Source organism: Prosopis cineraria, unplaced genomic scaffold, assembly GCF_029017545.1.
Source record: "Prosopis cineraria cultivar Desert tree isolate PC_DT_omini unplaced genomic scaffold, ASM2901754v1 PC2, whole genome shotgun sequence".
Taxonomy (NCBI): Eukaryota; Viridiplantae; Streptophyta; class Magnoliopsida; order Fabales; family Fabaceae; genus Prosopis; species Prosopis cineraria.
The window spans coordinates 45723683-45777061 of NW_026555333.1; the positions used below are offsets into that span (position 1 = coordinate 45723683).

The 53379-nt window shown below is 31.9% G+C and overlaps 5 protein-coding genes and 1 pseudogene across 6 annotated transcripts; 2 read left to right on the forward strand and 4 right to left on the reverse strand.

Moving 5' to 3' along the window:
- Positions 1 to 3406: 3406 nt before the first annotated feature.
- On the reverse strand, positions 3407 to 7154 carry LOC129301709 (AP-1 complex subunit sigma-2). Its single transcript, XM_054940304.1, has 7 exons — positions 6974 to 7154; positions 5443 to 5529; positions 5146 to 5237; positions 4922 to 5030; positions 4734 to 4769; positions 3813 to 3899; positions 3407 to 3716 (listed from the first exon to the last, which is right to left on the reverse strand). The coding sequence occupies exons 1-7, from the start codon at positions 6974 to 6976 to the stop codon at positions 3645 to 3647; spliced, it is 486 nt and encodes a 161-aa protein (XP_054796279.1). The 5' UTR covers positions 6977 to 7154; the 3' UTR covers positions 3407 to 3644.
- Positions 7155 to 13757: 6603 nt separating this feature from the next.
- LOC129302818 (inorganic phosphate transporter 1-4-like) lies at positions 13758 to 25704 on the reverse strand (annotated as a pseudogene).
- On the reverse strand, positions 16321 to 21162 carry LOC129302999 (chitinase 2-like). 2 transcript variants are annotated; one of them, XM_054941977.1, is made up of 2 exons: positions 20839 to 21162; positions 16321 to 17089 (listed from the first exon to the last, which is right to left on the reverse strand). In XM_054941977.1, exons 1-2 carry the CDS (start codon positions 21148 to 21150, stop codon positions 16484 to 16486), a joined length of 918 nt encoding a protein of 305 aa, XP_054797952.1. In that variant the 5' UTR covers positions 21151 to 21162; the 3' UTR covers positions 16321 to 16483. The 2 variants fall into 2 exon arrangements, with proteins under 2 accessions (XP_054797952.1, XP_054797951.1); XM_054941976.1 differs by lacking the exon at positions 20839 to 21162 and adding an exon at positions 17798 to 18177.
- A 542-nt stretch (positions 25705 to 26246) lies between the features above and the next one.
- On the reverse strand, positions 26247 to 28522 carry LOC129302819 (chitinase 2-like). Its single transcript, XM_054941691.1, has 2 exons — positions 28220 to 28522; positions 26247 to 26852 (listed from the first exon to the last, which is right to left on the reverse strand). Exons 1-2 carry the CDS (start codon positions 28520 to 28522, stop codon positions 26247 to 26249), a joined length of 909 nt encoding a protein of 302 aa, XP_054797666.1.
- Positions 28523 to 33331: 4809 nt separating this feature from the next.
- On the forward strand, positions 33332 to 43197 carry LOC129302820 (proline-rich extensin-like protein EPR1). Its single transcript, XM_054941692.1, has 5 exons — positions 33332 to 33474; positions 34185 to 34913; positions 35208 to 35274; positions 41571 to 42644; positions 42924 to 43197. The coding sequence occupies exons 1-4, from the start codon at positions 33381 to 33383 to the stop codon at positions 42634 to 42636; spliced, it is 1956 nt and encodes a 651-aa protein (XP_054797667.1). The 5' UTR covers positions 33332 to 33380; the 3' UTR covers positions 42637 to 42644; positions 42924 to 43197.
- Positions 43198 to 48159: 4962 nt separating this feature from the next.
- Positions 48160 to 52246, forward strand: LOC129303684 (proteasome subunit alpha type-4-like). Its single transcript, XM_054943158.1, has 2 exons — positions 48160 to 48310; positions 51111 to 52246. The coding sequence occupies exon 2, from the start codon at positions 51123 to 51125 to the stop codon at positions 51873 to 51875; it is 753 nt and encodes a 250-aa protein (XP_054799133.1). The 5' UTR covers positions 48160 to 48310; positions 51111 to 51122; the 3' UTR covers positions 51876 to 52246.
- Positions 52247 to 53379: the final 1133 nt, after the last annotated feature.

Sequence of the window (53379 nt, forward strand, 5' to 3'; positions counted from 1 at the left end):
GTCAGTTTGCTGAAGCCATTTACCAAACTCAAGCTTCAATGCAAGATGAGAGCAGGCTATTCTCACTACCGATCACTAGACAAAACTTAATAGCATAACAAGATTTAAAAAAACAAAAAGTTCACGTTTGTTTGCTTTCTATTTTTAAAAATTATTTTTTATTTTTGAAAACAAAAAAAAATAAAAACTTATTTAGATAAGTATTTTTTATTTAATTATTTTTTAAAAATTTTTTATTTTTTTGTTTTCAAAAACGAAAAAAAGAAACAATTTTAAGTTATTTTTAATTTTATTTTTTTATTTTCAAATCATTATTAAAAATTACTGTTACATTGGTCAATTTTTATCATAAACTACTACTATTAACTGTTTATGATCATCACTATTAATTTATTTTTTAATTCTAAAATTATTTTTAAAATTAACATAATTAAAAAAATTCTTTTGTTTTGTTTTAAAAATAATTTTAAAAACTATATTGCCAAATAATTTTTTAAAAAAAATAAAAATATAAACGAAACATACCCTTAGGGTTTCTATTTTGGAGAACAGTTTTTTTATAAAAAAAACAAACAAAAAAGTTAAACTTGTTTGAATAAACATTTTGAATTTTATTTATTTTTAAAACTATTCTCATGTTTATAAAAATAAAAAATATAAATATCTTAAAAATTTTTTCACGTTATTTTTCTTGTTTTCAAAGTACATCACATTTAATTATTGAAAAATAAATTTACTTTGATTAATAATTATTATAAGTCACTACCATTAATTGCCAGTGATTATCACTATCAACTGATTTTTTAATTTTAAAATTATTTTTCGATTAATATAACTAAAAAGATTTTTTATTTGTTTTGTTTTAAAAAATAATTTTTAAAACTACATTACAGAAATTTTTTTTTTAAAAAAAAAGAGAACCGAAACCAAACAAGCCTTTAATTTCCATCTAGGCACCCATATTCTTCATTTAAAAAATTAATATTACTAGAACTAGAGTAATATAATTTTTTTTTCAGAATAAATTCTGATAGCCCTATTAACTATATCTAGCATTAATGTTTAATAAAATACCTTAAAGCTCGGTTTTTTTTTTTTTAAATCAATGCATTGTGAGAAAAAGATAATAAGTTCGAAGTGTCTCTGCTACACACAGTTGGGATACGTAATTCTGATCTTATGAAAAGGAAAAAGAAATAAGTTAGGGAAAGGGACAACTAAATGCCAAGGAATTTGCAATTCAATTGTCAATAAACTTTAAACTTTGTAGTAATTAATTTTATTATGTGAGATCTGATTGTAATTCTCCTAACATTTTGTTCAGGATAAGTCCCAAGGAATTTCTAAATGTAAAAGCAAGTCCCTTAGTTTTCAAGAGATATTTTGATATATTAGGAAAAGACTGAAACACACGCTTAGCTCATTTCTCTTCTGCCCTGTTAGTCACGAACACCAAATTCTGAATCAACCAGCGTTGATGAGCTTCATGATCGCTGATAACCCACCGGACTACTTCCTGTGCAATTCTGAATAGATATAGAAGGCTGAGAGCAGTCAATTAAGGCTCGAAGATGATGATTATGGGATTGTCCCTTCTGAAGATGAACAGTTTGGTGTCATTTTAGATAAAAATTTGGTGATTTGGACAAGATGATTAGTTCCCGTAGTGTGAGTGCGAGCAGCAGCCTGTTTGGATAAGGCAATTAATCAATTTTTGAGGCAGAATAATCGATTTCAATAGAATTTACCTAAGCAACCAATATATGAGATAATTGATCAATCATGTCAATTTTTGTGTTAAGCTAACTCTACCCACTTATCTGATTCATTTTACTGTATTAATAATAAATAATTTGTCAATAATTCATTTTTGTGTTAGATAAAATTTAACAAATCTAATAATATTAGATACAAATTTATCAATAATTTAATTTTAAAAAATAATATCCTTTATGTTAATTTATACAACTAAAATTGATTCTGACTATAAATTATCTAAACATCTTCTATTAAAATCAATTTTAAAAAAATATTATTCAAACATATTATATTATAATATAATCAATTATAATTAAAATTAATCACATTAATCAATTATTTTTATAATCAATTATACCTAATTAAAATTTAAATTGGCTCCAGATCAATTTCAACACATTCTTAAATTCCTTCCTTTGTATCAATAAAAAAAATGGAAAACGAGTAGTAAATTTAGCTGGCCAAATATGTAAATTTGGAAATAAAAGTTCTAAATTTCCTATTAAAATTTAATCATTAAAATTTACGTTCTCCATCAAAATTGGAAAAAGTTGTAAATTCAACATGACAAAATTGCACATTTGCTAGGCAAAGTTGCAAATTCAACACTTCTAGGATTTACAACTTTTTCTCTCAAATTTGCAATATTATTATCTTGAATTTATAACTCATTTTCTTAATTTTAATAGAAAACACAAATTTTAATAATCATATTTCAACAGGCAATTTGCAACTGACTCATAGATTTACATTTTCAGCAAGAAACACAAATTTTGATAATTAAATTTTAGGAGGGAATTTGCAACTTTGATTCTACTTACAACTTTGGCCAACTTAATTTGCAACTTGTGCTCCCATTTTCATTGATATAAACAAACCTTAATGATGAAAAAGGTGAAATCCTTTAATGCTCAGGTGAAATGATGAAAAAGATCATGGCTCCAAAATTGCAAAGGAAAATTCTCTTATTCTTTTGAGAGCTCTTTGTTAGATTTCTTATATTAAATACACTTAAAGATAATATACTCTACTAAAATAACTTAAGTCATTTAATTAAATACTTTCCAACCCTATATATTTATAATTTATTTTTTAATCTTTAAATGTAAGACTTCATTTATGTGATAATACTCTTGTCACCAAGCAATGGTTGGAATGGCATCACCGAAATAAAGGGAAAGTGGTTCTTGTGTTGGGAGTCGCAGCAAGGGTCTCAAGATTGATAAGGACTGGAACGGCCAAGTACCCCCGGGGCTATGTCAGGTCTTCTTGCTCGGAGAAAGGCTTCTTGATGAGAATTCCAACTTGAAATCTGGTTATCGACATGTCAAGGGATTGAAGCCTTGACTAAATGCCACAAATGGTCCGAGCAAGAAGGATTTGTGTTATTAAGATGAAGCATCGAGAAGATGCAGGCTGGGTTAGAGAGACATTCACTAAGGACCAAGGGGCATAGCTATCAAGGGTATTTCAGGCTTTTCCTAATATATCAAAATATTATTTAAGGACCTTGGGACTTACTGTATTTAGAAATTCATTGGGACTTATCTTGGATAAAATGGTCCTCTTAGGACTTAATTGTCGTTCTCCCAATAAGTTAACCTTCCCTACCATAAGGATTCATTTGAGAAGGGGGAAATGCCAATCAGATACGAACACTACAAAGTTCCATCATCGAAAAGCAAAATGCTCGAACTCCAAGTGTTCAAGAAGCAATTCGGTCACCAGCAATAGACATCTCAGCAGCACATACATAATAGAAAATGAAGGCCAACATAAGGGAAGAGGAAACCCAGCTAAAGGAATTTAAAATTTAACCCATAACAGCAGAATCAACACATTATAGCCTATCATTTTAGCAAAAGAAATAATGTCATCGACTTCCCTCACTTGGTGGCCTGTGCAATTATGTTACTCAATGAACTGGCTTCCTCTTTTGCAGTCTCCACCAATGCATCCTGAAACCCCAAGCATTAAATCATGTGTTCTTCCAGGCTTACAAAAAGAAAATGCCCTCCAAATAAAATTGACCAAGACTTTTAGTTATTTCATACCTGTGCAGCTATCAACCGTGCAACTGTTTTCTTGCTGGACTCTTGAAGCTCGCCAGCAATTAGAAGTTCGTCCAGTATATAGTAGGCCTTTAATGATAAACAAATCAATCAACATATCATACGGGAGCTTACTCATCAATTAAAATGAAAAGGTTAAATTAGAATTTTTTTCCTCCTTCATTTGGTCCTTTTAAATTAACTTCATTCTGAGAGGTTCAACTTCTAAATTGTAATTTCATAACACACATTATAGCCTTCAGCTGTCAAGATAGCACCAATCAGCTACCTTCGTCTGTTAGCTTGGTAGACAAAACCGATGTTTTAGAATACATATGATACCAGTAGTGATGTAACATGCACTCACACACACTTGCACAGATCTGACTAGAGGGAGAGAGCAGAGAGAAACCAGAAACAGGGAGGAAGAAATGAAGAAGATGAAGGCAGAACAGTGGGGGAGCATGAGGGAGAGGCAGAACGCAAAGAGAGAGAAAGCTATCAGATTTTACACAAAATACTCATTCATTCATCAAAAGTCCCCATTACAGGAGCCACTTAGTCTATTTAAACTAATCTCTAATGCCTAATAAGGAATCCTTAATAACCCATCCATATAAAGCCAATGTTCAGATTTCCTCTTACAAAATATAATAAAAAAAAAAAAAACACAAAAAGAAGCTACCACCTAGGTAAGTTTCTTACAAGCTAAAGACAACAACAACAACAATAATAATCTACTACAAAATATATTATTCTTATATTTCATCAAATAGAAATTAGAAAACCTAGTTAGCATGAAGCAAACTCAAGGGACAAAAACATTAATGTAACCTAAAAAATCTAATTGACCCTTGAAGTTGATTCTTTCTGAATGAATCATCAATAACTGTTAACAGACTAACAGAAGACAAGTACACAAACCTTGTGGAAATTGAATATTAAGTCCAACTCACATACCTGCAAAAGACAGGATAAAAAAAATTTATATTTATAATATTAAAAAAAGAAGGCATATGAAATTCTTAGATCCTTTCCAAAAAGAATGGGAAATATTTCTCAGTAATACATACAATCAGTGGCCTCATGAGTGAAAGCTTTAAAGAACTCACACTGCCGAAATACCGATCAAGGATCTCAACAAAATGATGAATTATTTCAAGCACTTCCAATTCGTTATCATCTTGGTCAATACACATGCAAAAGTAGAGGCTGGCATATCTGCACCAGACATCCATTACAATAATCAATTAATCATTATCAAGACAACCAGAACCATGCTTTTTCAAGGGAGTAGTAATATATAATGAGAGGCCATGGTTGCTGGGTAAAATACCTTTTATAAACAACTTTATATCCTCTCCAATCTACAAAATTACAGAGCTTGGGAGCACGAGAAAGAATCACTCCACTGAGCTCACGGATAACCTTTCCAAAGAAGAGATTTTATAGAGATGGATGATGATGAAAAACATTGGATTCAACATGGAATAATAATACTAAAATAACATCATTGATTATGTTAGATAATTAAAGCTAAAATCAGATAGAAGTATATGCAAAAGTTGTAGTCAATTAATGTAAAGTTGTATGAAGAACTGAGGTGGCTAAAAATCATGATCACCAGAATTACCTTTGTTCTTTCTTTTTGTGAGTATGGTGAATACCATTTTGTAAGTCTCACCTTCCCTTGACGACTAATAAGCAGCACAAAATGAATCTACAAGTACCCAAGCAACAAAGTATGATGAGATTGGAAACAAATCAACAACGTTAGTTAAATAACATGATGCAGAGTTGCAGACATAAAATAACACCACCCCATTCTGTCACCTCCATATTAAATATTACAACTTAATAATCATAACATCAAAGGAGGCCACCTAAAAGCTGAAGTGTTTTGAGCTCAAACATCAGATTATCCTGGTTATGGGGAAAGACATCCTATCCTATTATCATAAAGCCATATGCATTTTAGTAAGATGAGAACAAGTAGTGGATGCCATCTTCATAAATGGACTCCCTCTCCCTCTAGACTGAATGGTATCAATTTTGCAGAGAGATATAACGTATGCATTCACACAAATTGAAAGTCCTCATTTAAGTGGAGCCTACCACTCAACTGGCTACACGCATATATTATATATATTTCTTTCTAGAACTGATAAGGTCAAGTTTTAAAAAACTGAAAGGATCCAAGTCTAAACATATTAAGTTTTTTTTTGTTTTAGGACAAAACAAGCATGTAATAATCAGCCAAGTTCCATAATAAAGGAAGGGGAAGTAAAACATATCAACTGGAAAGGGCCAACCGTGAAGCTCTCGAAAAAGTCTGAGCCCACGTTAATGTAATTCACAGTAAACTCTGGATCAAGCTGTTGGAAAAATTTTGAGAATGCCAAGGTTGTAAGGATTTTCTAATTTTCTCACTGTATTACATCGTAATGCAAAACCACTACAGAAAGGTGGAGGGAGAACAAAAAATTGTGGGATACAGGTTTCATTGCTTCGCCCTGCATTTATAGCTTTTACAATTTCCTCTAGCTACTATTAATAGGAAATGAAAGAGATGTACTAGCGAAAAAAAATGATCTAAAGGAATATCGTCCAATCTAATTGCCAGTAAAGAAGAAAATAAGCTTAGCAGCAGGGCATAACATATTCTTCACCATTTCTCTGCTCCCTTACAGATAACAAATCCACGCTCTATAAAAAATAAAAAAAATAAAAATCTAAATATACGGAAGGTGAAAAGCATTGAACAAATTGAAAGGGTTGATGCACCAAATCCACCAGGGCACTCACATCTCGAAATTAGCGGGATCCCAGTCAGCGGATCGCGATGGCAACGCATATGTATTTGGAAGGGAAATGAGATTATCGAGTTAAAATGCATGAACAACATAAAGCACACCGATTTCATTCCAGTGCTAAATCAGAACTAGAAGAAATGACTTCTGCGTGCCATAAAACTAAAAATTCTAATGTTAGTCAAAGGGTTTCTAGTCATCACCAGAAGTGAGATTGGAAATAACACGAACATGATAACCAATACTAAACAGCAATTTCTACACTGAAATCCAAAAATCAAATAGAACATAATTATAGGCGAGATCCAGTGTCTCTCAGGAACAAATAAGATTTCAAGATTGGAAGAAAATTACCATTTGCCTTAGTGGATAGATTGAGGAACCGAGACCTAATAAATCGCCAGCCCAAACTCAAGGTATACGAGGGAATCAAAAGGCACCCTGTTCTTCAATGGGAAGTCTCGCATGACTCACCTACGGACTTCGGGAATAAACACCTCGCTCAAACATTAAAGCAGGAGCCAATTCTTCCATGAAAATTCAGACAACGGTAATAGATATTTTTAACGCTGGAGAGTTATTTAGGTTTTTTTTTTTTTTTTTCCAGCGTTCGTCTGGTTACATTTGCAAGAAACAATTTAAATTTTTTTTTTTTTTTTACCAACCGCTAGCAGAAGATACTAATCAGTCGCAATATGACGAATCAAGTTCCAATCCTATATTTAATGCTAATTTAAATAGGATTATTTTTAATAAAAAAATACCTATGAACAATCTAAACTTTTCTTTTATCTCATCTTTAGGAAAAAATATTTTTAAATGAGATTAATTATTAAAAGTTACTAGTCAATTATTAAGTAAGAGTATTTTAAAAAATTTAATTTATGATATATTTATTAATTCAATTAATTTTAATTGTAGTTTTGGATCTCATCATTAAAAGTTTAGGTGCCAAGATCCATATTTCCAGACTCAAAAAGTGCTTACAGATGTGCTTACAAATTACCCTTCAATAAGGTTCTCACTCACATTGAGAGTAGGATTTGAATTTATAACCTTATAAATTATGAGTCAAATTCTTATTAACTAAATTAACCTTTGTTACTATTGTAGTTCTTGATCCTTCAAAATTAATTATTTGTCTTTTTTATATAAAAATAATCAAGAGTATTTCTTACATAATTAAATTATAAGATAAAAAAAAGTTAAGACTATAGAATTATTATTAGATATAAAATAGAGATTAAAAAATGTAACACCCTCAAATTTACAAACCGATTTTTCGCAAATTATTAAAACCACTATCGTGGTAGAAAATTTTCTTACCATAATACATCCAAGACATAACACAAGTCTTAAAATATCCAAAAAAAGCAATTAAAATCATGAGGGACAGACATAATCCTCATGGCATGATATTCAAATCAGATCATACATCAAGAGGGACAGACATAATCCTCTTGGTCATATAAATACTTTTAATAAAAAGGATTAGAGTTTACATACTTCACAAAGAAGATATGTTCTAAGTTGGCACAAGATACATTGTATAATCCAAAATAAGAGGCAATGTAAAAGATGGTGTCTCATACACCATAGTTACACCTCTGGTCCTTTCTCGGCCACACTCGCTCCTGTAAAAATATTAACCACGGGGAATGAGACTTAAAAGTCCCAGTAACTAAAAATTAATATGTAATGATACTTGCGGTTGTAACTAATCATGCGATTGCTAAGTGGGCACACAAAACATTTAACTGAATAATATTTTCAAACAAACCGAACAAGTATTTAATTTGCATGAATGCACCTTATATTCTCCTTTCGTCATGCTTGGACGCCAAATCATCCAGCCAAAAGTGAGTTGGACCAAGCGACACGCCACTTATTAGGTCCAATGAGGGCTTACCACGTGATAATAATTAACCGAATAGAAATTCCCATTAACACCATACATTAAAATACCCTGACAAGTCATGCATCATTCAAATATCCAAATAAGAATATATCCGAACAATAATATCTCATCATGATAAACAAAAATAATTTTTTTAACTCACTTGGCAATAATTTCAAACAAGTATATACAGTATTTATTTTCAATAATTCATAATTTTTCCAAACAATAAAAACAACACATAACCATTCACAAACACACTCATCACAACACATTAATAATGGTTACCTTGTGTCTTGAATAACAAGTTCCCCTTCACAACTCCTTTTTCACCACTATCTTCGTCAATATAATCTACATAATTATTTCACAATACTATATATTAATTTTACATTAAAATTAATAAATAAATCTAATTGAAAAAGTTAAAAAGTCTTAAATTTATAATCCATATTAATACTAATTTAAGATTTATGTCTCATTTAACTTTTCAAATTCTTTTCTAAAATTCTCGTACCTTAATAAATTATTTTTAAGCCTCAAATCACTTCTAGAATCACAATTTCATCCTTCTATATTCTAAAAATTCATCCAAAAATAAATTAAAAATTTTAGAATTATTCTGAAGCCTCAAATCACCTTTCTATATCCTCAAAAATACTTATTCATACTTAAATAAATATTTAATAATTAGAGGTTCATCCCTACATCTCATATTCTACATAAATTCAACCATATAGATCTAGAGTTTAACTCAAAAATTCTTAAACATGAGTTTCAACCTCAAGAAAATATTCTATAATATTTATTATATCCCTAAGAGTTTTAACCTATATTTTTAATCTATCATATCATCAGATTAACTATCCTATAGAAAAATCTTAATCAGAATATTTACTATATCCTACAAAATAATCATATCACTAGAAAGCTAATATTATTTAGAAAATAACTATAAAATTAATTTTGTAATTAAGTAAATTTTTAAATGCTAATCTAAACAGGAAAGTTAGAACATACCTAAAGAAAAAGAAAATAATCCTCCCTTGCAAGAAGACGCCGAGCAAATGTGAGAAGAAGAGAGAAAAATAATATAAAAATGGGATTATGGGTCCCAAAATTATATTAAAAAAACTATAGGTCTGAATTTAATTATTCAAACCTTTAGGCCATTACTTGCAATTTTCTCTAAATTGTATCTTGGGCCCTTAGTTACAATTTTCACAATTGTATAAACTTTTCTTATCTTCCTTCTGCTCCTCCTCACCTGTGCCTCCTCCTTTTATATGTGAGGAGGCACCTCACCTTCCCACATCTAATCGATGTGAAACTTCAACAGTGCCTCTCTCTGTTTTTTTTTACTTCAACCATTTTTTTTTAATTTTTTTAACTCACACACGCACATAATTTTTTTTATTTTAAATCTTAAAATTATATCTTAACAAAATATTTCTTATATAATTTTAAACCTAAGTTTTTAATTCATAATTAAATTTCTAACCATATTATTATTTTTGAATAATCTCAAATAATATAAATTCTTATTATTATCATTTTTTTTAAATCAGGATGTTATATTTCTCCCATCCTTTTAAAAATTTTGTCCTCAAAATTTAATATTGGTAAACTTAGAAACTATGTACCTAAGCAAATAAATGTGGATAATCTCACCTCATACTCTCTTCGGTCTCCCAGGTAGCATCACCTAAGGCTCCACCCTTCCAAATTACCTTCCAAATTACATGCGGTTGTAACTAATCATGCGATTGCTAAGTGGGCACACAAAACATTTAACTGAACAACATTTTCAAACAAACCGAACAAGTATTTAATTTGCATGACTGCACCTTATATCCTCCTTTCGTCATGCTTAAACGCCAAATCACCCGGCCAAAGGTGAGTTGGACGAAGTAACACGCCACTCATTGAGTCCAATGAGGGCTTACCACGTGGTAATAATTAATCAAACAGAAATTTCCATTAACACCATACATTAAAATACCCTGACAAGTCATGCATCATTCAAATATCCAAACAGGAATATATCCGAACAATAATATCTCATCATGATAAACAAAAATAAATTTTTTAACCCACTTGGCAGTAATTTCAAACAAGTATATACAATATTTATTTTTAATAATTCATAATTTTTTCAAACAATAAAAACAACACATAACCATTCACAAACACACCCATCACAACACATTAATAATGGTTACCTTGTGTCTTGAATAACAAGTTCCCCTTCACAACTCTTTTTTCACCACTATCTTTGTCAATATAATCTACATAATTATTTCACAATACTATATATTAATTTTACATTAAAATTAATAAATAACTCTAATTTAAAGAGTTAAAAAGTCTTAGATTTATAATCCATATTAACACTAATTTAAGATTTATGCCTCATTTAACTTTTCAAATTCTTTTCTAAAATTCTCATACCCTAATAAACTATTTTTAAGCCTCAAATCACTTCTAGTATCACAATTTCATCCTTCTATATTCTAAAAATTCATCCAAAAATAAATTAAAAATTTTAGAATTATTCTAAAGCCTCAAATCACCTTTCTATATCTTCAAAAATACCTATTCATACTTAAATAAATATTTAATAATTAGAGGTTCATCCCTACATCTCAGATTCTACATAAATTTAACCATATAGATCTAGAGTTTAACTCAAAAATTCTTCAACATGAGTTTCAACCTCAAAAAAATATTCTATAATATTTATTATATCGCTAAGAGTTTTAACCTATATTTTTAATCTATCATATCATCAGATTAACTATCTTATAGAAAAATCTTAATCAAAATATTTACTCTATCCTACAAAATAATCATATCACTAGAAAGCTAATATTATTTAGAAAATAATATAAAATTAATTTTGTAATTAAGTAAATTTTTAAATGCTAATCTAAACAGAAAAGTTAGAACATACCTGAAGAAAAAGAAAATAATCTCCCCTTGCAAGAAGACGCCGAGCAACGTGAGAGGAAGAGAGAAAAATAATATAAAAATAGAATTGTGGGTCTCAAAATTATATTAAAAAAAATTATAGATCTGAATTTAATTATTTAAACCTTTGGACCATTACTTGTAATTTTCTCTAAATTACATTTTGGGCCCTTAGTTGTAATTTTCACAATTACATAAACTTTTCTTTTCTTCCTTCTGCTCCTCCTCGCCTGTGCCTCCTCCTTTTATATGTGAGGAGGCACCTCACCTTCTCACATCTAATCGATGTGAGACTTCAATAACGCCTCTCTCTGTTTTTTTTTTTACTTCAACCATTTTTTTTTAATTTTTTTAACTCACAAACACACATAATTTTTTTTATTTTAAATCTTAAAATTATATCTTAACAAAATATTTTTTATATAATTTTAAACTTAAATTTTTAATTCATAATTAAATTTCTAACCATATTATTATTTCTAAATAATCTCAAATAATATAGATTTCTATTATTATTATTATTTTTAAATCAGGATGTTACAAAAAATATTTGGCTGAATTTTCTAATCAGTTTAATTAGTATTTCCTTTTTTTTTCAACATATTGATTTTGATGACATTGTTAAAGGGAAAGGGCTATGTGCAGCTTCTGTCTATTTTATTATCATTTTTTATTTAAAATATAATAAAAATATAAGAAAAAATAATTCTCTTCAAATAGCATAGGTTTATGGTTTACTAAACAAATTCACACGAGGCTGTAAAATTCATACGCTTAGTAAGCTATTTTAAAAGAATCATACATGCATAGTATTTTGATTAGAGAATTTAGTGATGAGAATGATAAAGCTGTCTATAAAGATTTTGAAAGAATTACATTTAGATTTCATAAAAAAAATTAATTACTATAATATCTATTAACAATTAAATTAAACTTGTTGACAATACATTGTGGAACATCAACGTAATTGTTTTGAAGATTTTTCTATAGGAATGATGTCTATAAAAATTTAAATTTTAGTTATGCTATTTCTTTTGGCCATCTGTAGATTTGCTATTAATGCCATTTTAGAGAAGCAATTCTCATTTATTGCTGCTTAATAGGTTTAGTTTGGGTCTCTCTTATTCAATGGTCAAAGTGAAGAGAATAGGAGTGTAAACAAGTGGGGAGACCTCTCTCCCATCTTGGATGCTATGTTCAAATCAATGTTTTTAAAATTAAACCAAATATTGAACTAAAAAAAAATTAGCGATTCATGATTCATATAGTTTATTCGAATTGGATTAATAATTGAATCAGTAACTTAATAATTAAATTAAAAAGTTACATATGTATTTAATAATCTAAATATAAAAATAAATATAAAATTGTTACTTATCTTAAAAATAAAACTAAATATTTTAAGTTTATCATAACTTAATAAGTCATATAATACAATATAATATTAAATGATTAAAAAAATTAGTCATTTAAAAAAAAGGTATTTTTTGAATAGGTCAATTTAAAAAAAAAAACTCAGTTCCCGACTTGATCACTATTCCTGATCTGATTGTTGGTCCAAAGCAACTCAATTTAGCTCAACTCTCCAAATAGTTTTTTTGACTTGACTGAGCTGTTAACCTAACTTGTAGACAGTCTGACCGTTTGTTTTGGTTCAATTTTTTAATTATTGGTTCAAATGGTGTTTTTTTCCTGTGTCATAAAAATGTCCAATATATTATGTAAAAAAATGTTAAGCCAACGAAACAAATTAAACAAGACTGCACCAATAAAACAGCACTGCATAGAAAGGGCTATGATATCCTACAACCCCAGTATTTATGTTTTTTCTCTTTATATAGAAAAACTTAAAATGTCGTTTTAGCTCTAAATCTATACTGATAACAGGAACTTTTTTAAATTAATTTTGTAGATAATTTACAGGTGTAATTAGTAAAAAAGTCAGACTATGTTACTGAACAACAAGAAGGACTGAGATGTGAATAACAACCACTTAATTAATATTCATTCCGCTGTTACATGATCTACTTCTAATAAACTCATCAAAATCAATAAAAATTAGTTAGAATAATAAAATAATCTTAAAATTTAATTACTTTTTCTAATTAAATTTAATGAGAGTGGATGAGTTTGATATCACCATATGAAAAAGAGTTGTATAAAATATTAAAGTGTTGCACTTCTTTTTAAAATATGTAAAAAGGTATTTTGAGAATTGTGTACAAAGAATTACATATAATAAGGAAAATTAAGTTACATTAAAGGCCAAAGTGAACTTTTAAAGGTGACTAACAAATAACATTGGAATGATTGCATAATTAAATTAACATCAATTCCATACATTCAGTACATAATTGAAGTAAACATGTGTGATGTATCACAAAGACTTAGGCAGCATCACATGAGCCGTAGTGTCTTTCTTCATCTTCCTTCTCTTGAACTGCTTCGACGCAGCTTTCAGCACCTTTGCCCATCCCTGTATATGCAATTTATATCCAAAGTCATCATTAACTAGTAACTCAGTCCTCACTTCCCAGTAAACAAATTAAATAACCACACCTAATCTAGATTCCTCACTAAGAGTTAGTCACTATGACAATTAAATCTAGCAAATATCAAAATTTTTTAACATATTCTCCTCACAATTAATCTAGATTTCTTCACATTTGATCCTTACATATTCAATAATGCAGTGACATTCACAAAATTACAGTATTAATGAACATATCCTAAACCTTGTACACTGAAACTGAAAGCCCAGATGGAATTAATCAGAGAAACTTACTTTCATAACGATGGGATTACAGCTTGTCTTCATCCTTGGAGGTGTAGGAGACAAATCAGAAGGAACAATCTTGTTCTTCTTCTTCTTCTTCATGCTCATCTTCTTACTCTTAAGCAAATCCAGGTTGAGATTAAACGCTGCGGTGGAGAACTTCTTCCGGAGCTTAGATCCCACTTTCTTGGCACTGCTTTTGTTGTTAATAGCACCGAACTCCAAATCAACCTCATTATTATCGAAAGAAAGATTCCTGAAGGGAGTGGAGTCCAAATCCATGGGAATGAAAGGACGAGAGATCAAAGGAGACCAGATTGAGCTCTGAGAGTAATCGAAGTCATAAGCTGAGTTATCTGGGAACTTGCCCAGAAGCTCTGTCGACATTAATGGCTCTAAATACTCCACCACTTTCGCTGTCCTCAGAATCAGACTCTGTTCTTCTTCTTCGTTTTCTTCTCCGTGTACAGCCATGAATGAATGAACGAATGATTAGTGTTGGATTCTGAAAAGGCGAATGATGTTGTTTTGTTCGTGTTGGCTTGTTTCCGTTGGGTCTCGAGGTGGCTTTGTAAGTAAAGGTGGAGAATGGGAAAGTGACCGTTGCTCTGTCTCTGTTCTGCGTGTTTCCACTTTTGTCCTTGTACAGTTTCTATTTCCCTACCAGGTCCTATTGTGGTTCTGGGGCTATTCGATGTAATCTCGCGTAGTCGTGGACTGGACTTTCGACACGTACTTGGGCCTTTCAGCCTATTTATTATTCTTATGATTTTCCTTTCCCCACAAAAAAAAAAAATTTACATTTAGTTTTTATTGGATAAAAGTATATTTTTTGTCTCAAATATTCTTTAAGAAGCACTCATCATTTTAAATTATTAATCAGAGTAATTTTTTAAAAATAATTAAAATAGAATATTTTTACTCTTGTTGTCAATTCTCAATATTAAACATTAAAATTTCAATTATTATTTTTTAACGATAAATGTTGGCAAGTTGATGACAAAAGTAAAAATATTATATTTTAATTTTTTTAAAGGTAAAATTTTTTTTATCAATGGTTTAAGATGCTAGATTTTTTTCAGAGAATACTTCAGAAACCAAAATATATTTTTACCCTATATTTAATGCTTCTGGTTCTGGACGAAGAACTTTTTTTTGCCTTCAAGTTCAACTCTTTGTTATGGAGATATTTCCTTCAACCATAGACGAGGTAACCCCCCCCCCCCCCAAAAAAAAGGCGAGGTAAAAGAAAAGATATTTTTTTATTTTTTTTATTTCAAATTTAATTTAGATGGGGTAAATTTTCATTTTTTAAGGAAATTTTTTGACTTCAGAACTGAAATATGTTTGAATTCTGTATTATACTTGTTTTTCAAATTCAAATTAATATATTAAAAAATATAAATCCAAATTATTTTTCTGCTCACATGACATGAAGTTCAAGTAAACCATAATCCAAATACAATCATATTTCGGTTAAGGTGAAAAAAGGGGAGAAATACAGACATACATGTGATATAGTAATTTAATATCAGATAATATCAGTGGATTGTATTTATGCACTGTCCGGTGATTTTCTCAACATTATTTACGTCAATGAGATCGATCTAAACTTTTAACCTTGCTTAAAAGAATTTAATTAACCTCATTCGATCAAGAGAAACTAAAGAATTTAGTAACCTTATTCAAGAGAAACTACTTCTTGCACTCAAATGCAAAATTATTTGTCTAAGTATATAAATTTGTAAGTTATTTGAACATATAGATGTGGGATAAATGTGTATTTTTGTTCTTGAAATATTCTTTAAAGCACCCAATACCTTAAAGTATTTGGTGGAACATTTTCAACTCTAAAGTAATTAAATCAAAACATCTTCTACCTTACTATTAAATTCTCAAAAATATATATTAAGTCATACTTCAATACAAGTCAACTTTTTTTAACAAATATTTCTAGGGATTTTACAATGGGATAGAGAATGCTTCGATTTAATTATTTTAAAGGCAAAAATACTTCAATATATATTTTATGGTACTAAGTATTTTTCAGAAAATACATGAAGGACAAAAATACATCTTTATTTTATAAATATTAATGCATGTGCAGTCAAACCAACCACCGAGGTTTAGGCGTACGCATTACTACATCCAAATTAAAGAGCAAGTGCAGTAGAAGCACATGTATATAACAACTAAAGACGCCATAAACACAATTGAACCCTTACTTGGCAGAAGCTAAGAGAGCTTGTGATTGCTTCTCATAGGGAAACCCACTGGCCTTTGAGTCATCAGCAGACCAAACAAAAATCCCATGAAGCTTGTTTTCACTCTTGAGCCTTTGGCACGCCGTGAAGAATCCACCTCCAGGACTCAACCCTTTATCACTTCCATCAGTTATAAAACTCACCAACACCTTCCCTCCTCCATAATTCTTGCTCTGTGTATCAAAGTAATTAAGGAACTGAGACACACTCGTGCCTTTCGCGTACGCGTAGAATTGAAAGTTGACGTAGTCTATGATGTTCCCATACTTTTTCCATAACGCCAAGTAATGGTTCTGAACTTGGGGATCGTCGAACGGAGCGATGGAGGCGAACTTGACGACCCCGTTGGCTTTTAAGGTTTTGATTAAGCGTCCGATGCATTCAGAGAAGGTGTTTGGATCTGAGTTGAAGTGTTCGTAGTCGATGTCGATTCCGTCGAGGTTGTACTGTTTGATTATGCTTGTGAGCGATGAAACTGCGTTCGAAACCCATGAATCAATGGAAGATGGGCTGAAGTTGGCTGGTTTGCCCCCCACGCTATCGCCTCCTAGACTCAAGGCTACCTGAAAGAGAAGATTAAAATCTCATGCATTTGGGATCCTAGATTATGAAAAAAAATTGCATTGTCTTGTATTAAGTTGTCTTGTATTAAGTTTGTCAAAGTGTGTATGAAGTTTTACATTGAATAAAATTAACCTTAACAATTAATGCATAATATAATTAGATTCAAGGAAAGAAATGAAATATGTATCATGTATCTGCAACGTGAATTGAATAATGAGAGTGTGTGTAAGAGTCTCTAATTATGCTCTGCTTTTTTGTGTTCGAATGCGTCAGCGTGGAAGAGCTTCTACAAGTTACTGTTTGGATGTGAACATGTCAAATGTCCCCTTTCAATAAATTGATATAATTACTGACCAAATAAAACAGAGATAATGTGAATTTCTGCAAATCTTATATCAAACGTCAAAGCAACAGTTTTCTCACATAACAGATCTGCGAGAAAACATAAAAAAAATATTTGAGAAATGGTTTTCCAACGGATTTTCTCATGAGTGGCTTATCAGATAAACGCACGAAGAAAAAAATTCTCTCTCTAAAGACATAGCTGTGAGAAATAATTTTTCATGGAAAAATTTGTGAGATTCTCATGGAAGCATACATGTGATGAGCACATAGACGACCACATGTATGCTCTGAAGTGGGCCAACCCATTTACACAAACCACACCTAATTAGATATTTATGAAATGAAAATTAAAGACTAGGCACCTTGACATTAGAGTGCTGGGTTTTGATGGAAGAAACTTGGGAGGGGCTAAGATTCTGAGAGTCCCAGAAAACGTTGAATTTTCCATTGGTGGGAGAAGGAGAAGCAGAAGAGGTATCATAGTCAATAGCGAAAGAGAGAATGAAGTGAAACTGGACATTTGGATTCACAGGAACATCAGAGAACTTCACATTCTTAAATTCGGCTCCTATGTATTCTCGAAAGACGCTTGAGGTGGATGTTTGTGCTGATCGCACAATGAAGAAGAAGAAGAAGAAGAAGAAAGGGAAAGCTTGATGCAGGAAGCAGAGCTTGGGAAGCTTCATAATTTCTTTCAATAATTGAAAGCTCTGTAGATTTCAGAAACTGGTACGACTCAATTAATTGGCTATGTAATAATATATACAGACGGATTGGTATCACCGAAAGTTGTGGTTAATAATCAATCACAAGACCACAATCACAAGGATATGTAATTCTGATTTTTCTTCTGTTGAAAAGTAGAAGATTCAAAATTCCTGCCCCACCTTGGGGGTAATCATCACGAGGCCATTAAAAAAGGTTGACCGAACCAACTGCCTTCTTTTATCTTGTATAAAAAAATTTTATCCATTGAGTATTACATGACGTTTTTAACCAAATTATATTCTTAATAAATTAATTAATTATCTTTTAAATTATTCACTATTTTTACATTTATTCTTATTTAATAGAATATTTTAATAATTAAGATGGGTGTCTTTGGAAAAACCTTATTAATTGTATTTTAAAATATCTGAAATACCTTATATTTTGTAACATGATATTTTGAAAAAATACTTTACAACATTGAAAAGAGGGAGCACTAATTATATTTGTCTTTTTCTTATTTGAAATATCTCTATATAGTTCAAATTGAGTTTTAATATTTTAAATATATTAATTAATTTATATAAGTTTGAAAAAACAAAAGAAAATAAAATAAAAGAAATTTGTCCGAGTAGCCAAACCATTCACATTAATATTCAACTTGTACAGCTATCAGAAGGTGGACCAAACCCAAACTCATGAGTCATGCATGAGGAATATATTCTATGGAAGAACGCCAAGTTTGACTTATTTAATTACTCAAAGTTGACTGAAACATCACCGCCATTGCATCCGCGAATATCTTAACGGCATGACATGTTTAGTGAAAAATACGGAAATTACTTTTTCATCGGTTGAAATTCAGTTTTATGGTAACTAAGAAAAGGTATGTCCTTTCTCATGATGTACGTACTCTTCCCCACCCCCCAAATTTTAAAGCATGTCTTATCATCTAATTGAAAAACAAATTGAAACAATTTCCATTCATTGACTATTTTTCAAAGATTGACACAATGAATCAATATCAATATAAAATATAAAAACTTATAATAATTTTATTATGTTTTATATTTCAATAATTATATGTTGGCTATTGAGTAGGTTGGATGACAAATTCAGCATAAAGTAACGAACATGAGCACATGACAATATCCAATAAGACATTTAAGTTGGCATCTAACAGATCCATGTCCGTTCAAGAACTTGATAGCCGAGAAGGACGCCGCGTTGCTCATATCCTTAGGTTTAATTAAGAGCCTAATTAACAAGCTTCACTTCCCATAAAGTTTATAGATAGAAGTCTTCACAACGCAGATAGCAAAAAAAGAATCACCATCATCGTCATCCTGGCTTAAACACTCACCCATCATAAAAAATTTTATTCTTGACAAAGCTCTGTGTTAACCAACAACACTAACCAACATCATATACGTTGGATGATTTGGAAGAAGACTAGATGTAGCTTCCTGTTTGACAATACTGATATGTGTCTCAGGAAAGCTGTAGGAATGGTGGATGAATACTGGGATATGTTAATTGTATTGGCAAAACAGAAGCAAGTTCAGGTCTCTGCTATGGCTATTGAAACAGCATCAGTGTGGAATAAGCCAGGGGAAGATGCGGTGAAATTGTGCTAATAGGAAAAAGGAAGCCATTGGTTTGACAGGTAGAGGCTGCAGAGGGCAATTCATGGATGAAATTGGGAAGATGGTGAATGATCGATCTGCTTTTATATATGTCTTTGAACGTGTTGGAATATTAAAAGTGATTAGATGTTAATCTCTTAGTAGTTAGTGACTTTAATATGTATCAGAAAGTAGGAAAGTTAACTTGATCCTCACCTAATTGTCAATCCCCATTATTTGGGTTTTGGTCATCAACTAAGTTGAAGGTTGATTTGATTTGTAATCCTTTTTGTTATCATTTGCTGAGTTGATTGATGAAAGGTTTTCATCATTATGTTGTTCATATTCTTTTCTTTTAATTTTCCTGATAGAACGCTTGGCTTTGCTTGAATTTCTGTCAATAAAAGACTTGTTTAGTAAAGGGAAAGTGGTAATTGAGATGGATTGCCAGGATTTGTACAGGAAAAAAATGACAGTTGTAGATATTAAAGGATTGTGAATGGTCATTTGCAATCATTCTCTAGAAGTGTGCTTGAAGTTGTGGAAAAATGTTTTCGATTGGATTACAGCTCAAACTATGAGAAGCATGGTACCACAAGGCTCTATGAGCCACCATCTTCTCTAGTTCCTATCTTGATGAGGGATTTGATTGGCTGAAACTTGTCTATCATGGCTTGTTACATTTTCTGTTGTTTGTTTTCTTGCTGATTATAGGTTGTATTGTAGGTTTTTATGCTTTGTTTACTTTTGTAGGTTGTATTAGGTTGCTTTCTTTTCTCTTCACACGGGATTAGTGTGTGTATTTTTCTGTTATTAATGAAATGGACAGGTTTCACTAAAAAAAAAAAATTATTAACACTAACAATAATCCAATTGCAACTTAATGAATCACAATTAAAGTGGCTGCATGTTCGTAAATGCGCCAAACCACTCTAAACTTGCAGGGCAATTAATCTGATATTTTCATTCACTAATGATTGATGAATTGAATATCAATCCATAGTATGTCATAAATATATGTCTATGAAATTTATTTAAAAAAAAACAGAATTCAAAAACTAGCTAGGTACCTTGACATTGCGATGTTGACGTTTTATGGAAGAAACTTGGGAGGGGCTAAGATTCTGAGAGTCCCAGAAAACGTTGAATTTTCCATTGGTGGGAGATGGATCAGAAGCAGAGGTGTCGTAGTCAATAGCGAAAGACAGAATGAAGTGAAATTGAACTTTTGGGTTCACAGGAACATCAGAGAATTTCACACCCTTAAATTCAGCTCCTATGTATTCTCGAAACACACCTGCAGAAGCATGATGAGCTTCTGTTGATACTCGAAGAAAGAAAAAGAAAGCTTGAAGAAGGAAGCAAAACTTGAGAACCACCATCTCTGTCAATAATGGTAATCTACAGATCATGTAATTGGCACGACCAGACTGTGCTTATATAATAATCAACACACATATTGGAATAATATACTCAAAGATTCTACAACCACAGTGATGTACACGCTAAATTTGCTTTTATTGTGAAGTAAAAGATTATACCATTAGACTTGTTTGGATTCCATTACATGCCTTTATTTCAAGTAAAAAGAAACACAAAACGACAGCCCCATTTTTGTGGGACTCGTGTTAGAAATGAGACCCACTAGCTACTATGTGTTATTTTACTTCATTTTATAATTTATCCATGCATTGTCATGCATTATTGTCTGTAGTCTATAATATATTTGGATCTGTGGTGGATAATACAAATCCAGTTACTCAAGGGAAGAGGGTGTCTCCATTTTACTTCCCTCCATCTCCCTCCATTTCTCTCCCATCACCATTGGATTAAAAATTTTTAGTGGTTCAGATTTAATTTTTAATAAAATTATTGTTTTAATTTTATATAAAATATATAAATAAAATATTGTAGTTTTAAATTATTTAGATTGAACTTTAATAATTTAAATTTATTTATGTATCTTTGGATAAAATAAAATAATAATTTTATCAAAGTTTCAATCTAAATCATTAAAATTTTGATCAAAGGATGATGGGAGAGAAATGGAGGGAAAGAAAATGGAGACACCCTTTTCTCCTTACTCAATGAGTGTCCCAGTTATGTATGGTTATTAGGATGTTGTGCTTTAATTTTTAAGTATTATATATGATAAAATCTCTTGTAACCGTTTAATTAAATTAATAATTATTATCATCAGACTATTACATGAGACGCTCATTTAATAAATCCACATTCGAATTCTAACACCTTGGCAAGACTTTATTTTTGAGTGAGGAGAGAGATAAACGAATGATAGGGTTGCCTCACTTCTATAAGAATTAACATGTTAGAACTTAATTAGAAGGGAAGCCCACTGCCAAATAAAATTAGCATTAGTGTAGAAGCTATCATCACTTAAGTACGTACATGGTATGAGGTTGAATCTCAACCATTGTATATGTATTTATTTAGTTGGGAAAGATCCATCATTTGTCCCATGCTTGAAGGGAAAAGTTCACATTTTAGCAGCATCTACTGCTTATACTATCAAAAAATAAGAAGGGAAGCTTATTATTATATATTTATTTTTCTCATTTTAAAAACTTTAAAACCCCCCTCACAGTTCAAGAAGTTCATATATATATATATATATTGATGAGCTGGGTATGTATAATAATCTCCACATTATCATGCCAGTCTAGCACCTTGGCAGTATGTATGAGAAATAGTAATGAACATAGACGTATAACTGTAAGTTTTAAGAATGATTTTAAAATATTATTATTAGGAATTATAACAATGATAATATAAAATGACTATAAATCTTTCTATGTCCATTCATGAAAGATTCCGCATGTGTATATAAGATTATTGGTTGATAATGCGTCAAAAGATTATTTATTAAGAGAACTAATTTTAAATATATTATTTTCTATCTTTGCTATCAAATGCTTCGACAAACATGTAGCGTGCTAAAAATTTACTAAAATATCTTATCATTATAGACACATGTACACACTACACACTACACACACCTATAATATATATATACATACATATATATATATATATATATATATGTATGTATATATATATCAAAGCTTTAACAGAGAAGTCAAGGGTTGAGAAAAATCAATTCTGCTATACAATTTTAGAGCAGATTCCTTCAAAATTTTGTCATATATTTTTGGCAAGGGAGAGTGAGCTTTGAATTTAAGTAGCATATATTATCAAAGCTTAGCATTATTGTGTAGAAATAAAAAAAATTAGCTATCCTTGTACCAAAAAAAAAAAAAAAAGGTATTCCACACATCCCAATCGTGAGTCTAATAAACAGAACACATTTTAGGAACAAGACAACATAAGCGTGCATCAAAGACCAATAATGTCTCCCTCTCACATATCGCATTCGACATCAAATATCTCATACTTGTGATCATTAAGCAAATCACAACTTCATCTCTTCCCTTTTTTTTTTTTATATAGCATAAGAAGAAGATGCTGTTGACGATAGAGATTATCTTCCTTGAAGTGTGGAAGGTAAAGGATAAACCTCTCTGAACTAAATTAATATATATACAAGAGTTGAAGTTTAAACTTTCAACTACTTACTTAAATGATGAGAGTTTTACTATTCACGTTAACTTTAATTAATACAGTTTTTTCTTTTATTGTGATATGTCATTAATCCAATAGCTTATATTATTGCCAAAAAAAAAAAATTGGGATGCATTCATCATAAAATCTCCGGCCTTTAACTTACTATTTCAATAAGCATAAATTTTTGAGCATGAATAAAATCTCACAATTGTAATATGAATATTCACATAGTAAGAGCATTTAAGACTCATAGAATCCAAATCTCAAAATATGATGATACAATCATATTATTTATTTAATAGAAGCATTAATTTAATTTTAGGTGGACTACTAACGCAGAGCAAATTCATAGAAACATCCTACAATGGTTAGGAATTGTTTTATTATTGATGCAAATCTTGTGTTAGCTATGGCTCTGCCTTGCCTTGGTCTTCCCCATCATCATCAGCATGCCCAGATATCTCCTCCAAGGATCTTCCTTTTGGCTCAGGCACTAAGAACGTGAAAGCAAAGCCTAAAGCATTAACAATTAATGCCCAGCACAAGTAATGAATTCTTCAACCCCAATACCTGCCTCTACTTTACTTGGATGCTGAATCTGCGCCTGAGTCAAGATCCCAAATGCCCCAACAATAGCCCCTGGCTTCCCAGATGCTGATGACATGCCATGACATGTTGATCTGAATCTAGTCGGAAAAATCTCTGCTGGCACCACAAATGTTGTGGCATTAGGTCCGAAATTTGAGAAGAATGTGAGTGAGTACAACACAACAAATTCAACATGGTTGTGCTTAAGTGAACATAAACACAGTCATGAAAAAGAACCCCACCAATTGAATTTTGAATCTTCGTATTTTGTCAATGAAAGCCACAGTGAACCAGTAGCCTGGAATCGTACCGAATAGAACAATAAGCGTTTGAGCCTTGGCAATTTGGTCGATCTCCTCAAGAGCATTCATGGTTTTTGCCACAGGAATTAATCCATCCAATTGCACTGAATACTTCTTTCTAGAATAGGCTTTGGCTGTAATAAGCAATGTCAGGCAAGAACCACGTACTCGATATTCCAAGCAAATGAAGGCCATGACGAGCTAGAAACTCCTTAAATAGAGAACAATCCAAATCTGTCAGCCTGTGACTTAGGATTCTTGTTCTTGTTCTCAGTGACGGACCAGAAAAATTAGGCAATGGGGGCAAAATGTTTACTTAAAATAAATATTAATTATTCTTAAAAAATTTTAAGTTTGAATATTAAAAACTTCAGAGGGCAAAAATTATTAAAATTAATTACTAAAAAAATGGCATAATGCATGAAACTATAGTGATGCATTAAATAAAATTATTTATCTATAGTGTATTACGGGAATTTTTTGTGATAATTTTTTTATTTGAACAAATAAGGAAATTATTTTTTTTTAATTATTAGTTCCTCCGTTCTCAAACCATAATTATTTGAGATTATAATATATAGATTAGATTTGAGATAGATAAATTTCTAGGGAATAAGTGAGACTTTAAGAGGACAAATAATACTTTTTTTTTCCTTTTCGGAGGGGGCAATTGAAATTTCTTAAGGAGCATAAAAAATGTTTTGGATCATTTTGTATAATTATTTTTTTTCTTTACCTTATGGGGGGCACTTGCCCCCCTAAGCCACCAAGTTGGTTCGTGCCTGCTTGTTCTTGAGATCAGCTTCAACAACCACATGGAACTGATCCTGCCATTAGAACTATCCTCCAAGCAAAATCTGCTTCTGGAACTGTTGAACCAACTGGATCAACCTCATACCGAGGATCATTGAAGCTTGACTTGAAAATAAGCTGAAATGATCATTGAAAACAAGCCATCGCCAAAGTCTCAAAACTCTGCATAGCAAAAACGTAACTGCAGAAAAGAAAGCGCCACGAGTCTTCTTGCTCGAATACTAAGACATGATTGTGGCAGAAAGTGGGTAGTCACCACCGATTCTAAAGTCAAGCCAGAAGAGAATAAAGCAGAGTGATCATGACAGATTTAGAGGTGTGTCCAGAGGAAAGGCCAGAGCAGATAGAAAATAGGATCATCAATAACAGTTATGTTATCTCCCGTCCAGCCAAAGAAGTGTTGGCCACTGAGTGTTCCGCAGAAGTCTACACCATTAATGGCGGACGACATGTCCGGAGGCAACGTACAGGTTTCTCTGCATCTCCGATGTAATAAACACGACTGATCCACTTGGTAACGAGGGAAATCACCAACAGGTCGTATAAGTCCGTGAAGAATCCCATGCCTGCTATGATGGTTGCTGTAAAATGATACCATTTTGTTTTCGCCACATCTAGCGCATTCAACACCTGGATTTGTTCCTTCCCCATGATTTGCTATATTTCCTAATATCTCCTTATCAAATTAAAAGCTGGCATTCACTGCACAAGTTAAACCAAAATATATTCAATAGATCATATGCATATCTGCAGAATATTTAAAGAAAGATTAAATGAAGTATTGCTTGTTGAGTTCAAACTTCAGACCCTGGGAACCGACCACCCCCAGAGTGACAGTAGTTTATGAACTAAGAACGTTAAACAATGTTCAGGTGAAAAATGCCAGCAGAAGGATGAGCTTTCTATATGTTGATACCATAAGGAAAAAAAACAAGAAGACGGAGAAAATGAAAGCCTTCAACGAAGCAAAACTTGATAATTCCTTATCCACTTAGTAAAAGAGTCGATCGAATGCCCAGTAATATAACCCCTTATTAATCATAAATATTTAAACAGAGAAAGGTACATATTAATACACGTGTGCATGTATACACATATAGCTAGTGTAGCAGCACCCATACATACTAACATACATACATAATATGACAAATATTAATATACATATACATATACGCACAACAAATTACAAAACCTTAGTTTGAAGAAGGAGCTAAAAGGGCCTGTGATTGCTTCTCATAACGGAAACCATTGGCCATGGAATCATCAGCAGACCAAACAAAAATCCCATGAAGCTTGTTTTCGCTCTTAAGCCTATGACACGCAGTGAAAAATCCACCATCTGGACTCAACCCTCCGCTTCCATCGCTTATAAAGCTCACTAACACCTTCCCTCCTTCATAATTGTTGCTCTGTGTGTTGAAGTAATCAATGAACTGAGACACACTCGTGCCTTTGTCGTACGCATAGAATTGAAAGTTGACGTAGTCTATGATGTCCCCATACTTGTTCCATAATGCCTTGTAATGGCTCTGAACTTGTGGGTCGTCGAATGGAGCGATGGAAGCGAACTTGAGGACGCCATTGTTTTTTAGGGTTTTGATTAGGCGTCCGATGCACTCAGAGAAGGTGTTTGGATCAGATTTGAAGTGTTCATAGTCGATGTCGATTCCATCCAGGTTGTACTGTTTGATTATGCTTGTGAGCGATGAAACTGCGTTGGAAACCCATGAGTCAATGGAAGATGGGTCGAAGTATGCAGAACCACCTGCCACGCTGTCTCCTCCTAGACTCAAAGCCACCTAAAGGAAATCAATATATATACACCACAATTAATTTGGTATTCTTATTAATATAAGAGAAAATACAGTAATAGATCCTAGTAATTTGATTGTGTTTTGTTTATTGTCTTATAATTTTATTTTATTCATTCCAATTCCTTTAATTTGATTAGTCTAAATATTAGCTTTTGTAGTTTTTAAAAATGCATAGATAGAGACACTGATATTAATTTCCTGCTAACCTATTTACTGGCATTAAAAATTTGCTAACATGAAGATAAATTTGACCAAGTACAAATTAGTGTGAGAAAGTGGGATTAAATTATTAAATACATACGAGCAAACAAATTGTTTAGAATAAAAGAAGTAATTTTGGCCCAAGCCCACCAAGTTTTAAAAAAAGGGGTGGCTAATGAGGAAGACTTAGTCAAACAACATCCTTTTTTGAAAAAGGAGAATGCAGAGGAATTTGAGAAAAATTATAACTAGTTACCCTAAAAATTTAGATCATGGAGCTACGTAAAAATTGTCAGCTACCGCACATACAAGGTCTCTCAACACTTGAACTACTTAACCTCAAAATTTACTTTCCCAGCACAAAACTCAAATACTAACCCTACATCACTCCAAACTCAATTAATGCGACTGTTTTTATCATTATGGAGGCTCTCTCCATTCTTTTCAACAACCGAAATTCTATCAACCCAAAAGTAGCATTCCAATTACTTCAATACTTAGTTTAACCAAATTACCAAACACTTTTTCCCGCAAAATTTGACATAGGTCCCTCAAAGCGTCATACATCTAGTAAAGAATAGTAAATTCTCCAACAACTAGTAACAATAACACTTCAGTACTTTTCTATCAGCTTTTTTTTATCTTCTATTTAATGTAATTTTTCTTATATCATTACCAATATCATGATTTTCTCATTATGCATATCTCCCATTTATCTCCATCTTTATATCTTCATTTTTCTTATTTTTAAGCTTGCATTTGGGGAAATGGTGATAAAGGACCTCTGAAACTCACCGTTTGATTTTAGAAGTCAAGTTTATTGTACCGCTTGATGATATACTCCTCTGGCATTCCCACATAAAATCACCGCAAACAAAAATTAACATAACTAAGTACGTGCAAGCAAAATTAACTCCGTCAGTCCATTAATGTTATCAATCCATCAAATGTCAGCTCATGGTTATGAAATGTATTTTTAAAATAATAAGGGCTAAAATTGCTAAGTGATCAAACTCTAAAAGGACTTAAAATAATGAAATATGAAACCATGTATAGGTACTAATAAAATAAAATTCAATCGCAATTCAGGAACCTACTATTATATTTTCTCTTGGTATAAAGTAATTTGAGTTATGTAATTAAGTACGTACCTTGACATTGGAATTTTGGGTTTTGATGGAAGAAACTTGAGAGGGACTAAGATTCTGAGAGTCCCAGAAAACATTGAATTTTCCATTGGTGGGGGATGGAGAAGAAGAGGTGTCATAGTCAATAGCGAAAGAGAGAATGAAGTGAAATTCGACATTTGGGTTGACAGGGACATCGGAGAATTTGACATTGTTGAACTCTGCACCTATGTATTCTCGAAAGATGCTTGTGGAGGAAGCTTGACTTGATGCGACCAGGAAGAAGAAGAAGAAAGCTTGAAGGAAGCAAATCCTAGTAACCTCCATGTCTGTCGGTAATTAATAGAAGACACTGGAGAACCAAGAGATTTCTGAAACTGCTGATACGAGTAAATGGCACAAAGGTTGATGTGCTCATAAGTAATGGAGGATATATATATATATATATATATATATATAATATGACTCATCAAAACCCATCATTAATATAATAATCAAATGATGAGTTCCACAACCATTGTTGGGTTTACGTTGAATTTTCTTTTGTTGTGTTGGAATCAATTATCGTACGTTTGGGTGCGTATATTTGAGGATGCATATACGATATATTTCTTTTTTATCATTTAAAGTTATTTAAATATTTTGTTAAAGTGTTTTTAATTTGTTCATTTTAATCCAAATAGTTGTAAATCATTAATGATTTGAAATTTTGAATATTATTATTTTACCATTTTTTGTAAAAATAAAAATTAATAAAAACCAGAGCCCAAATCAATTATATATATGACTCAAAAAATGTGCATGTACTATGCATATTTTAGCGATTATTTCTAAATCTTAGCTTATCTAAAAGTTATTGTCAGTCTGCACGCTCACCAGTTTTTTATGAAGAATATTTTAAACAAATTATATAATTTTAATTTTTATGAGAGTTATGAGAAAGCTCTGTAAATTATAGTTTCATTTTATTCACCTGATTAAAGATCAGATCATTTGTACATTAGTTTATGAGATTATGGTCAAACAGGCATTGATTCGGTTGAAACGGCACTGCTTGAGCCTTCATGTTTTGGCAGGACAGGCACATCAATAATGTTTATAGCTAAATACGTTGAAAAGATTTTGAATAAGAATGATAATTTGGACGAGTGTATATCTTTAATTGTCTTATATAAAAATTATATGAACAGAATAACTTTTAAAATTTTTAAAAATACTATATCATAATCAATTAATATTTATATTATCAATTTTGTAAATGCAAATTCTTTAATTCTTATTTTTTACATATTAATACATCAATATGTGTCAGTAGTGTGTTATGTAGCTCTGCTCATTAATTATTTTCATTGGTTATTCTTTTAAGATCGTATTCAAATGGATTTTTGGGCAAAATATCATAAAGTCTATATAAAACTAAAAAAATATTGCACATAAAATTTTTTAAAGGAATTTGTAAAAATTAATTATTTTGAAATTCTGGCCATCTTTTATATATGTATATTCTATGTTAGTCTACACAGCGGTTTCGGAAAATTGATTGATAGATAAAAAAAATTCAAATATTACAAATGAAAATTTCAAATAAGAGGCTTGTTTTTTCATTTATGATATGCTCAAAGAGGTTGGTTATAAACGTATGATTACCAAATTATTATAAATCTTGGAAGATAAAACTGACTGATTTTTGAATATATAATAAAATATAATGTAATGATTAATTAAACAACGTAACCTGCATAAATTTCTCCTACATCCCTGAAGCTCGTGAGCAATGTAAGGAGCCACTTGTCAACATTTGAGATAGGTAAATAGGTGTTACACAAAAACATAAAGCACCACTTGTGAGAAATATTGAGGCACGACTTTTATAATCTATCCAATTAAAATATTTTAAATAATTAAAATAAAATATTATGTAGTATTTTTTAATTAATTTTATTCTTATAACAGAATCACATTTGATTTATTACTTTTTATCTTTCTATTATTATTAATATCATAATTAATTTTTATTTAATGATATTTAAATATTAATTATTTTTTATTAAACAAACCACAAATAAAGTGATGCACCAAGCCTATCTAAAAATTTTTGCTTCACTTGTTAGGAATTTAAGACACCACTTGTTAATACTTATAAAAGTTCAACCATATATAAATATTGCCAAGAACCATTTCTTTACATTTAAAGATATCATTTCATTGAAAAAAAAATAATTGGTTCATAACTTCAAATAATAGATTTCATATATAAATAAATTAGATAATTGGTATAGTGTGCATGAAAATATTGGTAGATTTAAGTTCTTAATAATTATATGATATTATATAATTATTTTCATTAAAATATTCTATATTGAATTCTAAAAGTTGGAAAATGCATTGTTAATAAATTTTTCTTTTTACAATTAAAAATTTAATATTATATTTTGTTAATGTCATGAGGTTTTTTTTTTTTTTTAATGGATTTGGGTTCTCTTACAGCAAACACGATAATCAATTTTATCACTGTTTTAATTAATCTTGCATATGAATGATGCATCCAATGGACTCCCCCTTTAACACATTTACTCTAAAAGCTCTGTTAATTTCTTAGAATCGTAAGGGAATGATGAATGAACTTTTCCAATTCCTATTGTCCTTTCATGCATTTCCTTAACAACGGAAACAATATTATGTCATAGAAGGATCCCTCCAAAGTTCTTTCCTTCAAAAAGTTACAGCAACAGTCCAATAGTGACGAACACATTCAAATACCAACACCATGACTCTTGGATGCTCCCTAAGCATTTAACTGCACAATCCACACCTCCATTAATATTGATCTCAATTATTATCATGCACAGGCCTGTCATGATTTTTTTTTATGTTAGTTAAAAGGTATAAGATTTTCTGATTTTTCTTTTTAACTCACATCATTACAATATTGCTCTTAAAACTCATGTAACCATGTGTTCAACCATTCATCCATGTAATTCACAAATTATATTAAAAGGAAAGATTTTATTTTTCACTTATCAATTGTCATCTTAATTATTATAGGGTACGTTACATTTTACAACAAATGCAAAACTAAAGTAGTTAAAACATGTGCCTAAAAGACAAAAAGAGCGGACAACTAATTTAGCGTAGGTTTTTTTAAAAAAAAAAATTAACCCAATTGCATGGCTTCATAAAGCCACTTCATTGCTCATTAATCATTACCTTAATGCCAGTACCCAAAAAAAAAAAACAATCATTACCTTATTCTATTAAGGAATATAGTTAAAATTAGTTAACGTCGTTAAAAATTGTTTGAAATTTGAATTATTTTCCAAAACAATCCTCATTTCAATATGCTTATTAAATTTGTGCATGTTTCCCATGCACTATTCTTCTCCTCATAAGCATCAGAGCATGTGATGCAATTCATTAATTGTTGGCTTTAATTGTTCCTGATAAACGGATTTTTTTCCCTATTAAACTACTATAAAACCATTTATATTTTATTAATAATCAATTGAACATAGAACAATCCGGGTACAGGGACCCAATGTAGTAAAATATTATATGTATTTTTAACATAATTTCCAAGACGCTGGAGAATCGCAAAATTATGTTCACATTTTTTTTTGTCAAAGTTCTGGCACCAGAAAATGTATTCCAAAATCCAATCTATCAAACATTACAACTAAAAAAAAATCCGTCAAAATTCAAAGTCAAATGTCAATATGATCAAATCAAACAAAGAAATTGTCCTTCAATTTACAACAATGTTAGTTATCTTTTTTTTTTTATCAACAATGACATTCGAATCATGCCTAGGCAGAATATCAACAATTGAAGTTGAATTCTCATCATTATTTCCATCTACCACAAATAATAAAATAGAAAAATTTATTAAATAGGTCAACTTTTAGGTTAAGTAAACCAACCTTAACCCAAAGTTATGGGAGCTGAAACCCAAATTCAATTAATTTTACGTGGGCTGCAGAATTGCAAAGCCAACCACATTTTTTGGGCCAACCACCGATTTAGGCCCATATTCTCAACGCTTGACAATGGTAATGTTGTTTTTTCTTTTTCTTTTTCTTTTTTCTTTTTGCCAAGTAGATAGATGATAATATTGGCTACAGAGGGAACAACAAACATAATAATGTGAATGTCCAAACAAATTTAGTGAGGAGATAAATGTGAGTAGACAACAAAAAAATTAATACCGGCAGAAACCAATTAATATTTCATTATTTAGTGGCAAATTAATGCCATAATCCCTTCTCATATTGTGATAATACTTGACCCATTACTTTTAATAAAAATTGATCTTCGTAAAAGAAAATAGCGATAATACTTGTGCCATTATTATTTTCCGGTCTATCATACTATTGCTAAATTTACATTATTTCTCACAATTAAGTTTTCTCTTTTAATATCGCAAAATTTACCTTGGAGTTTTTTCAGGTGCTAATCCCTTACTATTTTTTTTAAATTCCATTGCCCAATATTTTGAAAAACTTAGAACATTGTTACTTCCTAGTGAAACTAATACAAACCTTTGTTATGTAAGATTGTTATTATCATTGGCAATTATCTCAAAAATACCTTTGTTATGAATGATAATGGATGATCTAAGCAATTTTGACAGTAATATGTAAATATGTTATTATCTTTTTTGGCAACAAAGCATATATAGTAAATATGGCCTAGACGACATATCGCCATAAAACACTCCAATTCATTTTTAAAAAAAAAAAAATAGATGCTTTGGATTAAATTACTGTTACCCAGTTATACATGTTTCTGGAAGCTCACTCACTAAAGTAATTAGATTACGGTTGATCGTGTGTCTCTAGATCTAGTTCTTTGAGTAGCATACAAGCAAAATAAAGTGTATATATATGCTGAATCACCTCAATTTTATACTTTTCTGCTTGCAACACACTTTCCTACACACTGTTTTTTGCTTGTCTCTGGCTTTAAGAATCAGACACAAGCAGCACATTAACGTGAGAATGAATGAATATCATCTTTATTAACAGATTCTCTCTTTATTGCTGCTATATATATGTGTGTGGCCTTTAAGTCCACCTGTCTGCTAAGCGTCTCTGCTTCATAGGAGAACTGAAGCTTGGTTGCAATCTTGAACAAGAAATTTGTGAGGTTCTAATATACTCAAACTATATATTTCATTATATATAATGCAATGGATTCAACAAGAGACCATTCCCTGAGATTCAGAGTCAGCATTGCAATTCTATGTTTCTTCCTTGTGGCTTCCTCTGTTGTCCTTCTCTGTGGTAAATATTCAGTATTCACAGCTAGTTTTTATTATCTACGCATTTTTTCAACATTTATATGTCACAATCATCACATTTTCTCTTTATTGTATGGTTGTGTTTAGTTCCTATTATTATTATTACTATTTTTGTGAATTCATTTCCAATTCTTATAGTTTCATTTGCAATTTCATTTGATTACTATATTTTATCACTCCCTTAGCTATAAAATATATTTTGACAATTTGGTTTTGCATGATCAATTTCAAAATTCAGATCTTCTTCCATCAAAAGCTTAAAAAATATTTTGGCTACTCTTTCTTCAAAAGTAGCTAAACTTGTTTAAATTCTTAAATTAAGTAGCATAAATCTATATACGTGTGTACAATCTCTGGCATACATTAGACAAATTACATCTCGAATTAGCCAACAAATAGTGATCAATAGTTGGTAAAGATATGATTTATGATCTACAAAGTTGTGGGTTAAATACTGTTAATTTGAGAATTTTGTTGATAAGCGACATTCAAATACTTCTGTAAGCATGCCTCGATCCTAATAGATCCTTAAATTCCAGCTTACCCGAATATTTTTTTAATCAAGAAAAAACTTAGGAGAGTTCTGTGATGCATGAGACCCGATTGTGGTTTATATCAATAATGCTTATTCAGTGAAGTATTGCTAATTAACAGCTTTTCTGTTGATTCCTGTAAACTGTGTGTGTTGAATAGAAGATGCAAGAAGCCATGGACGAATTTTCCAGAATCCGAAATTAAGCCATAGAATCTCCTCCTCCAACAGGCCAAGGAAGACCCTGAAATCACTGAATCACTTCCTAGACACAAGCAACTCTCCATTGTTCAGCTTTTCAAGCATTGATGATTCATATGGCTCTCCTTCTTCTTCATCACTTCCTCCCCTCAGCTCACAGGCTCCTCAGCCCACGCCTTCTTCTTCTTCCTCTCCGTATCTGCCATTTACACCTCCAAGTCTTCCTGAGCATTCCCCTGTTATTTCAAACCCTCCGCATGATCATCATGGGCCTCCGCCTCCTCCTCCAGAGACCACTCAAAGCCCAAGCCCAAGCCCACCAACAAAACACAGACCAAGCTCGCCAATGGGTTATTTACCACCTCTGAAGTCCCCACCTCCGCCGTCTCCGTCAACAGCAACCACGTCATCTCCTCCTCCTCCGCCACATAATAAAAGGCGGCAGTCTTCAGGTCATTGGTGTGTTGCAAAGCCCACTGTGCCGGACCCGATAATCAAACAGGCCATGGACTATGCGTGTGGGTCAGGTGCGGATTGCAAGGAGATTCAGCCTAATGGGCCATGCTATGAGCCCAATACAATGCTGGCCCATGCTTCCTATGCCTTTAATAGCTATTGGCAGAACAGGAAGGCGGCTGGAGGAACTTGTGATTTTGGAGGCACCGCTATGCTTGTCACTGTAGATCCAAGTAAGTATTTTATTCTTTTATTTAAAAAATTAGAAAATCGTTTTTCTTGGTAATATCTCAGATAATTACTCTGTTTTTTACTAAGAAAATCGGGATAAATAATAACAGAATGTGATATTCAAGTGTACATTGGTGCAGGCTTTCAGAAATGCCACTTCATGATGACCTAGCTGCCCTGCCTCAAGGCTTTTTCAGTGGAACTTGGGGGACTTAAATGAAATCCTTATGTATTATTTGCACATATATAAATCGAAATTTTTGATGTAACTTTTCATTGTGTTGGTGTACGTTCAGGCTCAGCTGTCAGCTGTGTATCAGTATTGCCTATTGGAGCGTTGATTACTTTCACTATTTTACCCTTGTAATTTATAAAGAATAATTGTTTTTTCTACTATGATATTGTCTATTTATTTACAGTATAACCATCATTGTTATTGAATAAGTGAAAGGACTTTACGGCAATGAGGCCTCAAAGAAAAAGTATCTGCAGCTCTAAGCATTAGAATGGAAAGCCCTGTGTTTCATGCTTTGTTTAACTAGTCAACTACGATAATTAAAGTTCAAGCTCATTTTGAAGATGGTGTTTTTTTATTGTATCATTACATATTGGAGCATGAAATTATAGAAAAAGCATTTTAAAATATAAAATTATACCAAACCTAAGAATGAATACGTGTATCACTCACTAACTTTTAACCCCACTTCATACATATATATACTAGCACTGTACAAAGGACAGGACTTCGCCTTAATGCAAAGTCCAATCTCTTTCATGAAAAAGATAGGATTAGATAATTTATAATCCAATTTTATCTAGTAATAATCTAAAAATTAACAGGATTGGACTTGGTTTACAAAATTGAGAGACTGGTTCTATTAGTCCAGTACTTACTTAACTTTTTTTCTCCCTTTTTTCTCTATGAAAGGCAATAATCCATTTCAACTAAATAAACTCAATTAAGATAGTAAAAATACTTATTATAATAATAATAATAATAATAATAATAATAATAATAATAATTCATAATAATTTTCAACAATAAGAAAAAAAATATTTCTGTTATAGTTCAAGTGGTTTAAATTTATAACTTTAATAAAAACAACACTCAACAAACTTTAACAACACTACATTACAACAATAATTTAAAAACAAATTTAATAAATTTTCATACAATTATCAAAAATAAATAAATTATAATTATAATAAATTAATTAATAGGACTGGATTAGATCAAGTAGTCTAAATACTTAGTTTTTTATCCAGTTTAGTCTAAAAATTTTTTTTAATCATTTTGATTTTAAAGGATTAGCATTTATATGGATAAAAAAAGTAAAATTATTTTAAATTAAATTAGATCAAACAAGATTGAAGGATTTTTACACAGTCCCAATTTATACAGTGAAGTGTTCTTTCTTTGCTGTTATTCATGAGACAGAGTCATCGGCCGTCGCTTTCTACTTTTCTCTTTTTATATAACCGAGCATATCAATAATTTTTCAGAGTTAGCAATAGTGATAAACGAAGACTCCCAAGTTCTTAGTTACTTCTTCTTTTCCCTCTTTTTTCTTTTTGAAAGTTTCGTAGCTGCAAATTTTGATCTTTTGGATCATATATATGGTAGAATAATTAAGATTTAAAAAAAAAAGCTATAAAAAGGGATATAAGTACGAAATTTTCCCCCAATTCTTTAGCCCTAGGCTGAACATAGTAATTAAAAGGAAAAGAAATGAAGGAATACAAACGATTCGAGTTTAATTCATTACAAAATTACAAATTACAAAATATATTTTTGAATTAAATGACAATTTAGACATTAAATTATATGCTCACAACCGATTTAAATTTTAAATTTATTTTTAATATATTTTAACTCATAAACAATTACACTTGGGTAATCTCATCCTGACAGAAGATAATGTCAAAAATAGGTGCACAAAATGAGTAATAGCTAAAGCAAGGTTGGCTTAATTGGATAATTAAAGAGATTATAGAAATTAGGGCAAACTTTTACATTCTTGTGTTTAGGGGCTTAAATCTCATCTCGGACTAATATGTTTGTCTAATTGCCAAGCTTCTTCAAATTTGTCAATCTTATGTAGGAATCTCTTAATTAAAGTTCTGGAATTTAAAGGGAATGAAACATATGAGGCCAATCTAAGAAGGAGAAAATTAATTTCTCTCCTTTTATGAAGTCTTTCCTTTTCAATTCTATAAAAAAAAATTATACTAAAAAATTGAGAAGATTTAAATATCTCCAAAAATAATTCACAGACTATTAACTCAAAATATAAATATCCTTACCCAAATACTCCCTTATCCAAAATATAATCAAGACATTTTTTACTAGTTATAAAATGTAGGATATACATTTTTCAAAAAAACTAATGGCATGAAATTCTTTTTTGTAACAAATACCCTTATTAATTGTATTGCAGATACATATTAATTGGAAGTTAATTTTAAAAAGTAATGATTTTTTATCATTTTAATGATGCACATAAGTTTAAATTAATTTATTAATCTTTATAAATTAGTCAAAAGTGTTTTATACTTTAGACAGGATCGTAGTTTTTAGTATCCAAATTTTTTTTATCTCTCTACTAATCTTATTTTAAAGGCATTTGCTAATTTGAAGATCTAAATCTTTAATCAACTAGCCTAGTAGGCTTCAACATTTTAAGACCGACAAGAACATTTAGCCCTGTAGATGATGATATTTTGACTAAAGCCCACACTTGCTTACGAGATCCTAAATATCACTATATCACACACACACATGCACACACTCTAATTTATATTTATGGAGGAATTTGGATAGGGATATGTATGGGATAGTGACTAAATTCAAAGAAAAAGACCTGTCATTCACTATGACAGATCTCCTTTCTTGTCATATTCCCATTAACAATTAATATTTAATTCCTGGAATCTCTGCAACAAGTTGCAAAGTATGACCATCTTCACATGTGTGCCTTCAATTTAGGCATCATCGTTACGACTTTCCTTGCCTCGTCCCTCAAACCCTAATTTTTTTAATTGATTTATACATAATTCTCCAAACTTTAGATTTATATACACATAATGGTCCTGCGCTTTAATAACTTTGATAAGAAAGTATTCCCTAAATTTTTAAATTTATGAAACTAACTCCTTGCTATATATTAACTTTTCTATTATTTATATTCAATTCACTAATCTAATATAACAGAGAGTTCGCCACTGTATGTAATATACAATTTAGGAGAATTATTTGCACATGACTCAAGAATTTGTTTCCTCATTAATGAGAATTTCAGGTCTAAGAAGATGTTAGACCTTGTTTGGTATGACATAAGAGTTTTTAATGAAATTAAAATCAGAATCGGAGTTAGAATCGGAATCAGAATCAGAATAAAATTGAGTTTTAAAAGTGTGTTTGGTATGAATATGAAATTCTAATATAATATTAATTTGTATATGTACTTAAAATAAAAAAGACCAAATTGCCCTTTTTCTCAAAATTAAAAGACCTACCTTGTTATAAATGGACAAAAAAGATGAGGATAGTGGAACCTACAAATTGAATTCAAAGGAATTGAAGCAATTCCATGGTCAATAAGATGAAATTGAATTCTAATATTTTTGGTGGAATTAGGATTCTTAGGAATTACAACTCTTGCATACCAATTATGTTTAAATTAGGATTTCATCTCTAATTTTATTTTTACCTTACCAATTCAATACTACCAAACATGGCCTTAGAGAAATGGAGCTAAGAGAATCATCACTTTGTTACACAGACACTAGAATAGGAGGAAAATTTAAAGTTATGCAAATTACTAGGGACAAGATTAATTTATGAGTCACATTATGAAATAATGGAAGAAATGATTAAGCATGGATTAAAAAATGAGACTTGTATTTCATAGAGCAGATTTGGATTTATGTTAGAATACTCCACAACAAAGGCCACTTATCTCCTACAAGAGTTTATGAAAAGGTATTGCAATAGGCATAGAAATTTACAAGCTGTTCATTCACTATGGCAAAAAAAGGAGGGGGGAAATATTAATCAAATACGGCTGAAAAAAATTTATATCAGTTAAAGATTATTTATTGTCAAAATTTAAATAAATATTTATCGATTCGAGTTAGTCTTTTATCAACAAATATTCATTTAAGTTTTAACAAGAATTTATTTTAAATTAATAACTGTTCGTTCGAAATCTTTTCCATTTATCTTTTGATAACAATTGCCTCTTAATTGATATATTTTTCCTCTAGTAATCCTTCATCGTTATTTTTTTCAAAAAAAAGGATGATCATTTGTGAATAAATATACATTTTTATTCTTAAAATAATTTTTAAAAGCACCCAATACCCTAAAAATTAAATTAGAGCATCCTTTTACATTGCCCATTAATTAAATTTTCATAAACATCCATTAGATAAAGCTTACTTGGAATAAAAAAACATTTTAACAGATGTTTTGAGATTTAACAACATGATTGAGATGCTTTGATCTAATTATTTTAGAAAAAAATTGTAACAAATGATTTAAAATACGGGGTAATTCTAAAAAAATAATTCAGGAGCAAAGTGCACCTTTCCCCTTCACTCATTTATAAAAAAAATAAAAATAAAACTGATTGAGTAGCAAGATACTTGTTGTAGAAAGTCATATGGAAGAAAGATGCTGATACCTCCCATATGCATATTATGTTCAAGCCATAAAGGACATCATGAGGTGCTAAAATTATTGTGTGAGAATTATTGATGAGATAATTAATAAAAGAAAATCTCCAAGTTCATGCTTGCTTTCCATTGACATAATTTTCATTAAGGATTCAAGAGAAGGGCTAGTTCTAATTAAGTTGAGAGATTTTCTACATGAGAAGAAGCAATACAACACACACACACACACACACACACACACACACATATCCACCTTAAGTTTAACGAGATCGACATTACTTAATTAGAAATAATTTAGTGGTAAAAATCGGAAAATAAATCATACCAAAAGGATAGAAGATGAGCCTCTTTAAGTGATGAAAGTTATTTGTTTTAAAATTTAGGGGAATGTTTGTGTATGTATCCTTTTTCGTACATTTCATCATCAATCATTCACGGGCACAATAGTAAAAAGGCAACTAGCACTCTAGCTAGCAGTCACAACATGTTAAAAAAAAAAAATGTTATGTAGCATAAATTAATTAAACCACGTTGTCTTATTTCTATTGTACCTAACATGCTCAGATCTTGGACTTTCCAGCTCTTGAATTTCTTATTTTAGTTTGATTTCAACCTTTTCCGTGAATCCAAACCCATCAAGGCGGTGATTACTTGATTACAAAGCCGCTAACTGTGTTGTTTCTTTGCGATTAATATTCTTTTGGTTTTGCTTGATTATTAATTAATTATAAGATAAAATTAGAAATAATAAAGTTTATATAGTCATTTCCTCAAGACGGTATGTTTGGCCCACTCATATTTTGAAAGTATCCATCATTTAAAAATTTTCTTTGTAAAATTAATTATATTTAATCCGTTTGTTTTTTTCTGGCCAGAAGATTGTATTTAATCTCTTGAATTGCTTGATCCCATCAACCAAACAAATTAACTTGCGTAATTTGCCAATTTGAATCTATATAATGATTGTCAGTGTCACTTGGAACCATATATTTATTCAAATTCAATGAAATGCATGCTATATTTATCACTGTTTCTTCCTCACCACGCCTCTTTTAATGTTTATTTATTGCATTCTTATATTATTTAAATAACTTATTTAATTAATCAAAATTATTAATTTTGGATAGTTTAAAATAAAAATGCCATTTAAACATAGAAAAATAAATGTTAATCTGATTAATAAAGATACAACTAGCATGTAACAATGTATGTAAGTTCAAATTATCTGCTATATCTATGTAAAAATTTTGTTAATAGATTATCTATAAATACTTTTATAAATGTACTCGAGGCATGCATTAACTCCCGAACTTTTTTTGAGAAAAAAAACAACAACTAAGAAGTGATGAATTAGCATAGAAATAAAATCCAAACATCAAATCAAATATCATGCATCTCCATCTTCAATGTTTCCTAATAACCAAACCAAGTTTCATATTCAGCTAATTCAAATCCAAGCATTTTCATGTCAACATGAATGTGACTGATCTATAGTAGCATATTTTTTTTAGCTAATAATGCTCAAATAGCAGTCAAATCCAAACCTAATTTTTAGAAGCATCGGATCATCATTTCCACTCAATCTGATTGTTTTATTGCTCCTAATAATAACCAAAACAAGCTTCACAGTTCAATTAACGCAAGAAGTCCATGATCTGAAATGAAAGAGAGTAAGAAAAGCCTTCAAACCAGGAATCATCAAGTGCATATCTAAATTGCCACTGATTATTGCAAAAATACTTTTAATTTACGCCGCCCTTAAAAATCTCTGAAAATCGTCCTTGAAGTCAATGAGTCATTATAAAGATAAAAAAATTTACTTGCAACTAGCGGCACAGTGAGATTTATAAAACGACAAGTCTCCATCCGTCCGTGACTACATGACCCTCAACACACAAATATATAACTAGGGCTTCACCCTCTAGGGTTCACAACAGTTCACTCACCAGCTACTTTGTCCGAAGCGAGCAAGTTGGTGAATGATTCTCTCCAACAATGGCGAATCGTTCTGTGTCAAATCTTTTCATCTTGCTCTTGAGCTTGAGTTCATTGCTCACTGCTCTCGCTTGCCCATACTGCCCCTACCCTTCTCCAAAATACCACCCTCCTAAAGTAGTCAAGAAGCCTCCTGTTCATCGTCCTCCTCCTTATGGTGGAAACCCTAATAAGCCCTGTCCACCACCTTCCTCTTCCCCGAAACCTCCTCATCACGGCAAGCCGCCAGTCGTTAAACCGCCATACGGCCCAAAACCACCGCATCATCACGTCCCAAAACCTCCTCATACTAAACCACCGTATGTACCAAAACCACCGGTTGTGAAGCCACCGTACGTACCGAGACCACCGGTTGTGAAGCCACCTTATGTCCCAAAACCACCGGTTGTGAAGCCACCTTATGTCCCAAAACCACCGGTTGTGAAGCCACCGTATATCCCAAAACCACCGGTTGTGAAGCCACCGTATGTCCCAAAACCACCTGTATACCCACCGTATGTCCCGAAACCACCGGTTGTGAACCCTCCACATGTCCCAACACCACCGGTTGTGAACCCACCATATGTACCTCGCCCACCGGTGGTGAATCCGCCGTCACCACCTTCTGTTCCTAACCCGCCGGTTGTGTTGCCACCTATCGTGAAACCGCCGCCTTATGTGCCTCCTATTGTGACTCCACCTACACCACCAGTAATAATAAATCCACCACCCGTTGTGACACCTCCATCTCCGCCATCTCAAACACCGTGTCCACCACCACCGTACGTGCCGCCATCGCCGCCGGCACAACCAACTTGCCCAATCGATAGCTTGAAGCTAGGGGCGTGTGTGGATGTGCTGGGAGGTTTGATACACATTGGAATCGGAGAAAATGCAAAACAAGCATGTTGCCCTGTGCTTGGAGGACTTCTCGACTTAGACGCTGCAGTGTGTCTGTGCACTACCATTAGGTTGAAGCTTCTGAATATCAATATCGTTCTTCCCATCGCTCTTCAGGTCCTCATTGACTGTGGCAAAGTTCCTCCACAAGGGTTTCAGTGTTTGCCCAGCTAATTAACAATGTACGTACGTATAATACTCATCTCACACATCTGTTTTGTTTTCTAAGTATTGGAGCTCGATACACACACACACACACACACACACACACAACTGAAACCTAGACTTCATTAAACTGGTAAACGAGTGGTTTAAGCGTAATGATCTAAAACTCTTAACAGATCAGTTAGTAGACTGGGTCACGGGATCTGACCAAGTACCAACCAATTCAGATTGGTTTTAATATGAACATGTAATGTTACTGAAGGCTGATATAGTTTGAGTTTGGCTATTTTTTGCAGGGATTGGATCGCTTTCGCATCAAATAATTCATCCATGCATGTCTGGGATTGGTTGTTGTTTGAACTTTGAAGAAACTTAATTGTAGTGTTTTTAGCTTTCGTCATTGAAGTTGGACATCAAATCGATGTTCTATGATCAAAGAGCAAAAAAAAAAGTGTACTACGTGATGAAACATTGTGTTTCTTTCTTATAATGTGCTTTTTTTCCTCCACCTCTGATAAAAATGATGGATCATCAATTGTGAGAATCATATAAAAGATTCTTTTCTCTGAATTGATGTTTGTCTTTTAGGTTCTCTGAGGATGTGCGGGTGATTCGGTCAGTGCAATGCATACCCGTGAGTGCTTTGGAATTAGGAAACCAAATTGCATGAACTCGAATCTCAATATATCGGAATATATGGTACTGCCTAGTTGGCCATGAATATTTTTTAATGAGCTAACCATTTTAAAAAACTAATAGTTCTTTAAAAGTCAAAAAACGTCAGTTCCGAAATCATCAATCATATTTTTTTTAAAAAAGTATCAATTAAAATTATTTTTAATCATAATGGGCAGATTAATTAAATTGTAATTGTCGGAAGTATGATAATTTCAAAAATATATATACTGATGGTTATGACATTGATCGTTTAAAAATTTATATTGAAATAACCAAGCAGATATCAAATTGATTATGATGTAATTTAAAATAACCTACAACTATCAATCAATAATAGTGATATGGAAAAATTTATACATTCATTGAATTGATGATCAAATTAACAACCCATTCCTCTCTTTATAAATTCATATTGATGATCTGGAGCAGTTAAAAAGTTATCGGGACTCTTGTCCGTTTGTGCTTGGCCGGTGCTTTTTCCTTGCTCACAAAAGTCTATATTAGCAACGATAATATATATTTCACTTTTACTTTATTCATTACAAGGTAATTTCATCACATAATATGACACAGCATATCAGGCAACATTTCTTTTATATAACTATCTAAGATTTAATATTAGATAGCAGGATGCGGTGATGTGCTGTATGCACCTCCTTATTGGAACTTATTATCTAGATGATTTTTTTTTTTTAAATTCATCAAAAATTATATGAGCTAACAAGTTGGCCTGTTTAATCTATCAACTCATAACAATTAGGTTGGGTTGAAAAAATTCTAACCTATAAAAAAAATTAACTGGACTCCATCTAACTTATATTTTTTTCCAACTTTTATGAGTTAACCGATACGATTCAAGCCATATTTTTAGTCTTATTTTTTGAGGTAAATTTTCCAGATCTAGTTTTATTCATACAATGTACATATACTGCAATACATGTCTCATGTCTCATAACCGATACATTTGCACATGACCAGGCAGGAAGCCCTCAGAATTTGCACCAGGAGAAATTAAGCAGATTTATAAATATGAGATTGCTTGCCTTCTAAAGAAGGATTCGAATATGTATCTTAATGAGCGGTTTTGTCAGCTTTGCTTTTGTTCTCCTTTTCTCTGGGTTTTTAAGTTTGATTATTTATATATGTGTTATAAACAAACAGTTCACTTCTCAAATTTTATACAATATACCACAGACTTTGATAGTTTTTATATAAAATTACTTTAATTCATCCTTTAAATCAAGAAGCTTTGATTTAATTCTGAAAATAATATTTACTTATCGATTCATCCTTCTAAATATAAGGGTGTATAGACCTTGTTTGCTTGTTTGTTTTTAAAATCACTTAATTTTTTTTAAAAAGAAACTACTCTTGAAAAATTTTAGGATGTTTAAAAATTTTATAAAAATAATCAAAAAATTATTAAAAAACAAATATTTCTGATTATTTTATGAAGTTGTTTTACTTGTTTCTGAAAACTTGTAAATAAGAGATTTTTTTTTTAAAAAAACAAATACAGAGTTACATAAAGATATGATTAAATCCGAAAATAAGTAAACAGTAAATCATTCCTGTGATTCTTTTTTTGTTTTAATACAAAAAAGGACTCTTCGTTTTAGTAAATGTCAATCCATTTTGCCTTCAAAGTTCGCGGTTTCTACCCAAAAAGAGAAAGAGGAAGGCCCAATTCAGTGACCCAACAAAACTTGCTTGGCGAATGCTGATGAAGAAGCTGTGCGGGAGCCTTTTTTTTTTTTTTTTTTTTTCAAGGAGCTATTGTCTGCTCCATCGCGAAGTCACCAGCGGGATGTCCTGATTCTCCGAGAAGAACATCATGTAAGATCTTCTTTTGGCTTTCATTTTCTTTATTTTGCTGGGTTTTCGTCCCTCACTTTCTGTTGACGCTGTTGATTGTATATTTCGAATGACAAGTGTGCGATGTTTATTTTCGGTTTCTATTTTCGTGTGAAAGCTTCCTGGATACTGCTCTCTTCTCTGTTTTACTTAGGTTCGGTTGTTTGAGAGTAATGCAATCCATTTTACTTAGTGCATGCCGAGTGGCAACCATGAGATGACCCTGTTATTTTGGTTGCAAGTTAGGAGCCTAGTGATTTCTCCTGCAGCTTACACGGATCTCTGAACCATCCTTTGCACCTTTTTTTTTTTTTGAAGAAATATTGAAGGTATTTAGATTCTTTAGGAGATGTTTCTACCCTCTGGGTTGCCAGAGCCTGGAAAAATGTTTCTTTGGAGCAATATTGGGCGGGTGATATAGCTGTTGATTGGTAGTTTAACGTCTAACATTTGTTATGAGGGATGAAAATGAGGGATTTTTTTTAATCTAAATTTAAAGCTAGGTTTTGAATATAAGACCCTAGTGGTTGAGTGTTGGTTATTCCATTGCTGGGCGCTGTGTTAAAAGCCTCTCAGAATTTGGTGCCTCGAGACAGGATTTATGGAAGTATATGGGTGTACTATAGTTTCATATTTAAAATCCACGTATTTAAAATTAAATTTTGGGAAGTCTCTTTAGTATATTCTAATACCTTTGTAGCGTGAATTGCGCTCTACTTATGTCTAGACAAATTCTTATGGTTTAAGCCTTTGAGGATGTTAACTTTCTCGCTTTAAGCTAGAGCTACGAGAAGATTTGAGTTAGTTGACATGAGTTTTATGGCTAGAGTCCCTTGAATGATGATGACCCATGAGCCTCTTGTCGACGGGTAGGGAAATGGCTAATATGTATATTACCAGAATTAGTACTGATTTTCTGTTTTATGTTATGATGAGCTTTTAGTAATTATTAGAATTGGTAGTGATTTTACCAGAACAGGGGGCTTCCCAGGTAGAAATTTCAAATATATACTCTAGCAGCCTTTTTTTTTTTTTTTGTTAAAGCTTGTTAATTTAGTTTAGAATTTTTTTTCTGCTCAGGTTTGTATTGCGTCGCAGGGTTGGGCCATTGGGGTTTTGAAGATTGATTTGGGAATTTAGATACTCGAAGAAGGTACGATAGGAGAGGAGAGCTCTGAAAACCTTCGAACTGGTAAAGAGAAGAAGGAAGGAAGTAGAATTCTGAATCAGATTATTGGTTTCGGAAGATAGTTCGTGATGAAGAGAAGGCTCAATCAATGCTCAATTGCTACATTGCCCTCAAAGCTAAGGGGAAAAAGAAGCCCAAGACCTGAGTGCCATGACCTCACAGAGGCTGACAAATGGCGCCAGTAGATCACGTGAGATATTGGACGCAAGATCGCCAAGATTCAAAACGAGGGTCAAGGCGAGCACCTCGATGATGAAACCAACAAGCTCATACAAGAAAACGGTCATTGGGAACGGGGAATCATTGAGCTTGGTGGCCGCAATTATACCAGACACTTTATGAAGATGACAGATTTGGAGAGCAATATCGTACATGTTCCTAATCTAGGTGGGCGTGGCCCTATATTTTGGTGCTGCAAAGAAATTTCCATAATAGATGATGATGGAATTTTGGATTAATTTCCATAATTAGATTGGAAGAGTGTGAAGACTGGGGAAGCGGTAACTTTGAGTGCGACTGCAGCAGCAAGGGAGCTGTTGCATGAAGAGGAGGAAGAGAGGAAGAAGGAAAGAGAGATGAGGGAGAAATTAAAGGAACACGAGAGGCAGTTTGTAGTGCACTTGCCTTTGCCCTATGAGAAGGAGATTGAGAAAATGGCATTGGAGAAGAAGAAGACAGAGCTCCTAAATTTTTAATGAGCTTTTAAGAAAAAAATTGTTGGATAATGCGTTTTTAAAAAATATTTAAGAAAATAAAAAAATTAAATAATTTCTCTATTTTAAATTATAAGATATTTTTATATAAAATTTTATATATCAATAAATTTAATTAAATACATTCAGCAACTTTATTTTTTTAAAAAAATTAGAAACTTCAAAAAATATCTTTTATTTAATAACCTTAAATATACACTTAATTAGTATTAAATAGAGAGAGAATGAGTAATATTTGAATAAGCTTATTTAATAAAATATTAATATCTTTAAAATGTTTTATTTTTTGGGACAAAAAATCTCTCTCAAAAGTGTTTAATAATTTGAGATGAAGAGAGTATTATTTTAGAGAATAGAAAAGCCAAAATATCTTTTAAATGTTTTCATATAATTGTTTCAAAGAATGAAAAAAGAATGCAAAAAATATGTATTTTTATTATTTTTTTATTCTTATAATATATTTTATAAAATATCAGTTTTTAAAATAATAAAACAAAAAAAAAATTTCAAACAAGTTCTTTGTTTTCCTTTTCTTTGGATTATAAAGTCTGATTGTTTTATAAAGTATAAATAGATAGTTCATTTCTCAAATTATGTATAGTATACAAAGGACGTTGACAGTTTTTATATAAAATAATAAATAGTATTTTACTTTAATTTATAACATCAAACAAATCGGATTGTGGTTTATTTCTGAAAAAAATATTTATTTATCGATTAATCCTTCTAGATATAAGGGAATACAGGGCTAGTTTTTTTTTTTTTAAATCGCTTATTTTTTCTGAAAAAACTACTCTTGAAAAATTGTAGGATGTATAAAAATAATCAAAATTATAAAAATATTTTTGATTATTTTATAAAGTTACTTTGAGTATTGTTTGAAAATTTATAAATATGAAACAATATTTAGAAAAATACAGAGTTTCATAAAAATATAATGAAATCCGAAAATCAATAAACAGTAAATTATTTGTTGTTTGCGTTTTTTGTGCTTTAGCCTTTTTTAACAGCCAATCCATATTTTTTTATTCAAGAAACTTGGGCCCTAGGAGTTGTTAGACGACCCGACCCAACCAACCTTCCAAGTTCGCCGTTTGTACCCAAAAAGAGAAAGAGGCCCAATTCATTGACCCAACAAAACTTGCTTGGAGAAGAAGAAGCTGCACCTTTTTTCGGGTTCAAGGAGCTCTTGTGTGCTCCATCGCGAAGTCATCTGCGGAATTTCCTGATTCTCCGAGAAGAACATCATGTAAGATCTTCTTCTGGCTTTCATTTCCTTTATTTTCCTGGGTTTTCGTCGTTCACTTTCTGTTGATGCCGTTGATTGTATATTTGCTTTTGAATTTTCGGAAGTGTGCGATGTTCATTTTCGGTTTCGATTTCCGTGTGAAAGCTTCTCTTTCTGTTTTACTTAGGTTCAGTTTGAGAGTAATGCAACCCATTTTATCGATCTGATTAAATAGAGGATGAAACGATGCACTTAATATTTAGTGCTACCTTACTCTCAGTTGACTATTTTTTCTAATTAAAAGGGGGCATTTTATGTTTGAAGTCCGTTTAGTGCGGAAGGAGCCAAATGTTAAGACTTTTTGTGCTTCAGTTATGAGTTTTAGTGCAATTGAGTAATCATTTTATAAACCGTAGGCCTTTATGCTTGGAAAAATCTTCAACGGAATTTCTTTCTCCTGGTATGTGTATGTCTAGATATCCGTGGATTGGATTATTTTCCTTGGTGTTAAGTTAATATACGGACGAAAGTCCAAGTAAAATTGAGTTCATTCTCAGCTGGAACTTCTAGGGTTAAAGTCTTAGTTCTGTTGTGGGAATTAGATGTTGAAGGCCCTGGATCCTAAGTTCCTCGCAATAAATAATTTTACGGATAAGTTTTTAGTAATTGAGTGGCAGAGCTCCTTTTTTCCATTAGTGCATGCCGAGTGGCAACCATGTGATGACCCTATTATTTTGGTTGCAAGTTTGGAACCTAGTGATTTCTCCAACTGACTGGATCTCTGAACCATCCTTTGTACCTTTTTTTTTTTGAAAAAAATATTGAAGATATTTAGATTCTTTAGGAGATTTCTGCCCTCTGGGTTGCTAGAGCCTGGAAAAATGGTTCCTTGGAGCAATATAGGGCGGGTGATATAGCTGTTGACTGGTAACTTAATGTCTAACATTTGTTATTTGAGGGATGAAAATGGGGGATTTTTTTAATCTAAATTTAAAGATAGGTTTTGAATATAAGACCCTGGTGGCTGGGTGTTAGTTATTCTGTGGCACCGTCCTGTGTTAAAAGCCTCTCCGAATTTGGTGGCTTACGACAGGATTTATGGAAGGATATGGCTGTTCTGTAGCATAAATTTCAATAAAATACAAGCTTCAATCATTTCTATGTAGGAGCTAGGTGAATTAATAAACTTTGGGAAGTCTCTCTGGTATTCTAGTACCTTAATAGAGTGCATTGCGATGTAACTATGTCAAGACCAATCCCTTTTTCGATATCGGTGCATTGGGAAATGTTAGGAATTTGAATTGGGAATCTCTACAAAATATACACTCAACCAGCGACTTGATTCAAGCCCTAGCAGTAAAAGACATGTCTTCTTATTTATATCTGATTTTGACAAGCTACTGTCAAATCATGTCTTTTTCCAAGAATCATCTCCTACTTCTGAATTAATAATAGCAAAAACAAAGTCCATTATGTTTATGGTTTGAGCCTTTGAGGGTGTTAACTTTCTCACTTTAAGCTAGAGTTATGAGAAGATTTGAGTTAGTTGACACGAGCTTTATGGTCAAAGTCCCTTGAATGATGTTTGATGAGCCTCTTGTTAATGGGTGGGGGAATGGCTAATATGTATAAATGCTAGTTTTACTCTATCAAAATTGTTGGCAGTGTCCAAACTGTTAGATCCACACCATTGTACATGGGTCATTAACGTGTTAACTTCTAACCAAGGTAAGTAATATATTCCTGCTTTCCTTTCTTTTTAGCTTATGTTGTCTCATTTATTCTGAGTAGCAGAATAATTGCAAACTTGAGTTATGGAGGAGGACATTGAAGTCGAAAGGTTTTCGTCTGAGTAGAAGTAAGACGGAATATTTATATTGTAAATTTGGTAAAGGACTATTCGACAATAATTTGGAAGTGAAATTGAGAGATTAAATTATACATCAAGTGAAAAAGTTTAGATATTTGGGAGCCATTATTCAAAATGATGGCGAAATCAGTGGAGATATTTCACATAGAATTCAAGCTGGGTGGTTTAATTGGAGAAAAGCTAAAGGAGTTATTTGCGACCGTAAGGTGCCTAATAAACTTAAAGGAAAGTTTTATCGCACTGCTAACAGACCGGCAATGCTATATAGTAGTGAATGCTGGGCTCTAACGGGACAGCAAGAGCATAAAGTTGGAGTAGCAGAGATGAGAATGTTACGATGGATGTGCGGACATACATGTAAAAATAAAATTCGATATGAGCACGTACGCGAAAAAGTGAGGGTGGCACCTATTGAGGAAAAATGGTAGAAAATCGGTTGAGATGGTTTGAGCATGTACAAAGAAGATCGAGGGAGGCACCAGTGAGAAAAGTGGAACATATAACTTTGAGTCCGATTAAGAGAGGTAGAGGAAGGTCTAAGAGAACACTTTTGGAAGTTATTGAACGTGATCTGTTAATTAATAATATTCCTAAAAGCTTAATAAATGATAGAGCACAATGACGTCTTGCAATCCATGTAGCCGACCCCACCTAGTGGGATAAAGGTTTGTTGTTGTTGTTGTTGTTGTATGATGATCTTTTAGTAGTTATTGGAATTAGTACTGATTTTACCAGAAGGGGGGGTTCCCATATAGATATTTCAAATATTATATACTTAACACTCTGTTTTCTTGTCATAGTTTGTTAAATTAGTTTATAATTTTTTTTCTCCTGAGCTTACAGTATTTTATCCATGGATCACAATATATAATGTCAAAACAATTTGTTTTACTGAGCAATATTTTTAATTCTTAATCCCTGTAATCTTTCCTTTTTGCTTTGTATTAATAGTTAGAGATCAATATGTCTCGAAGATATGATAGCCGTACAACAATCTTCTCTCCTGAAGGCCGTCTTTACCAAGTAGAGTATGCAATGGAGGCTATTGGAAATGCAGGTACTGCTATAGGGATCTTATCTAAAGATGGGGTTGTATTGGTTGGTGAGAAAAAAGTGACATCCAAGCTTCTGCAAACCTCAACTTCAACTGAGAAGATGTATAAGATTGATGATCATGTTGCTTGTGCTGTGGCTGGTATAATGTCTGATGCCAACATCTTGATCAACACTGCCAGGGTCCAAGCACAACGCTACACTTACGCCTACCAAGAGCCTATGCCTGTTGAACAGTTAGTTCAATCTCTGTGTGATACCAAGCAAGGTTACACACAATTTGGTGGTCTAAGGCCATTTGGAGTCTCATTCCTTTTTGCTGGATGGGACAAAAATTATGGTTTTCAGCTTTACATGAGCGACCCTAGTGGAAATTATGGTGGTTGGAAAGCTGCAGCTATTGGTGCAAATAACCAGGCAGCGCAGTCAATACTTAAGCAAGATTACAAGGATGATATTGCTAGGGAGGAAGCTGTGCAGCTGGCACTCAAAGTTCTCAGTAAAACTATGGACAGCACAAGTTTGACCTCTGATAAACTCGAACTCGCTGAGGTTTTCCTGTCACCTTCTGGAAAAGTAAAGTATCAAGTTTGCTCACCTGAGACGCTGACTAAGCTGTTGGTGAAGTTTGGGGTTACACAGCCAGCTACGGACATTGCCTAGTTTGTTGGCAGTTCCATGGTTAGTCAAGTTTAAATTACAATCATTTAGTTTGGACTTTGGATTGCCTATGCCTTTCTGCCGAGTACACTGCAGAGGATCTGTAAGGGAGAGATAGGAAAAGAGAGTTGAACTCAGATGGGATTTCTCACCTCTCCTTTTTCTACCTCTCTTTTATTGTCCTCTTCTGTTGCTGAGAAGATCCAAATCACTTTCTGTAATGTCCATTGAAAGGTCGAATACTATTCCAAATATGTTTTAGAACTGTGAACTTGTAATTTGTTGGTGATTTAAGTGGTTTTGGATTCCATGTTCTCGGATTCCCGAAACTTTTTAGATACATATAATTTACTTCATTTGGGTTTTCTCATTTATTTGGGCGAGTTCCTGAGCATTCAAATGCTCCAATAAGGGAAACTTATGTGTCTTGAGCCCCCCTTTGATAGCGATATTATTTTTTATTCAAATATAATGTCTATTGTATTTTTTAATTGTCACTTAACAAACTTTCTGATTATTTTTAATTTGCTAATCTAAAAATTATTTTTAAATGGCAATAGTAAATTCAAAGGATGAGGGCGAGACACCCCAACTCTCCATCCTAGTTCATAACTCAAATACTATTCCTTTTTAGAACTTCTATTATATCTTACAGGTTTTAATTTTTAAGGGTTGTATTTTTTTCGTGGGTCACACGAGAGGTAATATCAAAATCCATATGTGTAGCCCACTAATGCTAAAAGGGGGTCTATTGGTCCTTTGATACTTGTCACATTTCTAGCCCAGCTCTTGAAAACTCTTGGTCAATAGAAAAGAATCTTTTCCAAGCTTAGGGTGAAGAGATAGAAAAGTTGAGCAGCGTGCATTGGGATCTAAAAGCAAAGTGTGTGGGAAAGAGTGAAGATAGATTATAAAAATGTGAGAGAGTGTTAGTGATAATTTATGGAAGAGGTCTTGGTCATCAGATTTTGGCGTATGCAGTCATGATGGGTATCATATGGCCAAGGAGTGAAGTGGAAGCATAATTCATATTCTGTGTCGGGTTCAAACAAAACAAAACAAATGTGGGGTCTTATTCATGCCATACTGCATTAGATTGGGGACCATGTGATGAGAGGGTATCCATGAGCATCGCCCAATAGCTTCATACATGAGATCATGAAATGCGCACTTTGTTTTGCATTGGATACCAATCCATCTCTAGTTATGACTTCAATAATCTGGATATTAACTGAATGAATGGATAAATGTATAGTATTACGAAGTAGCATAAAAATGCCCTATTCTACTATAATTATCAAGAAATTGTAAATCAAATCAATCATTGCATTGATTCAATAAATAATGATAAAAATTGTAGTTAAGCTGTGAGCAAAATGATTATAAACAAGGTATTTTATTGAACTTATTGATTTTTATGCACAATTTTCCCTTATGTAAATGGGATCATTTATTTGCTCATATCTGCTTGAAAAATTATTAGATGGAGGCTTGTGACTTAAGGGAG

Coding starts and splice junctions, on each gene's coding strand:
- LOC129302820 (XM_054941692.1), top strand. CDS start 33,381: ATGGATTCAACAAGAGACCATTCCCTGAGATTCAGAGTCAGCATTGCA. Junction 34,914..35,207: donor GCTTGTCACTGTAGATCCAA/GTAAGTATTTTA, acceptor GTGTACGTTCAG/GCTCAGCTGTCAGCTGTGTA. Junction 35,275..41,570: donor ACTTTCACTATTTTACCCTT/GTAATTTATAAA, acceptor AGTTGGTGAATG/ATTCTCTCCAACAATGGCGA.
- LOC129301709 (XM_054940304.1), bottom strand. Junction 5,238..5,442: donor CACAAAAAGAAAGAACAAAG/GTAATTCTGGTG, acceptor TTCTTTGGAAAG/GTTATCCGTGAGCTCAGTGG. Junction 3,900..4,733: donor TAATATTCAATTTCCACAAG/GTTTGTGTACTT, acceptor TTATCATTAAAG/GCCTACTATATACTGGACGA.
- LOC129302999 (XM_054941976.1), bottom strand. CDS start 18,121: ATGAAGCTTCCCAAGCTCTGCTTCCTGCATCAAGCTTTCCCTTTCTTC. Junction 17,090..17,797: donor CCCAGCACTCTAATGTCAAG/GTGCCTAGTCTT, acceptor CTTCTCTTTCAG/GTAGCCTTGAGTCTAGGAGG.
- LOC129302819 (XM_054941691.1), bottom strand. CDS start 28,522: ATGGAGGTTACTAGGATTTGCTTCCTTCAAGCTTTCTTCTTCTTCTTC. Junction 26,853..28,219: donor CCCAAAATTCCAATGTCAAG/GTACGTACTTAA, acceptor GATTTCCTTTAG/GTGGCTTTGAGTCTAGGAGG.
- LOC129303684 (XM_054943158.1), top strand. CDS start 51,123: ATGTCTCGAAGATATGATAGCCGTACAACAATCTTCTCTCCTGAAGGC.